The sequence below is a fragment of the Mesitornis unicolor genome, unplaced genomic scaffold, assembly GCF_000695765.1.
Source record: "Mesitornis unicolor isolate BGI_N332 unplaced genomic scaffold, ASM69576v1 scaffold1872, whole genome shotgun sequence".
NCBI lineage: Eukaryota > Metazoa > Chordata > Aves > Mesitornithiformes > Mesitornithidae > Mesitornis > Mesitornis unicolor.
The window spans coordinates 47,594-117,325 of record NW_010169651.1 but is presented as its reverse complement, the minus strand read 5'-3'; the positions used below and the strand labels follow the sequence as shown (position 1 = coordinate 117,325).

The following is a 69,732-nucleotide window of genomic DNA, read 5'->3' as shown; positions in this document are numbered from 1 at the left end:
ATGGCTCACAAGACACAGGGACAGTCCAGTAGAAGTTGTATTGAAAGTCTTCTCTGATCAGCAAGATGATCCTTCTTTAGAACAACAGTTCCATCTCCAGTGCTAATGCTTTCCTGAGTACACTGGCACATCTTTGGCTAATGCGCTTAATGAAGCTTCTTGTCTTCACTCTTTTAAACTATACTTTTTTTCACAGCACTCATGAGTACTTTATCTCTGCTTTATACATAGTGTAACCTACTTTAGACTTAAAAGTTTTGAGAAGTTGCTGTCTGGATTTCAAGTATGTGCTGTTGGAACTTAAAAAGAAGCTGAATTTCTAGATTCTCAGGAATTCTCATTCAAATTCTTCTGAGTTACTTAAATTAATTTAAATTTCTGTCAAAAAAAGCTGAATGACATCTCTGATGAAATTTTGGGTACCTACTACACAAGTATAGGAAGTACATTATTTTCGGGATTATGGCAGCACTCACAAACAAAGCATGCTGCACAAGGATGGGAGATATTTCCTGCTAAAGGGTTCACTTTTGAGTCTAGTCAAAATCTGGATTGAGACCTTAAACTTAGTAATAAAGAAAGAAATACCTAAAAATTCTTTTGTATCAGTGCCTAAGTCACTGTACGGACATAAAAATACTTTGGTATATTGCAGCTTTTTAGGGTGTTTCCCAGGATTTACTAAGCACTGGAAGGATATACTGTACAAATGCTACCAGCGCTATGTCCTTTTGAAATATTACTATCTACAAGCTTTGAAGCTCTTACCACTGACTAGATTCCAAGTCCTAAGTACTTCTAATATCAATACTTTAGCAGAAAATCTGGAAGACCTAAGTATCAGTTTGCAGCTCAGTATACATTATTTCAAAAATGAGGGAAATCTCATGTAAGAGAGGGTTTTAGTAACATTTTCTCCAAAAGGAAACCTTTCCTAAATAATTGCTATATAATTATATGCAAAAAAGGATCTTTATTTTCTCCCTGCTCTGTATTGTCAGTGGTTCCTTCCATACTTGGACCTTGTCCCATTGTGCAATGAATTTTTATCCCATCTACAAGAGTGTTTCCAGGCTATTTTTTAAATATGGCAATAATAGAATATCAGGATCTTTAATCATTGTCCATTTTTTATATGCAGCAAAAAACATGCCTACAGAGTAGATATGTGTCACTTAAGCAGTACATAAAAGTATAGTTATTCTTGCTAATTTTCTGGTCAGATGAAAATAGAGAAATCCCAGTGTGAAAATGTTTCTCCTGTAATGATTTTACATGAGAGAACACAGGAATGCTTGAGCATATATATGTTTTGATACTCTGATATGTGCTGCTCTGTCATATTTTCATATCCTATTTCAGTTGCTTTATTTTGAATATATGCATATACTTGGTCTTGATCCAAAGCTCGTTAAGATCTAGCTAAAGACTGTCATTTGCTGCAGTATATTTTGGATCATGGCCTTTATGCAAATGAACAGGACTTACAGTAGATTAATTGTAACGCTTTATATGAAACTTTCTAATCACACTGTTTTTTAAAAGATTTGAAGTAAGAAATCAAGAGAAAAAAAATTGTTCTTAAATGAGGAAAAAAAAAGTGCCACTTTAGGCTATCAACACCTTGTGAAGTAATTTAATTATCTACATGATTTTGTCATATAGGGAAGGTGAAGGATGAAATTTAGCATGTGCTTGTCTGAATGAGCAGTTCTTCTTTCTGTTCTGAGTCTTTTTTTGTAGGTCCACCCATACCATCTTAGCAAGACTGGGTTCTTTAGGCCACCTGTATCCACCAGAGCTGTGAACGAACCCTCTTTTTTCATGTTCGTGTGAGTATTTCAAGTCTAGGACAGCCATTACTTATACTAAGCTGTTTACATGATGCTGATTCAGTAGGCTCTAGTATTAAGTTTCTCTCAGTATCTTCATGTCTTCTAGAAATCTTCAGATCACCCTTCAGTCTTCTAGTCTTAGTATCTTTTGAACTCCAGTCTCCTCAAGGAAGTCCAAAAAATAACCTATCGAGAAAGATTAAAAAATTTTAGTTTGCAGAAAAGACATCTACATGAAGTAGCAGTCTTCAGATATATAGAATGTTGTTGAAGTGTCTTAAGAGCCTATGTATACGAGGTAATACCACGAAAATGGATTTAAATTGCTTTTGGAGTGGACAGTAAAGCAATATATTATTAAAAATTCTCTGTCATTAGGGATGTTGAAGCACAAGAGCACATTGTCTAGAGATGTTGCGTAATCAGCCTCACTTGATACTATTTTGAACAACTAAATAGAAATCTACCTAGAACTGACCAAATTGTATTGCTTCTGCCTGAGAGTAGTTGGTAGGACAAGATAACCTCTTTAGGGCTTCTACATCCCTATCTTCTGTGGTATTTTGGTATGTTATTGGATGCCTTATAGTCTTTCTGCAATAGGTGTAGTCTTATTTTCTAATTTTTTAGTAGCCAGTTGCCTTCTTTTTTGAAAGACTTTTTTTTATTAGAAATGAGACAAAATAAAAAACCTATCGTAAAGCACTTACTTTCCCCACCAGAGAAAATAAAGACATGTTTCAACATAGCTTTGCCTCCTTTAGGCCTGTCGTTATCACCAAACACAGCAGCTACCTCATCACCAACTGTTGCCATCAACGATTTTAAGAGCGTCTTTTAATAAACTGCAAACAGACACCTCGTAAAATGAGGTTTGGCCGTATCTGAAAAACCCTCCTAATTGTGTGATGGCCACATTCCCCATAAATGAGTATTCTCCAGACCTAAGAAAATTTCCAGTAAAATGTTGGCTGTTTTAAAACCAACCACAAAACACACTAACATACCAGGCATTTCCTTTAGGCTGCAGCTACTTTAGCGAGTGTGCTAACTGGGTTTCTTTAGTGATTTCAGCTATCCTGAAATAATCATACTCAGCTGAGAATTCATCTGAAGGTAAAGGTTCAAACACTTTAAGCCTGCTTAGGGAGAATATATCATATGTCTTAGCAGCACACAAACTGTGATTTTCAGTCCATAAAATTCCAATATGACCTCCACACTTGGAAGAAGCAGCACTGTTGTCACAGGCCCTCTTTGAGGACAAACAGTAGTCCAGAGCAGTACCGGAGAGGGATAGCTGGTGCTGAGCAGAACCTTGCAGACTGCAGCAAATGCATTTGAGTCTGCCTCCTGACTCGTGCTACTGTGGGGATTACAAGAGAGGGCATCCTGGCTCCAGATTTTATGCATTTATTTAAAAAGTTTAAGCTGGTATATTCCTTAAGGGAATGTGTCAGAACAACTTAGTGGACAGACTAAGAATAGCTTGCTGTCCAAAGGGGACTAATGCCACAGCTGTGCTGTGTCTATTAATCTTACCCCATCAGTATATTGGTATATTTGATGTATGGTGTTGAGGTAAACAAGGATGTCTCTGCAGAACAAGAAAAGCTTCTATTCACTTCACTTCTTTCTCTGTATATAAAATATAGTAGGGGCATCTTCATTGCAACTCCTGTCTGAAGAGATCCAGCAAATACATAGTTTCAAATTGAGAATGGTAATGCTTTCCTGCATTGCTCCGTTACTCCCAATTCAAACCATTTGTTTCTGGGAATCATGAGGCCATATTTTCTGTTGTATGTCTTTCATAGTTTCAGTTCTCTTTCATCCCTTCCTCTAACTCTGTGTACCTAAGCCCTAGCTTTACATGCACGATCAAGATGCAACAAGACTTTACTTAGCACGTTTGTCTATTACCAGTTGGATTTCTGAAGTCATCTGGCTTCCCTCTTGTCTAAACATGTCTCTGGGTCTATTTGAGGCCTTAAGTGGCCAGCCAGAGTGTATTTGTGTTGCCAGAAACAGCATTTCCACAGTTTCTTGTATGGACAGCCAAAAAATCAAGACTACAAATCCCAGCTGCCAGCACTTGACTGTTATCTATCCCTGCTACAAAGGCAGCTGGCTTATCCACCTAATATTAGCCAGGTGTCATTGGTTCAAGAAAACTGGTTTGGCACAGCAGATCAGGCCAAGTACACTTTGTCTACCCTGAACCTATAGCAAGGCTCCCTGCTGAGCCTTGGCCAAAGGGGTATGCATTTTCTCTGGTTTTGTGTCAGGAGAATGCAGATGTAAAGGAAGGTTGGAAGACAAAGAATGTAACTGAATAATACGGATGACCAGTCTATTCTTTTGAGGAATTCTTTATGAAGTCTTGCGTAGGTTTTTTTTTCAGCTGACAGTTAGATGGATGAGCATCACTAGTAAGAGAGGTTTCGTGACAGGACAAGAAGGGTTTTGTCAGAAAGGTATGCTGTGAAAGTTGAAAGTGTTTTTCTCACTTGAAACCTAAACCAATGTGTGTCTTTTGTAATCATGAGTTCCAAAAATTCTGGATGACATGCTGTTACTGAAACTTGTTGGACTAGTGCTGAACTTTCACAGAGTCCATCCGCTGCCTGTGTCTGCATATGCTGAGAAGTGATAGTCATGTTCTGTTTTCTCACATTCCATAGCGCTGAGTCTCTTGCAGAGAGAGAAGGGCAAGACTTGTGCCATGTTTTACAAACTTAATCAATTAGTGTGCTTAAAAAGTTGAAAGCATCTTAATAAGATGTTACTTTGACGCCTTGACCTGGACTTATTTCCAAATCCATACCCAACTATAGCTGGTTATGTGGGCTGGGAAGTCAGTAACTTTGGTGGTCACATCACTTATTGCACAGAAGAACTGGAAAGCTTTACTAGCACCAGCTTGATAAGCCCACCTAGACTCATGAGTAGCTTTGGTTTTTTATTATCATCGCTTTATAACAGCTTCATAGATCAGCACTGAGTAATGAACAGCTATCTAATCCTGGATTGTACATAGGCTTTTCCATCAGCAGCAGCTGTACAGAATAGTTGCTATTGTAGATTGTTACTTAAAAATCTGTCCCTTTATGATCTAGCTGGAATGCTACTGCCATGAAAATTATCCAGTCATTTTTACTACTTATTTTTTTGCACAATTCCCAGAAACAAGTCAGGGTTTCTCATTCCAGGAATCATTCTTTTGGGCAACTTTCTTAAGCTTATCTTTCTTTTGCAGAAAATATACACTGTAGCAGCTGAATAAGCAATTATTACATCACAGAAGTCTAAGGTTATACAGATTTTAACCACATTTCTTGCTTTGAACTCCCACACAGGCAATCCTGTTAAGATTACCAAACTACCCTTTTTTAAAGCAACCATATGCTTGTACACGTTTTGTCTATGTAAGCATAGTTCATAGCTAGCACATGAGTGCGTCATGTGCACAAAATGTTTTAATTTGTGTGACCTTTAATCACTTCTTATCTGACAGGTCTTCTCATGACAGCTTTTGTAAAATTAGAGATCTGAGTTCCAGCTGTGTTTCTACTGTCCTCTTCCCAAGACTCCTGAAATGTCTCTCAGAATACTACATATACCACCTTAACATCATGACAGGCATCCTCACTGTTATCATACTAACATGACTCAAGTCCTTTTGGATGCCCTGCTGCACATACTTTTTTACAGGGACACAGTAGTGATGAAGCTGTGTTTTATTTTTATCCAAAATAGAGTTGGATTTTTCTCAATTAAATTGCCATGCAAAATTACTTTATCTGATTGAAAAGGAAGTAAACATGCTACCATCCTAACAGATCTGAGGTTTATCTTCATATTTTTCCATCTTATGATGCCAAAAAGCTGACCATTTGCTTCACAAATGTACAAAATGGACCAGATGGTGTGCTCCTGAATGTTACAACTTTCTTCCTCCAAATAAAGGGGCACATTTCAGCGGAACACCGACAACATTGTCATCCTTTCCAGCAAGTGTTTTGTCTGTCAAATGCCTGAGATTTCCCTGCCTGATTTGCATGAAGCATTATGCACTTGGCAAAAGAGTTGAAGGAGCACCAGGCTCAGAAGAGCAGTACTGTAATTCCTATTCAGTCATCTTTAGCACTGTGGCACTGAGGGGTTCCAAAAGCCCATCAACTGTAGTAAAAACACATGGTCGCATTCAGAGAAAAAAGTGAGATTCTGCACAGTAAGTGAGATTCTTCAAGATGTCGTAATCGAAGTAGTTTCTACCATCTGTTTTCCACTGTCTCTGTCAGATACCCTGCATTATGAACTTCTAGTTAGGAGAAACTATGGACAGGCCATTGCCACCCCATGGTGTTGGCCCACTGAAGAGGGTGTAAGGAGATGCAAATGGCCTCAGTGTGAACTGCCTGCCCAAAGATTTCCAGCCGGGGGCCACATGAACATGCGTGTGTACAGTTGAATCCATAACATTGGAAAAATACAGTTATGATTCGCTAAGTCTGTCCTGTTTCTAAAATACTTGTTAGCACCTCTTGGTGCCAAAATAGTCAGAATCTATTCCGGTGCAATTAGGAGTTGACACCCAAAGTGTGAGGCGCATACTTTCTGAGATTTTTAAAAGATTAGAGATTTGTCCACAAATGACCATTTTTAAAAGCAAACTGCCAAGCCAAGATAGAGAAAATGTTATTCATTGGTTTACTGTTATGTTTCAGAAGAATGGCCTTGAGGGTGGAGTCCTTTTTTGACTGCTTGTTTTTCACTTCCCTCTATTCTCAAGGGATTTTTGGCAGGATCTTTGGATGATATGGATTGTGATGTCACCAAAAAAATGAGTCTGGACCACAGTTCTCCCTCAGCAAACTGTCCGAAACCCTTCTTTGTCTGGATGCACTCCTACAGACGAACTTGCTTAGCTTGGCCTACTTTGAATTGTTGAGTTATTTGGTTGGAGTAGAGATGTCTTGCCAGAGCTGGGAGGGAAGAACTGGTGTCCGGAGCCAGGGATTGTCCTTCTGAGGAGGAACTTGGCTAAAGACCCATTTGTACAAAGCCCTGCAAAAACCTGCAGCCAGCTCTGCACTTCAGTTAAATGTGTATCATTTTTCAACACAGTTAAGATTAATTGCAGACAACAGCACTAAGAATATGGCTATTTGTAACACATTTTATGAAATTGATGCATATAGTGTTTCTTAGCAGTATACTGGCAGAAAGCACCAGACAGGGTCCCTATTCCCAGAGAAGAGGTCAGACACAAATTCATGTCTACCACAGGCAGATATTTATTTACAAGACTGATTTTCTCTGTAGCATTATAAACTACAATTAGCTTCCAGACACTGGCATAAATACTGGACTCACTGAGGAATTCAAGAGAAATATTGCCTTGACTTCATAATGACAGAATTTTGACCACTATTTTGGCTATGTAAGTAAGACTAGAAGGATGACCCAGGTCATAGAGTACAGAGCTGTGTTATAAACTAACATTTAATGTAATTCTGTTTATAATTATAATGATTTTCTTACTTAAAAAAAGTCTGGTTTACTTGATCTCATAATTTGGATTATTGTTTACTGCTGTAATATTTGTTGACAAAACTACATCCTTTCACAAACTTTACTTATCTAGGCTTAAAATGGTCTGTTTTTTCCAGTGTCTCCTCATAAAATGGGGCTTTGATTCCCCTGACTGTCCTCCTGGCCTTTATTCACACATGTTCCATTTTGATGCAATCTTTCCTAAAGAGGGATAGCCAGAGTTATGCTCAGTAGTCCGAGCTTTGCACTGTGGAATTGATAACTACCTTAGGAGTACCTACCCTTAAATCTCATTTAACTCTTTTCTGTTTGTTTTGAATTGTTGGATTACAATCACTAGTTGAGTTGTTCCCTGCAAACAACTGAGTTACTGGAGGGGAGTATTTTCTCTACTTGCTTTCAGGTACTTTTTACTTTCCCACATATGAAGATCTGCCAGTTGAGGTACTCCTGTAAACTATCTGATGTGAGTCAAAGTAAATGGTCATGAACAGGTTAAATAATATTTCTGCTTATTTTGATGACTTAGGTTAGGAAGTGGGTGCATGGGCAGATGGAAGCAGGCTGTGACTCCCATAAATCTGGAGCACCTGGAGTATGATGGCTTTGAAACTGGAATAGGGAGAGACAGAGGAGACAGATGCTTGTCCTTACTAGACTCTTCAGGAAGTCATTTGGGAAGATGGATAGTCTTCAATATAATGCTACTGCTTATTGAATCTTGCTCCCTTTAGATGAGCTTGGAGCAAAACTAAGACTGAGATAATCATGTGAGGCATTTTATAATCTAGTGGAGAGAAATCGTCTGAGAATGACCTGGTGTGCACTCCCTGTTCAGTCACCAGCTTGCTGTGTAATTTGGGCAAGTCATTTCATTCTTCTGTACTTCAGCTTCTCCATCAAAAAGAAATAAATTATATTTGCCTTCCTGTGTGCAGCACAGCAGCCTGCGGATGAAAGGCTTATTTATTTTTCATTAAGTAATCAGTCACAGAATTGTTTAGATTGGAATGGACCTCTTGAAATCATCCAGTGTTTGAACAGTCTCACAGTAAAAAAGTGTTCTCTTCTGTTCAGATGGAAGTTTATGTGGTATAATTTGTGCCAATTGCATCTTGTCCTGTCAGTGGCCACTACTGAGAGGAGTCTGGCTCCTTCTTCATCCTGTCCCATCAGGTATTTATGAATATCAATCAGATCTCCCTCTGAGCCTTCTTTTCTCCAGACTAAACAGTTTCATCTCTCTTAGTCTCTCCTCATATAAAACATACTGCAATACACGCATTGTCTTGGTGGCCCTGCACTGGACTCACTCCAATAAGTCCGTATCTTTCTTGAACTGGGGATCCCAGGACTGGACACAGCACTCCAGGTGTGGCTTCATCGGTCCTGAGCAGAGGGGAAGGATCACCTCCCTCAGCCTGCTGCCAGTGCTCTGTCTAATGCAGCCTGAGATGGTGTTGGTCTTCCTTGCTGCAAAGGTGCATTGCTGGCTCATAATCAACTTGGTGCCTACCAGTCCTTCTCTGCAGAGCTGTTTTCCAGCTGGTAACCCTGCAGTGTGTACTGGTGCTTAGGACTTATTCCTCTCCAGATGCAGACGTTGCCTTTCCCTTTGCTGAACTTCATGAGGTTCCTCACTGCCCGTTTCTCCAGCCTGTTGAGATCCTTCTGCTGCATCAGTCACTCCTCCCAGTTTTGCATATCTGTGAACTTGTTGAGGATGCATTCTTTCCCAGTGTTGAGGTCATGAAGAATGATACTGAACAGTGCTGGAACCATATAGGTACACCACTGTGTCTGAAGTGCACCACGTGCCTCCAGCTGGACTCTGTGCCACTGATCACAGCCCTCTGGGCCTGACGGTTCAGCCAGTTTTCAGTCCCCCTCACTGTCCACTTACCTGTGCACTATCAGCTCGTCTATGAGGGTGTTATGGGAGACAGTGTCAAAAGCCTTACTGATGTCAAGGTAAACAACTTCCACTGCTATTCCCTCCTCCACCAACCTAGCCACTGCACTGTAGAAGGCTCTAAGGTTGGTTAAGCATGATGTCCCCTTCATAAATCCAATGTGATTTCTCCTGATCACCTTTTTGTCCTTCATGTGTTTGGACATGGTTTCCAGGAGGATTTTTGCCATCACCTTTCCAGACAATGAGAAGAGGTTGACCAGTGTGTAGTTTCCCAGATCTCCTCTCTTATCCTTCTTGAAGACAGGGGGACATTGGTTCTCTTCTGTTGTTCAGGAACTGCTCTCATTTGCCATGACCTCTGTATGATAATTGTCAGTAGCATGGCAATGGCATCAGCCAACTCCCTAAGGACTCCTGAGTGCAGCCTGTCAGGGCCACTGATCAAAACACTTAGGAAACAAAGAGAAAACATTAGAAAGCCATCCATCTTGATAATCAGATTTATATTTCTTTTACACAGATTGCGTATTTGTTATACAAGGAGCTGTTCTGTGTCTGGACTACAAGATAATTAATAGGAAAATGTGACTCATGTTTTATTCCAAGTTCTGATACACCTGCTGTGCAATGAACTTTTGCACTTGGAATATGAAGCAAACCTTTAGTGTTTGTCAGTCCATTAACAGTATTTAGTTTTATTAAATTAGAGACTTTTGCAAAAGTCATACTCTGCACAAATAATTATCTGCAGTATGCTTATCATCTTAGTTTCAGGGTTGGTATCAGTTGGTATCTATATCAATTTTTATTTCATATGTGATGTGATCAAAATACCATATAGCTTTCTGTCTCTCTGTGCAATACTTCTGCATTTACAGAGATACTTCTGAGTAAAACAGATTAATTGAATAATAACCTCAGGAAGAAATAGTTCTGCAAATTAACTTGTGATGACATTCATCTGTCTTTCATATCAGGCAGTGATTTGTCCTGCATTCAGGATTTTAAAAGGTTGCTTGTTGCTACTGCTGCTTTTGATAATAAAGGAAAGCAATCCAACAGATCCTTTTATTGTGCAGAACTCTATCTGAACTATTTTCTGCTGGATTATCAGTCCCTGGACTGTGTCTTTATGTGGAAGGCTAAGGGAAGCTGCAGCTTTGTTCACTGAGGAAGGAATACCTCCAGTACAGTGGCTTATTACATACAGCGTGCTAATGGATACTTCATTTGGCCATGAGTGCCTTTTGGATGAGTGCACTACTCTGTGTGTAGATAAGAGAGGGAGGAAAGAACTGACAGTCTTTTGTGTTTTGGGGGTTTTTTGTTTGGTTGGTTTGTGGGTTTTTGTTGGTTTATTTTGAAGGTTTTTTGTGGTTTGTTGTTTTTTTTTTTTCAACTGGCAGAGGCAATACCATTTACTAAGGCTGTATTAATATATTGTTGTGTTTTTCTTTCTTTTCTAATTTCTGCAGATCTTTCAATGGAAGAATGCTGTGACAAGGGTATTGAATGGGCAAATAAAAACAGAATATGTACTTCTCTACCATTAATATCTGAGTCCAGAGAATGCAGGTATATAGTTATTTATTATATATTAAACTATAGTTTATCTTTCAATGTAAAACCATGGGAATGGCAGGTATGAAAGCTGATGTTAAGATGAAGCATTGAGCTCTTAAATTGGAGTTTTCCAATCCATCTCTAGCCTTGGGAAAACCCGAGTACTCACTTTTCTTCCATTAAGACCTTCTAATTTTTGCTGTTGATCTAGTGCAGAGTCACTCAGCTCTAACCTGTTTGGCATGTGCTGTCTCTTAGAAGTTTTTTTCACTGTACTCTACTCACAGGGCTTGGACTCTGCCTATAGTCAATATATCTCAGCATGGCTCCACTAATGTCAGTAAAGCTTCTTCAGTTTGTACTGATTGTGAATCTAGCCCAGTGATGGTCCAAATTCTTGATCAAAAGTGTTTGAAGAAACACAGCAGATCCTGTACATGAATAATCTATAGACTATATAGACATATATGTCAGTATGTAAGACAGCCTTTTAAAACAGTTTCTCCTGTGTGGTGCCACACAAATAATTGCCCTCTAGTTCTCAGTTGAATTGCTGGATGGGGGGAACTTAAAGCTTAAGTCAAGGCGATTCCTAATCATATAGAGTGTCCGACTTCTGTCAAATGTGTTTGGTCATAGAAAATAGTAACCTTTAGTTAATTAATAGATTTCTTAATTCTATTCACATTTAATAGGATACTGATTTCTATCATGTAATCTAGCAAATGAAATAATGAAGTTAAATGTTACAATTATTTGCAGAGTGACATTTTGGTTACACTGAATCTCTTACATGGTTTGAGCATTCATACTTTTTATGTTAATGATAGTTTGCATTATTTTTTTGCTGTTAAATGCACTTGTTACATTTGATTTACTGAGCTAACAATTTGTGCTTGGTAGTTTGAGAGGCAGTTTCACAGAGGACTTTGTATTTAAAACACGTTACATTGCTCCCCTCTATCTTTTCAAATGGCTTGCAAAGTGATTTAATCTTGGGAATTGTAGAAGTGTTGGATTAATATTTATTATGGAAAGAATGTGTCTTGCAGGCAAGTCTGTCCATGTTTTTTGACTTTTGCATTTATATTGGCATAGAAAGCGGTCTCTTACGCAGAAGAATTGACAGATAGGACTTAAATCCCAATTTAGGAAATACTTGAAGAGTCAGGAGAGTTAGAGACAGAACAGAGGCAGGGAAAACAGGAAACCAAGTTTATTGAACAATCTGGGAGCAAGAATCTTGATGATTTAATGATAAATTGATTAATGTGAGTTGCAGTTCTACTGTAAATGTAATATATTCTTTTAAGGATTTCCATTTTAGAGAGTATTTAGGACTTCACAGGAACTGAAAAAGGTTTACTAATACTTCATCTAGTTTTTTTGCATAACTGATATGTAATTATGAAAATAGTGATGCAATGGTAAATCAGAAATGGGTAAATGGACATATTCTGTGAGAGGCATGAGCACTTATTGACAAAAAAAAAGAAGTGGATAAATTCAGTTCAGTTGCATTTATTCATAACTGTATGATAAATAAACATAGCCCCCCCTGAAGCTTGGCTTCACTATAAAAATGAGTAAGTAAAATTGGCACCTTTGACTACTGTCTTTAAAGGCAATATTATTTTACCCCAGTTATGATTGCAAACTGGCATATCTGTAAGATGCACAGAAAAATCACTTCATAATGCCATTTCAGACACAAAAGTAAGGGCCAAATTCTAGTTGCTGGTGTAACTGGAGCCAGGATTAACAGTGAGAGAGCATGATTCCCTTTGCAAGCACCTGAGGGAAATGTCACGGATTTTGTGCATTTACTTCTACTGCACAGAGATGCAAGCAAAACCAGGTTCCTTGCAATTGCTGAGGTCTAGGCAGGTGAGAATATGACACAGGATGCCTTATTTATTTGTTACAGATTTTCAAAAGAACCTTCTTCCTATTTAGACACCTACATGCTGTGGGAGCTGCTGGAGGACAGATATCTATCATTTATGTGGTTACTTAAACCCCAGCTGGAATATTTTGACTATCTGGTGCAGCAGCATTGGACAGTGTTGATTGTCTGACTCTGAGTGCTCTTAAAAAGCCACAGCCTCTTGGATTTACAAACCCGTATTACTTCATGCCAGATGGAGCTGTTTGCCCTGCATATTTCAGCTTGGGTTTGCAAGGTTAGCAGCTGAATGCAAGGGAGAAATACACTGTGAAGTGAGCAGATTTGAGGAAGTAAAAATGATTTTGTGCAATTACTTTGCAAAGACTGTGCAACACAGAACAGATTGGATGTGAGTACTTTCTCCAACACACTTTACAAGAATTTACATGCTGCTTTTGAATCCTCTGCTTAGAATAGTAATAACAGCATCTCAGGTTCAGTCCTTTCCTGAAAGTAAGCCCACTGCTAGAGTTTCTTTTGTTTTTGTTTGTGTGAGGAACAAGCTGCCTTATTGAATTAGAATTGCAACCCTTTGACCTTTTGAAACAATTTAAAGCACATTTATAGTGATCAAGAGGGGTTTCCACACAAGCACTGACATTTCTTACATCTGCCGTGCATCTTAGAAATAAGCTGACAGTTCTGGGGTTCAACATCTTTTTAGGATCCTTCCCCCAAAGTCTCTTGTAGTTCTCGAGTGACTTGCCATCTGTGTGAGCGTCGCTTGCTGAATCTGGTGCAGTTCAAACTGCAGATGTGCTCACTTTCTTGTCCTACACCACAAGTGAGCCAGCCCCCTGTCTGAAGTGCAAATGAATTCGTAAGAACTATCTGGCCACTGTTGCTCAGTTGCATTTATGTTGAAACAAGGCTCCAGGCTCAATGTCCAGTCATGTCTGCAATCTCTTATTGTGGTTGCTTGTCCCACAGATGAGTACACCTCATTGTATTATCACTCTGGACAATGACAGTCATTTTCTCTGTGTCTTCATGACTCAGTAAATATGAGTGTAGAGTTTTAATGAATAATATCTATGTCGTATATCTGCTGTCATAGCAGCAGCTTTTTGCCCATTCATCCATTTTCTTGTGTTGCGTTTAAACTTGCACCAGCTGGAAACAGCTGCCATTTATTTTTGGAACTCAACCTGCCAATAAATCTTCTTCCTTTCCAAATGAAGAGCTCTTAGCAAGTGAGCTTAATTCTTGGACCAGAAACAGTGTATCTCCATGTGAGAATTGCATGCCTTTAGCACTGTGTAAAGTGTTTTGGAGTTACATTGGGAATAACCTTATTTATTATCAGTGTTGCGAGAATGTATAAAAGAAGAAGCTACAGAACACTCTGCTAGGTACTGTGCAAAAACAGAACAAAAAGGTGATCTGTATTCCCAGACAGAGTCAGATGGGAACACAAGGAAGTAGTAAGACAAGAGTGTTTGGAGTGATAGGCACCAGATGCTTCACTGCTGATAGATGTTTATTGATTTATGCCATTGCAAGTCTGGAAGAGCCTGAAATTTTGGACATCAAAGTTGTGACAGTTTTATGGCTGAAAAAGCTGTTTAAAGTTATTTTTGGAGAAGTTGCCTATATTAATTATTATCTCTTCTCTCTAGCCTGCTAAGAGTGCCTCACAGTCACTAAAATTTTTGGCTTCACAGTCAGAGGGGCAGAAGAACAGTCTGACAGTCTGCTATGTTGTCAGGGTTTTATTGACACTCACTTAGGGTAACTTACTTACTACACTTTGTGAATGATGTCACACTCAGTCCTTTCTCTGCCACAACATTATCAGTTTTGTTTCTCTACATGGTGTAGATTTAATTTTACCCTTTACCTTCAAGAAAACATTTATTAAGTAAACTCCAAAGTTGTTTATAGATCGTATAAAACTGGTTAATTTTGAGGTTTCTTGAATAAAATATTTTTACTTTAGTCCCTTGCTAATTTATAACACATGTTCAAATATATGTATTTTCATCATAGAGGCACTCTTTATTATTTTCATTTGTCATATTGTTTCACTCATAATACCAGATCTTGCTCTAAGTTCATTTCTGTTTGCGTGTTAAACTGCAAACTGAAAGGAGTAAGTGTGGAAGACCCAGCTTGTTTTTGCAAAATAATTCTTAAGTGGAATAATTCCCTTTTTAATGTTAATATTTTTTGTCAAAGTTCTTCCACTGTGCACATGAACGGTGCTGACATAGTTTGAAGACAGGGTAGTAAGTAGAAGGAGAGAGTCAGAGAGGGCGATGATATTCAGCTGACAAAAAAGACATTGTTAAATTTTATGGAAAATTATGGCCATTATGGAAAGAAATGAAAGGAAAAATACTACTTTGAAATCTGTGCTGGTTTAGGAGTGCAGCCTCTGGGAAGAAGAATAATAAATGTGAAAGGATTATGGAGGTAGAGGGACATTTAGCTTTCCAGCTGAAAAATTATTCCATGAAAATCTGTAACACTGGTTAAATTTTAACAGAAAGTAAAAGAATATAAAAATTATTTCTTAACTTGATTTATAATCAAATTACCTAGTAATGAAATGACTTTAATTTTAGATCAGCATCTGCAACAAAGAATAAGGTCTTTTTAAATGTCTTAGTGATTTCTGTCACTAGTGAGCCATGAATAAAACTCATCTTTCAAAAAAAAAAAAAACCCACCAGAAAATACATTATTTTACCTGAAATATCCTGAGCCGATGTCAGTTATGAGGCCTGATGCTCCTAAAGATTCTTTATTTAGTACTTTAAGATTTCAGCTATATTGTAAGTACCTATTTATTTCAATAAAGTTCTGTTGCACTGTCTTAAGTGAAATTCAGATTATGGCAGATAAGGAAGAAGTAGCCTTTGACTTTTTTAATTATGAAGAGTAATTAAAAAAAACCGCAACCAACAGGAAAGTACTCCTCTACTTCCTCTTGTTTTAGAGACCAATATTGTAAGCTATCCATAGACATGAAGTTAATAGGAATGCTACACAGGAAGAGTTGAAAGGTTTTACGCAAAAAGGCAAATCTAGATGTCCTATTAGCCGTTAGTGATGGGTCCTTTACTCTGCTGTGAAGTAGAAAGTTGGTATATATTGTATTAGGATCTAAGCCAGGGAGACACACATAACTTTAGCAAAGACAAGGAGAGATGATACTCTTCATCTCAAAAGTCTTGGAGTCTGAAGAGCTTGTGGTGCTATGCTCTAGCGACCATCGGCACGTGGGCTGGTGTGCAAAGGTAAAAGGGTGGTCAGCAGGGCAGGTTAAATTGCAGCTGTAAGACCAGTACTGTGCAGGTTTTTCTGGCATTTTTCTCTGCCATATTTCAAGGATTTCTACCTGTTACAGCCACACAAGTGTTCACAGTCTCAAACAATATTTGCTTCCAGTGCAACTTCACTGTAGGATTTGGGCAATGAAGTGTGATTTTATTGTTGTTGTTCTGGGACTGAACAAATGGTATTTTAATCTAGTACTCAACTGATCTTTAATTCCTCATTACAGTTGGGGTGGGCCACGTGACTTTTGAATACAGCTGTGGGAAACATCTTAAGAAACTTTTTTGTTTTGGTTGAAATTGCCAATTTGTCAGGGATTTCAAAGAGGTGACTTGTATTTGGAAAAAAAAAAACAAAAACAAACTGGAAATCATACACATTACTGAAAGACTGCTGTTGTTTGTTTGTTTGTTTGTCTGTCTGTGGCCAACATATGGAGCTCCTCAACAGGGCTTGGAGGGCTAAAGGAGCTGGAAAGTCTCAACTCCCACACTCTTGGGCTAGAAGTTCAGGTTTTACAGGCTTCCAAAGTTCTGACAGTCAGACCACCCCAGAGCTGGGCAGGGAATGGAAATTCTGCGTCAGAGGGAATTTCACCAACAAAAAAGCTACATATTATTCCAAACTGGAACTAAACCAAATATCAAAACCTTCAAATATTCTGCCAGATAAAGTTACTGTCCTGGGCTTAACTTCTAGCTGTGACTTTAGAGTCTATTTTTGAATAATTTGTTCATTAACTTATCCTGGGTTTTGTCCCTATGCATTAAAATCTCCTAGTTGTTTTCGTCCAAGGCAGAACTGCACAGTCAGACCATTACAAAATCCAGTAAATAAAAATTGGGACTCTTCAGAAATGTAGCTTGACATCCTCACCTCACCAGTATGCACAGAGATGCAAAATTTGAGCCCGGTACCCGCATGTCCTATGCTTTTAGTAGGCTGGACTGGCTGGCTTGGTCTTAGAGCTGAGAGAGTCCCTCACGCTGCCTGGGAGCTGAAAGTTCATTCTGTGGTCACTGAGAGCAGGAAGGCTCCTCCAGAAGTGATGCATAGGAATCCACCTCTTAGATGACAGCAGGAGAAGCCTGTATTTCAGTGGTGGAATTAACCTATCTGTCTTCCTTATACTCCAAAATTTATAGTAATGTAAATGAAATATTTTTAAGAGTAAAGGGTATTGGTTTTCTGAATATGTACATAATTTGATGCATTTCTAGGTAAACCTTGAAAAGATTTTACTCATTGGTTCAAATAACTGGAGTTGAGGGGGGAAAAAAGAAAAGGTGAATTTTCCTAACAGCAAAGATAGTGTGTTCAATGTTGTTGGTCTGTAAGATGTATAAGATTTCCCCTGCTGATGGGTATAAAAGTGCATATATAGGGTTTTTCTGTGTGTTTCTTACAGAATTCTAACATATCAGGGCATGCCTTTTAGGTGCCTCTGTTTTACCCTAAATGGGATTTATCAGCTTGGATTGCCTTTGGGATAGTTTTCCCCTAGCAACTCAGGTAACATTATTCTTAATGAAATTGAGTTTGTCACAGAACACATGGATATGTTTATATCCTAATATGTGTAATCTGCTTTGTTACTCTTCTTTAAGTTTTTTCTTTGTTTTCCATTGTCTATTATAGAAGGTAGTGGTGGAAGAGCTTTAAACTGCAAGCTCCACCCACAGCGCTACCCAGCAAAGCAGAGTTGCAGGTGAAAACAGAGTGGAAAGAGGGGAGATATCTCCTTGAATGGGCTTTGCATGCAAGTGACAGTAGCAACAGGATTGGAGGAGTTTAAAGCCTCCTCATAGATTGTTTTATTCACTGAAACCGAGATAAAATAGAATGATTTTATGAGCAGTGGAAGTAAAAAAGCAGAGTTTCCTGTAGATTTATATCCTATCTCCTCTTTGCATCTTCCTGCCCTGTAATACTCTTATTTTCTCCCTTGTATTCCTTGACCTTTTGCTTGCAATACACTCTGTTTCTCACTATAACTTTCCTCGGTATCTTCATTTCTCCCCATATCTCCTGTTGTCCCACAGAGCAATGCTGAGCTTCCTTCAACATGCCAGATGTGCTTGAGCAAGGGGCAGCAGGTGCTGGGGTAGGCTGGCCATGGGACTGCAGACTTTCACAATGTCCAGGGCCTGCCTTTTCCCTTCCATCAGCTGAAGCACTGGTTTGGTTCTCACCACCCTCTGTTCAGCCACCAGCTGTCACAGAACATGCAAGAATGCAACATCCCAGAGACCTTGAGCCCTGTGGCAAATGTGGTTGAAGTTATCCATTTGCTTAAAAAAAGGTTTTTTGAAAGGCTGCAAGGTAGACAGGCAGTTAAACTGTATTAAACATATGACCTTAACTGTATTTAACATGTCACCTAGACATTCTGCCTATTTTGAGCAAGTAGCTTTACTTTGTAACTACAATGCATGCCCACAGGAACCTCTTGCCATGAGACAAGTGCTAATTATCAAAACTTGCATTATCTGTTCTTGGCCTATATATGACATTCTTCTTCCATTGCTTCCATCCTTTTGTCAGCATGACTCAGGTACAGTGCTGCCACAGCCAGATGGAGAAGCAGTATTGTTCAGATGGGATTGAATTTGCCAACGTGCGTGAGGAGTGTGACTCACATACTGGTGAAAATTCCACCTGTGAAGCTGAATACTTCAAGGTGAGACATCAGAGCTACTCCTGTTTATCTTTAAGAAATTATATTGACTGTCTGGATTGGTATTAAGGGTTGACCCTGAAGGTCACTGTACTCAGTTTGATGCACATAACCAGTTCTTCCCCATCTACACCTCGTGTCTCTACTAAACACTTTGTGCTTCTTTGAGAGAAATAGTTCCTTGCTGGGTGAAGCAGACTGTTTTGTATTTTTGCAGATGCTGAGGGTAGAATGCAGAGAGGTGGAAATTCTTGAATGAGTTAATGGCTAGAAAACTACTTTTATATGAAAAAAGACAGCACTGTAGGAAGGGATGGGTGAGAAACTCAGTCTCATTTCAGACTTTAGCTTTCATTAGAGCTTCATGGCCTAAGGTCAGACTTAGTGGTTTTCAGTATTGGTGGCCCAAAGGGGTAGAACTGAAGTTAATCCTCTCAGTGTACTTATAATTCCAGCTTGTGTATATGTCATTAGTTAACATGACTTTGATTTACAATTGAATGGAGACATCTGTAAGCTTGTGATAAAACATTTGATATTAGAATAAAAATGTCTTAAGATACCTTTGGCATCTTTAGTTAATCTATGCCCTTCCCTCCACCTTTATAACTGTCTTTGTCTGTCCATTCTTGAAAGGGAGCATGTTCATACCAGTATGCAGAGTGTTTTTGAAAGAAGGTTCCACGGGTAGGATCATGACCTTGACCATGACTCAATCATGAACAGCTCTATTCCTGTTATGGATTTCTTTCAATGGTGATGAAAAGAGATGAGAGTGATTTTTAATTCTTCCCACTGCTCACAGACACTGAATGTTTTCATTCATTCAGTTAAAAAAAATGTACTATGTAGAAGATGGCAGAGCATGACTGACTCACAAGCTTGATATCTCTTCAAAATGCCAGCTTGATTGTGTTCCTGGCAGTAGGATGCTGCTGATGCTAGGGCTGTGAAGTAATCTACATTCTCTCTGACTAGAAGAAAGGTAACACATGCTGATGAGGCTGGTGTTGTTGGCTTGTCACAGACTCGTTTGCACGTGCAGTATGATTTTTGTCCCATGGTGGAGTGTGTCTCACATTTCTCACCTGTTGGCCGCATCCAAGGTGTGCCCTGCTCCTGGCATGGAGATTGCACTGTGCAGCCTTTACTGTTAGGAGGCCTGTCCACCCCAATCTGAATGTGGCATGAAAAAATACTTAGCTGTCTGTTTCAGTACTTTGAAGGGCTATAAACAGATAAATGGACAAGGACTGTGAGGGTGAGTACTCTGCAGACTCAAATGTTTGCTACCAGAGACAGGCTTATAACAGCAGCACTATTTTAAACGCATGCCATGGGACAACTCTGGAACAGAATGCAACTGTTCACGAGACTGCACTTTCCCATCAATTGACTGATGTTTCCCTATGTGGGCTTGTCAGTGTAAGGTAGAAGAGTTAACACTGTTGTTTTTTAAAGTGGCCAGGCTTCTTTAAAGATGGCAGATTTTCATGGTGGGAGCTGTATTATTAAACAATGCACTGGGCCTCAATCTCTGGCCCTGAAAATAAGTGGCTCATGTCACGTAACTGTCATGTTTCCCCTGCAAAACATAGTGCATGAGGGCTGTTGGGAACACTTGCTGGCCTGTGCTAACCCCAAAATGTGCTTCAGCATTGTCTGAGAGGATGTTAGTTGCCCTTAAAGCTTGCTGATATTTAAATTTTACAGACAAATGCAGTACAATGCCTGATCCCACATCCTGTCATAATTTAACAGGATAATTTAACATAATTTAACAGGATGTTCATAAACATCCTGTTTAATTTACTAGAATAAACATAGTTGGTGTTATTTAATCTTTGTGAGCCACGTTCTGCTCCCCCCACTCCCTAATAGGAATATCTTACACTTGATAACTGTACTGAGATAGCTGTAGGAGTATCTTCATAGATAATATCTTGATCTGTAATGGACACAGATGATTTATGATCTAATGTCAATGAACAGTTGATAATTTCTTTTGTTGAGTACATTCTTGAGATATAAAATTCATCTGGCGGTTGTGCCCTGCTGTGGTAAACTTTTACATTCACACCAAGGCTGTCTCACATGTTCTCAAATCTTATTTTGCCTAATTTGGTCCATCTTAGTTTAGCTCAGATTGCATGGGATATCTTTTGGATCCTCTTTGTCTCCTTCAAGGAAGCAGAAAAAGTGATTTAGTAATTCAGTTAGTATGATTAATTGCAGCACTTTGCAGCAAATGAGGCAGCTAATCTTTTGAATCCAAAACTTGTGATTGGAAAAAAGATAAAAAGACTGTATTTTGAAAACAGTTGCCTCAGCTTTTACAGTTATGGGTGGTAGGCATAAGTAATGATGAGCATAATTCTACTCCTCTGGTGTTTTTTTGAAGCATAGCTTTTCTTGCCTTGAAAAGTAAGGATGCAAAATAATTCATTAATCTTTGAAATCTTCCTCAAAAGATGGTAATCAATTTCCAGATTAGTTGGCAATATAGGAGATATAGAAATGGTGCTATGAAAGCTTATACCACAGCACCCCTGAAAAATGGAATGAAGCTTGTAGAAATTTGACCTTCTTTAAGGTGCTCAGATATTTTCCCCCAAATTTATCATAGGTATTTGCTTTTTCTAAAGATTGAGATATGGCCCAGTTTCATCAAGAATACTTTAATTGTGTGTATTAGGTGAGCACAAAAGTTGTACTGCTTTAGACTGTTGAACATATTTTTAATTTTTGTTCAGATCTTCAAAAGTTGTAAAAAATTCGACCGAGTTACTTGTATTTTTTTCAGTCCGTTCTTCATAGCATCTACTAGTTAGTCTGGATTTCAGCAAGTGAGAGACCTCTTGTGGACAGACACACAAAAGCAGTGTTATTACATAGTTCACCCTTCAAGATCTGGTATAGTCACATAAATTATAAAGAACTATTATAAAATTTAACCAGTTAAGAGACCTTATTGATGAAAGCAATTTCAGGTGCTTCCTCTCACACCAAAAAGAAATCTTCAAACTTCTCACATGTATCTGTTTATTCCTTTATTCCTTCCATCTTTATTCCTTTCTGTGAGAAGTTAAGCTATAAGAGCAATCAACGAAGCATAGGACTTTGAGTAGGACACAGCTTTCTATCCAAACATGGAGATCAAGACCATGGCTTTGAGGTTGCATGGGCTTTTGCTAGTAACAGGGGAGAGGCAAAGAAAAAGAAAATTGAGATTTTTATTGGGATCGCTTAAGAAGCAAAGACTTAAAGGCAGTGAAATTGTGTGATAACAACTCTCTGGTGAGGTAGTACCATCCATCATGGAAGGTGGGTGGCCATCACAACATGTGTTTGGGCAACTGGCGACCTTTGGAAAATGGCTTCAAACACAACAAGAACTGAACTACTATGGAATCTAAACTGCACTCTGGACTAAAGGATCAAAGTCTTTCAGAATAGGCTAGCAACCCTGAAAAAGTGAGCGTGGAAAAGGAAATAATGAGATTAATCCTACCAGGATAAGGATAGTTTTAATGACATAGTGCTTTGTGTCTCAGAATTCCTGAGTGCTCCATGAACATAAGTTAAACTAGCCTTACCACTGCTGTGTTATTACCATTTCACAGAGAGAACTGAAAGAAGAGGAGAATAAGTGACTTTCCGAGTTCACAGGTGAGATATGTGCAGAGGTATGCAGTCTACAGAGTCCTGGATGTGCTCTGAGCACAAAGTCATTCCTCAGCTTCTCCATCTCTTTTCTTTAGTTGAACAGGAAATGTTAGCCTTTAGGACTGTCAGTGCAGAATTTTCTAGGGTCAATGTTTAAAGCCAGTTACCATAAACATCAGTTAAGAAAACATTTGGCACTTTCCATCTCTGGATCATTTTGGCTTTGGTATAGCAAAAAACACTATTATTATCAAGATGTTATATCAAGATGCATTGTGCACAGTTACAATAAATACAGGTTGGAACAAATGGTTCAATGCATGCAATTATGTTAAATGAAGATAGAGTTTCTGACAGACATTGCAAGACTTAGCAAGCTCTATTCCTGAAGATTTACACTAGCTGGAAACAGAGTTCTTTCAAGTGGTGGCTCAACCTGGAATAAATAAAGAACATAAGGTTATTTAGCACTTCAAGAATGGCAAGATTAATGGTCACTTTTTACAAAGAAATCCAGAGAAACTCTGTAACTCCCAATTTGAGCTTTGTGTGACAAGACAAAGAAATAGATCAAGTCAATTCGTATGACTAACAGTAGAACCTAGCGAGAACATCTGGAAGTATATAATGTCAAAATTTTACAAGGCACTTGCTGTATTCAGTAACTTAAATAAGATTTGGTTATCAAAAAGATGCAAGCTTAAGTGAAACAATGAATCTTCAGTTCAGTTTTAATTTTTGTCTTCTAATTCATAGTTGTGAAAATTGGAAAGCTAATAAAATTATAGACAGATTTTTAAAACTTTGAGAAGGATCCCTCAAGAAAATGTTGAACATGTTAGAATAAATATTCAGAAATGTTGCAATTCTTGGAGGAGATAATCAAGAATTTATTTCCAAAGTCATCCAGAAAAGCCAGAAAAGGTGGAAATATCCCAGACATATTAGTGGTGAAACCAGAGCATTTGCCACTGGGTTGAAGTAGTTGGAGAACCAAGTAAAAGAAGTGGGTAGTAGTGAGGAAGCATCCTGCCAAACAGTAGTTAGTAAGGGAAAACATGTGTCTTAACATTATGGGGGCATGAAAACAACACCCCAGCACTGGCCAGGAGGGAAGAGTTCCTGCCATACAGCATTCTGTAGCAGAGAAAGGATTCAGTTGTGTATGTAAAAGACAAAGTACAAAATAGCTTGCTTATGTACAGCGTGAACTTCAAAATGCTGCGAAGTGAAAAAAGATTGAAGAACAAGGAGAAAAGTATTTTATTATTTTACTTCCACACTGCTCTAGATTTTAAAAGAACCTTTCACTGCAGTACAAAGAAAGAAGCATAATACCTTATAGGGAAAACTTAGAATACTAAAGAAAACTTATATATGAGGGCTATACCTCTCAAAGTAGTGAAAGGACTATCATAGTTTCCTTCTTTTCAGTAGGTGCAGTGCTTAAAGGACCAAATTAGAGAAATTTAGTTCAATGTTTATTCCATTTGCTTTGTTTACTGGTGCATTCTGTTTTCTTTAAGCAAAGAAAGAGTCTGGAAGAATAATAAAATTAACAATAAAAGCTTAAAGCTGCTTTTACATGATAGTAATAATTGGCAGACACCAGTTTCAGAGAACCAAACATTTTTGCTGCTTTCTAACAGCAAGGTAGGAAACTGAATAAATCAGCAGTGTCCCTTCAATTTAAAATAAAAGGAAATCTCCATGGGATTAACTTGCTCTATGTTCACTTCTGTGGTGTATTTCAGCCCATAGTTCAGCAGGTCTTTGAAGAGGCGGATCATGTTTCATTGCTGGAAGCTATATCAGGACTGTGATGCTATTAGATGATGTTTGACTATGCAGTCTGTCTTTCAGAGCAGAATAGCTTCTCTTTATGAGCTGTTAACGCTAACCTTGGATGAATCATGTTTGTTTGCTTGTTTGTCCCTTCAGAGAGGGGTATATTTTGCAGGGAAAGTTGAGTAAGTGGTTTAGTTATAAACTGAGTCATGCACTTCATAGATCACATCTGAACTTGATGAACTGGACACAGAAGGGAAGGAGAGATATTAATGAGTTCCCACTGTTCGCTGGTGTTTGAAATTTGGTGATGCAGGCAGGGAGCAATGAAATTCCATATACATACGTGGACCATTCTGGTCCTCCGCATCACCCTGCACACACATTTGCACATACACAGTACTTGTGAGAACTGAATGCATGTTCTGTGGTTGGCTCTGTGTGGGCCAGATGCAAACCTCACTGAACTCAACTAGAGATTTAAATGTCTGAGCCTAAGTATACCAGGAATTCTTGAAGAGTCTGCAGAAAATCCTCCATCAGTTTGCCAAGGTGGTACACCACCATTGACACTACTGGCAAAATTTGCATTCCAAATTCCTACCTTTCAGGGGTAGGATTTGACTCTTTTTTTCTTCTTTTATTTTTTTTATAGACATGTTGTTACTGTTGCTTGCTGGGAAAGGCTGCCCAAGTTCAAGGACAGAGTTGTGAACCCAACCCGAAGACGGGATACCAGTGTGGAATTGTCTTCAAAGCTTGCTGTGTGAAGGGTCAAGAAGGCATTGATGTGTCCGTCAGCGATGATGCTCCTAAAAAGGAGCAAGGTATTTTATGTTGCTGATTATGAAAGAGTGAGACACAAAATGATATGGGGTACAAGAAGTGCTTGTACTTTAAATTATTTCTGCTGGAATTCCTCTAACTGGAGATCTCCTCTAAGTAATTTAATTTTGCATGTTTTGAATCTCATTGTTTTGACTAGTGATAGCTGAAATGTTTTATACCACAGGAGGCTAAAAGAACTGTAGGTGGTCACTCAGTTTCTGGTGTCAGAAAGTAATTGTAAGACAGATTACTTTGGCCACTAATGATCATTATCTTGGAAATTGTCTCAGCAGGGAATTCTCCTTGTCCATTTGCTCTGGCTGAAGTGACTGGACTGGTAGATACCTTGTACTTAGACAGCTCTACTAATAACAAAATATAGCAGACTCACTGTACCTGCATGACATCAGAAATACATCAACACCTAAAAATCCAGAATTGTGATCACAGTGTACTGCATTTCCCCACTTACCCTTGTAGGCAAGTGGCATGCATAATAAATGTTATGTGTATGGTTAGTATGGTTATTATGGCACACATAATAACCATTATGCATTGCAAAGATGGGTCAATGTCAACAAGCAGGGCAGGACTGTGCTCATCATCAAACTAAAAAACAAGGAGGTGGGTGAACGTATGTCAAATATCTCTATTGCTAATAAAAATTCCCAATAAAAAGGCAGTGCAAGCAACATGAATAGACACCTTTGTTAGTTATGAAGGGGAGATCAGTCTCCATTTTGTAAGGCAGCTTCTTGACATGAGAAGCCTCTTGCCTGATGAGATACATCCCAGAGTCCTGAGGGAACTGGCTGATGTAGTCACTTAGCCACTCTCCATGATATTTGAAAAGTCATGGCAGTCAGGTGAAGACCCCGGTGACTGAAAGATGGGAAACATTGTGTCCATTTAAAAATTCTTTAAAGAATTCTTTCTTTAAAGAAAAGAGGACCTTGGGAACTACCATCCTGTCATCCTCACCTCTGTGCCTGGGAAGATCATGGAACAGATCCTCCTAGAAGCTATGCTAAAACACATGGAGGACAGGGAGGTGATTCAAGACAGCCAGCATGGCTTTATCAAGGGCAAGTCCTGCCTGACCCATGTGGTGGCTTTCTCAGATGGAGTGACTACATTAGTGGACAAGGGAAGAGCAATGGATGTCATGTGTATGGACCTCTGCAAGGCCTTTGACATGGTCCCCCACAACATCCTTCTCTCTAAATTGGGGAGATACAGATTTGATAGGTGGACTGTTCGGTGGATAAGGAATTGGGTGAATGGTCACATCCAGAGGGGAGTGGTCAATGGCTCAATGTTCGTATGGAAGGCTGTGACAAGTGGTGTCCCTCAGGGGTCCGTACTGGGACCAGTGCTGTTTAATATCTTCATCAGTGATTTAGACCGTGGGATTGAGTGCACTCTCAGCAAGTTTGCACATGACACCAAGATGAGTGGTGCAGTTGACATGCCAGAGGGATGGCATGTCATTCAGAGGAACCTGGGCAAGCTGGAGAAGTGGGCCCATGTGAACCTCAAGAGGTTCAATGAGGCCAGGTGCAAGGTCCTACACCTGGGTTAGGGCAACCCTTGGTATCAGTAGAGGTTGAAGGATGATGTGATTGAGAGTAACCCTGCAAAAAAGGACTTAGGGATACTGGTGAATGAAAAGCTGGACATGCACGCTCACTGCCCAGAAGGCCAACCACATCCTGGGCTACATTAAAAGAAGTCTGACCAGCAGATGGAGAGGGGTGATTCTGCCCCTCTTCTCTGCTGTGGTGATACCTCATCTGGAGTACTGTGTCCAGCTCTGGAGCCCTCAGTACAATAAGGCATGGAACTATTGGAGTGGATCCAGAGGAGGGCCACAAAAATGATCAGATGGCTGGAGTACCTCTCCTGTGAGGACAAGCTGAGAGAGCTGGGGTTGTTCAGCCTGGAGAAGACTGTGGGGAGACCTTATTATGGTCTTTTGTGGTACTTAAAGGGGGCCTAGAAGAAAGATGGGGACAATCTTTTGAGCACGGCATGTTGTGACAGGACATGGAGTAATGGTTTTAAACTAAGGGAAGGTAGATTTAGACCTGATATAAGGAATAATTTTTTTTACAATGATGGTGATGAAACACTGGAACAGGTTGCCCAGAGAGGTGGTAGAGACCCCTTCCCTTGAAACATTCAAGGTCAGGCTTGATGGAGCTCTGAGCAACCTGATCTAGTTGACAATGTCCTTGCTCATTGCAGAGGGGTTGTACTAAATGACCTCTAAAGGTCCCTTCCAACCCAAAGCATTCTGTGATTCTTGGATTAGCACCTTGTGTTTGTGTTATGCAATAGCAAGGCATGCAAGGCATTCTGCTGCAAAGGGTCAGGCAAGTGGACTCCCAGTATGATGTTTTCTTCATCACTTAAAAAGCAATCTCTGGTACTGTGTCCTCAGGGACCTTTACAAAATTAGATCGGACTTGAGCAAACTGGTTTCATTAGCTTCTATATGATCAAAAAGTGCCCCTATATCTTGAGGACTCAGTGTACCAACTCACCCTTGTGCCACCACACAAAAACTTGCTTTCACATCCGTCATGTATTATTTACTTGTAAGTGATCAGTGGTTGGATAAGCTTATGGACAATCACTGAAAGAGACTAAGCTTCCTATTCGATAACCAGAGTATTTTGAGATTGGTAGCAAGATGTGTAAAAATGCAATCTACCATTTCCCCTGCCTTCAAACTGACGGGATGGAAGGAAGTCCATTAGCTAGTCCTTTAGGGACACGATAGGTTCAGGTAGTGGATGTATTCAGCCCTTTTATGTCCTCTGTGTGGAGAGAGAGAACTGTCAGGACACATGCATGTAGCAGACACATGGCTGATCAAAATTCTCTGAGTTAAGGTATATGAAGTACATTTGAAAGAATGCCATGAGTAGGTGCCCAACAGTTGGGTGTGGAGTCCTTTTTGGAATGAAGTCTAAATAAATAACTGAGGTTAATCTGATTTTCATTAAAACTGTGAGTACCCCAAGCTACTATAAAGTCAGTGGAAGCCAAGCATGCCTCAACAACATGTCTTATGAAAATGAGGTTGAGTTCTGGTTAAAAGCTTAATGTTAAGAATTGCATTTGAAAATCTCTCAGCCCATGTGCAATCTATGATCATAGTGTGACTTTCATATTGAATCAATCAGATGGAAAATGCCCTATAGCCATGTGCATTTGAATGTCAAATTTAAGAATGAAATAACTGTAAAATATGTAAATAATGCACTTTAATTTTGTCCTGGTTTATTCAAAACCCTGATCTGAGTCCCATCCCAAGTAGGCAGCTTTTTACTGTGAGAAGACATGTGCTTTATTCTCTAATGCCTCTTTCTCCTCTTTTTAGTTATTTCAAAGGAGGAGCTAGACCAAGAAGATCCTTATCTGCATGATGGCTGTAGAGGTAAGTCAGGTGACTAGTCCTGTTAGCCAGCTCTTTTGTGATTCCTTCCAATAAAAGTGAAGCAAACTTAGATCTAGAGATTAGCCAAAACATTTTGCCTAGGCTAGTTATGGGTAAAAATAACAGAATGAAGATAGTTTCTAAGAAATGTAGGCCATTATGTGATGCCTCACTTGTTCTTAACTACAAGGGAGGCATTGTCTCCCATAATGGAGTTCATCTTACCCAACTGAAGCTTAGACTGTACATTTAACTTTTATTTAACTTCTAGTGAATACCTCAGAGGTGTTACCCGTTGAACCCATGGAGTATTCTGGATTCTTCAGAACACGGAGATCCAATATGAAATATGTGTGTTCTTTTATTCTTCTCTTGGGATGTTCAGGGTGATTGAATATGAAATCAAAATTGTTTCCTTTTGAGATGCATCACCTGAAAAAAAAAGGGAATAAAAGCAGCTATTGTTCTCATTAGTCAGGCTGTTCTGCCTCCTGGGAAGAATGTGTTGCTGGGATATTGTTCTGCTAAGTATTCTGATTTATTGCTTGTCACATGTGATTTACATGTCTATAAACTTAGAACAGCAGTGATTTATTATTTTCTACAAGTATTTCAGAACTAAGTAATGCATTTTGGATAAAATCAATTTAATAGACTTATATTTCGGTTGAGAGATGATTTACTGTGCTGCATGTTGTATAGCTATTACACTCTAGAGAGGATGGAAATGTCTACTAGGTCATTAGCTAGTTGAAGCCAACACTGGCTCTCCTCCTTTTCTCCAGCTGCTAATTACAAGAGATGACATAGAAAAATATGGTTTATATTTTCCTAGCATTATTTCTTTATGTAATCAGTTGTTGGATTTGTCAGTTAATGAGCTGCCTGCAAGAGATGGATGGTATTACTAATTACATATTAGATTTCTGTCTACAGTGTATTTTCTGAAAAACTGGGAATGCTAAAATTACTTGTGATTTTACAATCTTCACCAGGGGAAGCTTCAATTTTCTAGGCAGTGGAACTTCCAGCAGTTTTTTTTGGAGCACCTTCATGATACATGAGGACAATAATTCTGTTCTTCCAGCACCTCCACTGTAGGTTTTACTGTGGCTGACAGGGGCTCACAGTATTAGCAAAGGCTCATAAAGTGATAGCTTCTCAGCCACAAGACTATGGTTCCTTCTAATGTCATTGCCTTTGCCAGTACCACGTACAGATTGAATTTTCTGTAGTGTACTAATGGTCCTATCCTCATTAGAAATTGTTGCACTTAAAAAATTATTTTAATTCACTCAGAAGTTGAAAGTATTGTAGCTTATGGTATTATAATTTGCTCACTTTGATTGTGCTTATCTCAAACCTTTTGTTTAACAACTATCCAGCCATTCTGAAAACAGAAGAAGACAGGTTCTATTTGTGCTAAAATCAATACTCTTACAACAAATAGTTGGAAGTATATAACCTTTTCTCTATTGTAAGAATATTAAATATTTTTAATATTAACAGTAAAAGTAAGTTTTCTTAATGATGAGCCAAATTTTCTGTAAATTTCCTATAGTATCCTCTTTTTCTGTCTGACAGGATAACCCCAGCTCTCTTCTATATCCTTTGTTACTCCTGCACACACCTCACTAGGTCCTTAGTACTCCGGTAGTAAGTCTTGGTTCATTGAGGTCCTCTGAAGCCTTTGTCACTCACAGTACCCTCTTCTTCCTTTCATGTTTCCTGACTGCAGAGTAGGAAAAGACCACATGCTACAGCAAATTCAGGAGTATGGTCCTAATAATGTTGGGCTAGAAATAAAGCCTAATGCAGCTAATAGTGAAAATGTGTTGTTAACTTATGGTGATGCATCTCACCTTCCTTATTGTACAGTATTCACTATACAAAGTTCTGACTTCCCAGCCAAAACTTAAGGAGGTGTCTGAGCTCATCAGAATTTTCCCTTCAACTTGTAACAATGATGGGCTACGAGAGATTTCTTAATTTAATTCCTTCTTGTATTAATTTTTAGAGCTAAAAGAATCCAGTGATTGCAAACACTTCTTTCATTATTTAGCCCTTTCCTGCTTTTGTATATGTGTGTTTAGTTATCTGCTTTTCTAAATAAATCAGCAGGTATCCTATAAATCAGTGGTTTGTTTTAGTTCCTGTGAAGAGCCTCTTAATTATAACATTTCTTAAAATGTCCGATTAGGTGGTGGCCCCTGCTCTCAGCAGTGCAGAGACACAGGATCCAGTTATGTCTGCTCCTGCTTTGTTGGATATCAGCTTCAACCAGATGGTGTCAACTGTGAAGGTAAAAGAAAAAAACCCATTTGTTCAACTATCAGCAACCTTGTTTTAAAAGAGCAAGGATGGATTAAAAAAAGATCCAGACAGAAGAGATCAGAATATTCTTATGCTAGGTGGGGAAAGAGGTAAGATCATAAAAAGTTGGTATAAATTGAGTGTTGGAATGAGAGTTATGGGAGAATGGAGTTAAGAGACAATCAGTAAACAGATAAAGGATTTCAAGTGAAGAAGAAGCAGAAGAACTTGAATTTATTGTTGTGAATGAAATGAAAATAAAATACCTGTTCTCTTTATAGTAGTAGATAGTAATTGATAAGGCAGATGAAATAGAGTAGAATTCTTCAGCTTGTTGAGAACACAACTGACAGGATGAAAGTCTTGGATATCATGAGTGGCATGGGAATAGTAATGGGGGCAGAACTGTTAGGTTTCTCCCACAAGAAGAACTAAAGGGACATCAAATGAAACGGGCTGGGATAGAGTTTATCACACTTGGCTTCAGATATGTCAATGTGGACATTTGCTTCTGAGTTAGTCAGTCTAGGCTCCTCTTGTTGCTAACTGAGATAAGTAAGCACTACCAGGGCTCAGTTTATCATGCCTTTTTTATGTAGCTATTGTAGGATGAAGAGTGTTACTCATTAGGAGTACCTTTTTCTCTCATTGACTGAAAAGAGAGTCTAAGTAGGTAGCTCGGATACAAACTTCAGAATGTAAAATAGGTATTGATGATAGGTCAGATTAACACCAACCTATTGTGAAATATAAAAAGGAATCAATAGCTATAAAGTATAAAGTTGCTGCTTGTGGCTCAGGTTGTCCCAAAGCCATATGTTGATGGGAAGCAGAGCAAGGGAAGGATTTCTAAAAGCATGCCTCATTCATATAGTCCCTGTAATCATCTGCTACTGGACTCAGATTATGTTGGCCCTTTGTTCTCACTCAGTACAACTTCGTCCTCTTCAGTACAGTGAATCAGCAGTCATAAGTCCTGTTACCAGTAGGGTCAAAATCTCTTTACTGATGCACACTCTGAGAGCAGAGATGAGTAGCCACGTTGTGGATGTGGGAGTTTGGGGCAAATCCAAACCATTCTTTGTATCACGATGCTCAAAGTAATGACTGGTTGGAGGTGTCCCTACAGCTAGCCTTTGATCTCATCTTTTCCCAGTGATTTCATGTTTCTTATTTACTCTTTAAAAAAAAAATAAATTTTTACATTCTAGATATTAATGAGTGTATTACTGGGACACACAGCTGTGGGATTGGACAAACTTGTGTCAATACATTAGGATCCTTTCGCTGTCAGCGGGACACGAGCTGTGGAACTGGTTATGAACTAACAGATGACAGTCGTTGCAAAGGTACGTCCTGCGCAGAGAAATTGAAATCTTCCAGACTTAGGTTAAAAAATAAGAACATCATCATGTCATGCTCTTTTACTTTTGGTAAATACATGTGTACGCTGCAGTTGCTCAGGAAAGCCACAGACAGTGCTAGTTCTTCTGGGACAGTAGTTTTCCACCTGTCAGTTTGCAGATACCAGATCTGCTTGTCTGTGGACTAGTACAAAGACTTCCAGGAGAGATAACCTTACCTTATTCTACCTGGTTTTACTGAGATTGTTTGAAGTGGTAAGTCAGATTGATCCTAGGTCATTGCATTGAACTGCATGAAGGTACACTGAGAATTGATCTGTCTGACATTTTAAACTACATTTTATGTTTTAAATGTAATGAAAAAGCTTCTGTTGAATTCCTGCTAACATTTTTTGTTGTTTTTTTTTTTAATGTACCAGATATTGACGAATGTGAGACTGGTACTCATAACTGCCCTCCTGATTTTATCTGTCAGAATACTCCGGGATCTTTCCGTTGCAGACCCAAGCTACAGTGCATGAATGGGTTTATACAAGATGCGCTAGGCAACTGTATTGGTAAGACATATTCTTATCTCAGTGAGTATTTAAGTGTTGCCTATGAGATAAATTGTAGTTTCACTGAGTGAGCTCTGAGCTTCTCAGGTCATTCTTCATGCAAGTACTAGTTGCTCTGCTATGTTTTGGTTTTTTTTGCTCCTTTAAAGGCGGGCTTGGTCCCACAGGTAAGCTTTACGGAAGAAAACCATTTGAAGAAAAGACTTAAATACTAGATCTCTATTTTTAATGAGATTTGGTTACCTAAGGCACTTAGCTGCATTTGAACACTTTCCTTAGGTTTTTGGGGATTTTATCTGAAAGAAAGTTTGTACGAAGTTTGTGATACATCTTATCTTCCTCTATTCAAACAGTTTTAGCTAAAGCTTAGTATAAAAAGCTGTAATTTATGACATTCTCTGTTACACACTTTGTTAATACTGTTTTACAGGTATGTAGGTCTTTCCAGACCTGTCCCCTGTTAGTTATACCCTATCAAGAATCTTACTATGTATAAGAATGATGGGCCAGTTATAATACACTGTGGAAAGGAGTTTGATTTTAAAGACTGATTACGATCTGTTAGGCTAATGCCTTGTTTCCAAGACTCCTACAAAACAGAAATATCCTTTATATAAATATGTTAGAATTACTAGTTTCCAGCAGACTCTAAATGGAGTTGTCTAATGTGACCTACAAATCTGTCACTTATTCCCTTCAGTAGTATTTTCACGTCTCAACTTAACTTTGAATTCCCCCAGCGGCATAGCATGTCTTGGACTTGTGGAACTGGCTGAGCGGCAGCAGCTGCCAAGCCTAGCTCATTGTCAACCCCTCATTCTCCTGACCATAGCATACTCTGTAGTGCCGAAATCTGACACTAAAAACACTGAGACTGAAAACAAAATTGCAGCCTTTATAATGAAGGGGGCCAGTGCTTGTGCACAACAACCTCTTTGAAGACGTATATCTGCCATAGCTAGCACCAGGTCTACAGCAGTTAGTGCCTTAACTGACATTGGTAAAGCCACACCAATGTGCAGCGGCAATAGTTATGTCCCCTAAAGTGCATTTGTTCAAAATATTTAGCAAAAAAATTTCACAGGCTGGTTTTACACAGTGTGAATCAAATGCTGCTCTATGTGGTGTTGAGGAGAAAAATTACGAAAACATTCCTATCTTTTCAGTGTCTTTGTAAGTTGAAAATTTTACACTCTAGTGAGCTGGGATAGGCCTAGCTGAAGTGTTTCACATTAAAGTACATTTCCTTCCCCATATTCAGGCTGCCAACATTTTGCATGCTGAATGCTGTGCTTAATATCATACCAACAGGAAAGCAGTAGCTCTTAAACAGTTAACAATATCATTGTGTAAAATGATAATAGCCCAGTGAAACAGTTGAGGAAATTATAGGCAGAGAAGTACTCATATGAAGCTGGACTTTGCTGAAGGTTATGGGATGCAAGCCCCTACACTCACAAGCAGTGCTGCTTCTACAGACCTTCAGGTCTTAATTATATTAACATTTCCAGGTAGCAGGGATGCTTCAGTACCTCCTGTAGCCACTGATTCCAAACTCTGAAACTCTTTTTTTCCACCAGAGTAATAGCGCATGCTAACCTTGAGTGACACTGAGTTTCTTACCTTCTTGGCTAGATATAGTGCACCAAATCATACTCTAATATAGCTTACTCTTTCATCTGATTACATTTTCTGAGATTTTAATTTATCCAGGCAAAGGATATCTTTGTCACAAAGCGATGTCCAGTTTGTAAAAAAACAGACATATGGATGGTAGAGAGCTGCATAGTCTTGTGAATACGTAATTCACATTCTTATGTTTTTACATGGACAACTTACCATAAAACAAGGTAAGGTATTAATGCTGAATACTTGTGATCAGTAGTTTATTTATCTGTAAAAATGGAATCGAGTACTACTTCTGTGAGCACATACTACAAAGTAGCTTTCACTGAGAGCCACAACCCACAGACTACAGCATAACTGGTTGAGCTGGTGAACTGAATTGTTGATCATATATTAATATGTGATAGGGAATATTAATATGAAGGGGAGACTTTCAAGGGCTTTTGTATAAATGCAAATTCTATACCAAATTTCCTCTGCTTTTCAGTGGTATCTGGGCCTCTCATACCTCTCCTGATCTTCACCTGGAAACATTATGTTGATGAAACAATTGGGTTGGTGAAAAAGTAATTGTGTTTTTTCTGGGTAAATGAAAGGCGAATTTTTAATGTGAAACAAAAACTGTATTAAACCATATAGCGTCCATTTTGTTCAATTACCTTTTGCCATCTTTCAGCCAACTTCATGATTCCATACTCAAAACAATTCTTACATTCTTTGGCAAAAAAAACAGTTCCAAGAATGATTTTATATCCTCATCAGCAGTGAAGGTTTTACCATTCAAGGCATTTTGTAAAGAACAAAACAAATGGTGGTCTGATGGCGCCAGGTCTTGCGAATGTGGTGGCTGCAGTAACACATCTCATCCAAGCTGCAACAATTTTTGGCAAGTGACCAAACTTGTCTGTGGTCTAGTGTTACCATGGAGAAACACAGCATCTTTGTGATTCACCAGTTCTGGACACGTCTGCTTGATGGCATCATTTAATTTATCCAGCTGATGATGGTACACATTGGAATTAATGGTTTGGTTCCTTGGAAGCAATTTGAAGTATGCAATACCTTTGAAATCCTACCAGACTGACAGCATAACCTTCCTTTGGTGAATTTCTGCTTTTGAAGTGCTTTGAGCTGGTTCATCACGCTTGCTCCATGATCTTTTTTGTTTGTTGTTGTTGAAGACGAGCAATTTTTCATTGCATGTTATCATGTTTCAAAAATGGATTGTTTTCTTCACATTTCAAGAGAGAATCGCAGATGTCAACACACTTAGTGAGATGAATTTCTTTGAGCTCCTGTGGTACCCAATTATTGAGCTTCCTAATGTATCCAAGTTGTTTTTAAATGGTTTTCAATGCTCAATTTCGATATGTTAAGATTATCAGCAATCTCTTGTGTTGTTAAATACCAATTGGATTCAACCAATGCCTTTATTTTGTTGTTATCAACTTTGACTGGCTTTCCTGAGCATGGTGCATCTTTAACATCAAAACCTCTGGGCCAAAATTTAGCAAACCAATTCTGACACTGCCATAGTTTTAAGGCATCTTCACCATACACATCATAAAACTTTTTATGAGTTTGTGTAGCTTTTTTTTCATTTTCTGAAGTAATGCAGCAAAATATGATTAAAATGTTCCTTTTGATTTTTCTGGTTTGAAATCAATGCCAAATAACTAATTGTTAATGAAGTCATGCACTTTATTTTTCTAAAACAAGCTTAAACTGTCAGCTGTCAAGTTATATAATGAATTTGCAGTTTAAAATTAAGTTAGTTACATTTCAAGACATGTGCGTCCATCTATTAAAAAAAAATGCAATAAAATTTTGGCCAACCCAATAAATGGCACGAATAGTTGTATTCTCCCATGGGCAGAACTTTTAAAACTCTGAAGGATTACATAAGGAATGCATCTTACCTTAAACTTCTTCAGGTAGCAGATAGTTACACTGACTTCTTATGCTCTCGTAGATATCAACGAATGCCTGAGCACCAACATGCCATGCCCAGCTGGACAGGTGTGTATTAACACTGATGGCTCATATACCTGCCAGCGAATCTCGCCCAGCTGTGGCCGAGGCTATCATCTCAATGAGGATGGAACAAGATGTGTAGGCAAGTAACAGTTCGGAAGAAAACAAATTTCATCTATCATTTATGTTTGCCAGGTTCTTGCACTTTGCCCAAGTTTTTCTCATTCCCACAGTCAATTCTTGATTCTATGCTTTCCCTCATGGCAGTCCCAACAAGTGAAGAATGACAGGGAGTTGCTCTCTGTCCTTCATATAACTCTTGAAACCCTGTATTCTGAGCAAAGGAGAAATTATAATCACCTACCAAAAATGGCATTGTCTGTGACTATATTATTGTATTGGAACAATGCTGTGTGGTTTTAAATCTCCACAATACAGAGGATGACACAAGGCCAACTTAATGTCCCACAGAAGCCATACAAGTAATGTTGAAAGGCTTATATACCTTTGGCTGGCTTTTAACTAAGTTGGTGTTTTACATTTTTGTAAATGGCTTATCAAAGCACTACTGACTGTGGGTCTCTGGCATCTCACACTAGCTGAAGATCTGATCCATGAATATTTAGTGTGCATATTAAAACAATTTTGCACCTGATTTCCTCCAAAGATTGTCTGATTTCCTGATTTCTTTTCCCTCCCAAGTCCATCAGCATTAACAAGACACCTGAGAGTTAACATGTTTCAGTTAGAACTGTTTGGATTTGTGACTCTGATCTTCTTGTGGAAGCTGGAAGCTAGATCTAAATCTTTGTTTCAAAACACTTTATAACTACTAGAGGACACAGAAATATGTTAACATGTTGCTCTTCTCTCAACATGCATGCTCAGAAGTGCCCCCCTTTCAATCCTTTCTCTCTTTTTTTTAGATGTGGATGAGTGCTCATCCTCTAATCAGCCTTGTGGAGAAGGACATGTTTGTATAAATGCCCCAGGCAATTACCGTTGTGAGTGCAAATCTGGCTATTCTTTTGATGTCATCAGTAGAACTTGTATTGGTAAGTTATATCTATCGACTTAAATCCATGCAGCCATGCCATTTTAAAAAAATGATCCTGTGTAAAGAATGTTATTGCTCTCTGTGTAACCTCTTTCATCTGAATGTAAAATGTACTATATTCTTTGTATAAATCTAATACCATATTAAAGAGATGCTGATACTTCAAAGGAAGCTGTATTAGTACTGTCAACATATTATCTGTTACCCTGTTAAAAGGTAAGATTATGAAAGTGCGTGTAATTTTTTTCTGTGATACTTTTATATGCACCTACAGCAAAACATTCCTTTGGAAGATCAAAGCAACTTTCTTCTTTATAGATCTAATTCAATTATGCACTGGGGTGCTTCTAAATGAGCATTCTGAGTAAGTCCTTCCCTCTCTGGTATGAAATTTAGATATGCAAACAAAAATAAAACTTTTATGGTCACATTCTTGTCCAGACTACTACTGCAGCGAAGCCAGCCAATACATAGACCTCTGTATAAATTTATCATTGCAGATATCAATGAATGCAGACGCTATCCAGGTCGTCTTTGTGCTCACAAGTGTGAGAATACTCCTGGTTCCTATTATTGCACTTGTACCATGGGATTCAAACTTTCAACTGATGGCAGGTCATGTGAAGGTATGGCTGTCATATTCTTTGGCATATAGTACGAAATACAGCTTGTTGCTGTTTAGCTATTTCCATTTGATTTTAGCTTGTAAGACTACACTGGAATGACATGAGAAATCAACACAGTTACGATTAATCAAGCCCACAGTTCCAATATATTGCCCTTTGGCTGGATCATGCAGACGTGTATGGGTGTCGTGGTTTAGTGCTGGGCCGGCCACTAAATCCTAGACAGATGCTCTCTATTAACCCCTCTCCTCTCCCCAGAAGGGAAGAGAAAAGAGAATAAGGGAGAGAGACTTTATGGGTTGGAAAATAAACTAACAGATTTAATGAAACACTAATACTACAGATAATATTGTAAATAGGAAAATAATGAAATAGATATATAAATATGTATAAATATATACAAAACCAGCATAAAATCCTCCTCCCCACCCTCCCCCCAATGACGAATATGTCACCAGAGGCTCTGCAGAGCCGGGCACTGGAAAAGTCCCAGACCAAACTCAGCAGCAGGTGGGAGCAGGATGCAGGACACACAAATCAGGATCAGCAGCAGACGAACGAGCAGGATTCTGCTCAGGCCTTGGCCTCTGCAGGATCCAGACGGATGAAAGGGTCGAGATGGAAGGAACGGTGAAAAAGGAAAAAGGGGCGAGACCCTCGTCATCCCTCGGCTTTATACCCAGTATGACATATGTGGGATGGAATACCTAGCTGGTCAGTTTGGGGTATGCTTTCCGCCCATAGGCGCAGACACAGCACCCATGATGAGACAACTGACCTTGAGCATATCTTCTAGCAGCGCTGTTTGGGAAAAACATGCTGCCAGTTTTCAACAAGTTCAGTCACTTAAAAGAGACTGAGCTGAAAAGTAAAATCACTAAATAGAAAATTAGTTCTATTTAGCTCAAACCAGGACAATAAGTCTGCATTTACTGTATTTTGAAGGGTGATTCAGCTACATCAGATTCAAGACCTTCAAAACCAGCCTTGCTGATATCCAGATATAAAAATGCAAGTGTAGTCCTGAAGTCCCTGTCCAAGTCACACACAGTGCAGATTAACCTATACTGCCAGACCCTGTTGAGAGTAGTACACCCAAAGCCCCTTATTTCCAGCTTACTTGGTGACATGCATATCATCCTTTTTTCATTTAAAAAATTGTTTTCCAAAGTTTCGCTTTAGCCCTGTAATAGGAGTGATGAATATAGCAAGGAATTCGGGGTTCAGGTATATAATTTTGCATTTCAGATTTAAATGAGTGTGAGAGCAGCCCTTGTAGTCAAGAGTGTGCCAATGTGTATGGCTCCTATCAGTGTTACTGCCGCCGTGGCTTTCAACTTAGTGACATAGATGGGATTTCATGTGAAGGTAAGCAATATTGTTTTGCAGGTAAAGGATGAGTGAGTATTTCTTATTCTCACTGTAATTTCTGTGAACAGTTCCATGTACTTGTAATTGTTTCATTTTAACATTTGAGTCTCTTTGGTATTTTCCTGTGAAATTATGAAACTTATGAAACTTTATTTAATGAAGGTCTTCCACCCATGTCCTAGTCTAGAAATATCTCTGCTTGTGTAATGTCAGTTTGCACTGAGTTGTATCTTGGTATACTTTTGTAACTTGACAGAAGTTTGTTTTGTTTTGTTTTTCCTGTGATACTAACAGAATTTAAGTCTTCAGCAAGTGAAGATACAAATACATTTATATGTTACATATATAATATGTAATCTTACTAGGTAGTATTTCATATATCCTCTTTTTGTGGCTGGTTCTGAACTAATGTGTAAGTAGGTTTTCCTCAAATAAAAGAAAGATGTGGGTGTGACCTTTCGGACAAGATCCTGAATTTGGACTTACGTCTCCAGGACTTACTAGACAGTAGGACCTTGAGCAGAACACCTCAGCTCTATTTTGTTTTTGTAAGAACAGGGATAAAACTATTCCTCTCCCTCCCTTTTGTAAAGTACTGTAAAGTGCTTGTCTTATCCATGCCTCCATTTATTCCTGCCAGCCTTTATTGACTAGAGCCACCCCTGTTTAATATTTTTCCTTGCCCAACAATGAGAGTCATGAAATTGTGTTTGAAACTTGCAGCAGAAACACCATACATATGCACTTGGTTGAATGTCATGAACACATAGCAAATCAGTGGTGTTTTCTTCTTGCAGATATTGATGAATGTGCTTTACCTACTGGAGGACATATCTGTTCCTTTCGATGTATTAATATTCCTGGAAGCTTTCAATGTACTTGTCCCTCCACTGGTTACAGGTTGGCACCCAATGCACGCAACTGCCAAGGTAAGTTGAGGGGTTGGACTAGATGATCTTTCAAGGTCCCTTCCAACTCCTAATGTTCTGTGATTCTGTGCAAGTTAAATAACTCTAGGGAGACTCAAGTGGATTGTGAACTTCTGAAAAGTTCTAGCAAGTTTTTGTGTTTAAAAAAATGCCTTTCCTACAACATTATAGCTAAAGCAGTAAACATCAGCTTGAAATCTGAAGAAACCAGTATTTTATAATAAATACACAAGAATTTAACTTATAAATTATAGAATGCAGTAGAGAATACTTTTTATAGCATTATTAAATAATTATAACAAATTCTGAAGATGAACATTCCCACTGTGAAATAATATAGGTTAGTTTAGCCATTAAAAGGAAGTATTATGCTGTAAGCATTTCAGCAAATATTTAGGTCTTGTCCACTTAGTGGCACTGCTGCTCTTCCTTTTTCTGTTCTTGCCTGTTTCTGTTATTTTTCTTCTTTATTGTTCTCCTGCCCTCTCCTTCCAATCCTGTAATAACGTTTAATTGCACCCCATGTTCTGTAGTACCTCATATGATACTTTCATCATCTGGCACCTGCAAGTAGAGGAAAGGCATGTGTTTAATCCACTCACCTTTTTCCATTTGGCAGATATTGATGAGTGCGTTGCAGAAAGCCACAACTGCTCTTTCAATGAAACCTGCTTTAACATCCAGGGGGGCTTTCGCTGTCTGTCTTTGGAATGTCCAGAAAATTATCGCAAGTCGGGAGATACGTAAGTACTTTCTTTTTCAAAGTTGAACAGTTTTTTGGTGTCATGACCTCCTTTATGTCATGCCACTGCTGACTGAATACATAAGAGATTCTGGCAAATACATACTTTTTTGGTAGGCATAGCCTAGGTTTTCCACACACAGGTCTGGTCCCTTTCTCATGCTCCTGTTTCAGTCTAAGAAAAAGTATTCCCTTAGAAAATGCCATAAGTCAGTAGTTTACATCATAATGAGCCATAAGATGATGTTCTCTTTCTGGGTACCCTGCAGGCAACCTGTTAGGATGGTTACATTCAGCTTCAAAATGCTGACTTTCATTTCCTTTCACACGTAGTCCTTCCTTACTATTACACTGCAATGAAAGAGCTATTTTTAGCTCACTCTGAATTCTTACCAGTGCTGTTGCAAAGCATTACAAGAATGTCATATTTTTAGTACCATTTCAGTTCTGTTAAAAAAGCTGGGAATCCTAGCAAGGGTGGTATGTTAGCTGCTGCTCATATTTGTGTGTCTTAACCTAGCTCAGAGAAAGTGAATGCGTTCTGGTGTTGAAAATACGAGACAGCTTTGGGAGGAGAGACAGCTGACAGCTCATTTATACCCATCAAATGGTGCTAGCAGAGTGGAGAAGCTATTGCAAAATTTCAGTTGCATAGCTAGAGTTTATGGCTGATGGAGATGACTGCTTTTCCTCCCGCCCTGTGGCTTTATGGCCATCCTATACTTCATCAGTTCTTCCAAAGGCTGCTCTATGGTCCCCTCTATGTACCCCATACCAGTGTAAGTGGGTAGCTAGGGAAGAAAGCTGATAAATCGCTCTTGCCATCAGTCTGCTATTGCTTTTCACAGTTTGTGTTCATATGCCCACCATCTTTTAGATAAAATTGAGAACTCTGTGCCTCCTCTGTAGAATGAAGCTAATGCTGATCTTCATTAGACGGACTCTGTGGGAGTTAGTTAGTTTCCATTTAAAATTCAATCTGTGAAATGCCATATAAGTGACACAGCAGGTGTATTTATTGTATTATCAGGATGCTGTAGAGGGAGTTCATGGCATAAAGCTAGATATTTATAAAACATACTTGTATTCTGAGAAGTGTCAACAGTAATTAAACTTAAAATTAAATTTTTCAGATCAATAAACAAGCAGTGCCTCATGATGCAGATTTTATCGTTAGTTGTATTATTGTGGGTTAATTTGTATCCTAATTCAAAAAGTGTAATTTGAAATGGGCCACTAAGCAGAATTAGCAGATTTCTACTCTTATGGACATCTCTGAGTTGCAAAGTTCAGTTTATAAAATAGGCATCATACACACACATTCCATTTAATCATTTAATCATCTTCCTTACATATATTTTATGAATGTGTTGAAGTTAATGGCTATTTGAGAGGTAAGGGATCTTTTGGGGAAGTAGTACAGTGTCTGAATTGTTTTTATCTGTCTGGTTTTTTGGGGTCCTATAATGGCCTACTCTGCCCAACTCAAACAGACTCACAGGGAAAGATTCTTCTGATGTGCTAGGGCTATAATTAGGCTATGAGTCAGACACAAATTCTGAAGCTGCTCAGTGAAGTTCTAATTATTTTAATTCCTTGAGTTATTATCTTGTTGGATTTATTAGGTTTTCTCCTCTCAACAGCTACAGACACAGTTACTAAATTTATTGTCGAAAATGTGTTTGTATAAACCAAAGAGAAAATGAGACCATTATGTTTATTGCAAGAAGTCCAAGTTAGTTCAATGAGGAGATAGGTACTCTTGTACTTAGCCAGTGTATGAGTATTCTGCCAACATGCCAGAATCAGGGTTACCTTGTGCCCATTGGGGAACAGTTCCATAAAACAGCTCTTTAGCACTCTTTTTACATCCAAACTGATTTACATATTCTTGAATCATTTATTTTTGGCATATATAGCCCAACATAGCTGATAGCCAGCATATCTTCATTAGCTTTTGCGTGATAATGACACTAAATTACTTTTTCACCCAACCTTGTGCCAGGACTCTAAAATCAAAATTGTTGTCTTCTCGTAACGTCTTATCTGTTGCAGATACCATTTTCCTCTCCTTTTTGTCCAAAACACATTCCAGTTTCACCAACTTGGCACATCATAAGAAATAGAAAACATTTTTCCATTCCCTTCAAGTTGGCACCTCATGAGATTTTTTTACCCTATTCTCCAGTATTTTCTTTGGAACAGCTATAATTTGATAGGCCTCTGTCATACAAATCAAAGTTGGTTCATTCTTATTTATCCTTAAAATCCTTATGTACATGCAACAGGCCTCAGTGATCCAGAAGCTTCCTTATCCAGTACCTTTAAAACAGAGATTTTTGCATGGTGGCTTTTGCAGTGGTGATTGTCATCAGGTGAAGTAATTGCAGGATCATCTCGTGCTACAGGCTGAAAGCTCAGGGTTCTTTATAGATACTCTGAGCTTTAGGAGCAAACAGCCTGTATAATCTTCCCCAAAGACCAGCAAAGTGCCTGGCATGGCCGAATCCCTAATGGTAACAATTTCATTGAAGATCTTATCTCTTTTGCTTAAATTATCCTTTTTTTTTTTTCCTTGATCAGCCTATAGGCTTGGTATTTTTTCAAGGATAATTAAGATCTACTGCTACTCACAGTAGGACTTAACTCTCTGTACTGCTTTGCCAAACACTTTTTGTTTCCAAATTGCATAACAATTAAATTCCCTTTATGTGACACTGAAGTCAAACATTTGTAATATTTAAGCCAAGAAAAACAGTAGAAAATATAAAGAAGCAGTTATTGCAGTATATCAGAAATGTGTGCTGCATTGAGCCAGATTGGGAAATATTTTTATATTCTAGACATGTCTACATATTACTAAGGTTGCCTGTTGCTTCTCATTATTAGGACTTGGTTTTAACTGCTTAGAATTTTGCCAAAATGTAACCAATGGCTGAAATTTTACATACCAGGTGTCTGACTCAGGCTCAAGTTTTGGCAAATTTTAGCCAAAGTAGTTCACTCATTTCTAAGAACAAGGGTAGAGAGGAACACGGTTTTATGTGTTTAAGACATTTTGATGATTCTTTTTTTCTTTTAACAGTTTGCTGTCATGCTTTGAAGTAGAAATCTGAAGTTTGTTAGATGACATTTGTGCTTTTTGTCATCCTTACCAAAAACCTCTGAAACTTGTGAAATTACAAACTTTGCAAAATCGCATTTAGCCTTCTTTCACAAACCTTAGGAAATTAGGATTTTGAGTGATCTTAATCTACCCCTGTATGCCAAAGCAGAATCATGTCTACCTAGAGAGTTTCTGAGTGTTGTTTAACTTTTGATTCTAGTCCTTGAATGGTAAGGATTTAATAGGACAGTGGCAATCTGTCTGTGTTTCACTATCTTCCTTGGTGCAATTTAATTCTTCCTATCAGTAGAGAGGTCTGTCTTTTTTTAGCAGCAAACAATTATCTTCTGATTTAGCAGACCTGAGCTTCTTGCAGCTCTTTAAAGCAGTCTAAACTGTGCAGGTACTGACTCCACAGACTGTTTGAGCTTGCTCCCACAAATGGCCACAGGAAAGAAGCCTGATCTTCCCTATAATGTCAGCTCCTATCTGTCCTGGCCCATGTGCTGCTGGTCCCAACAACCCCAGAGCCTGTTTCTTCTGTGCTTTTAAAGACCACACAGTCATTGTGGATAAGAAAGCATGGGTGAGATGGCTTGGTAAGAAGGAAAGGCGTACTTTAGGGATAAGGAGACTGAATGTAGGGAAGGAAGGATCTGAAGGTATGACCCGGTAGGAGAATGAGTCTTAGAGTCGCTTGAGGAGTAGAATGTAAAACTGGGACAAGGGGGAAAACAACTACAGGAGTCAGGAGCTTGTGGTTAAAGGTTTCATTCCCTTTAAGTTCCGGTCTGTTTAAGACAAAAATCACCTTCCCCAAACAGTGTTCACAGTAGTTTAGAGATCCACAATGGGGCAAAACAGCCCAGCTGATGGCTCATCTGGGCCTCAAGGTTTTCTGCAACCTGCTGAAAATAAATGCCCACTGATGACAGCATGAGCGAGTGCCTTGTAGTGGAGTATATTCTAGGAGGTCCAGAACATAGTTACAGCTCTGGAAGTCTACAGGGTCAAATTGCGGAGATGTCTAGTATATCATTTAGTAGTAATACTTGGTTAGTTGTTCAGCATGTTGAGATGGTTTCCCTGTATGAAATAAATGACAAAGCCATATGTCCTGCTAAAAAGTTCTTTTCCCTTCAGCATATGAGGATTTGTTGTATACCACTCAACTCCTTTGGGCACAATGCAATAAATTACCTCTGTGCCATGTGAAAACCAGGCTCAGAAATTAAGAGGAGGGAGGGCAGAAAATATTTTTTACTCATTTCTCCAGTAGGAAATATAGTATTCATTATCTAAAATGGTATATCTCTTAGTAGTTTTCTTTTCCTTATAAGTAATCAGTGTTTGGTACATGAAATTCAAACTATGAGTAATTCTTTGAAACCAGTATTTCAGCCAAATAAATGAACCTAAGAGAATGGAGTCATGAGCTAAAATAATCAGGAAAAAATTCAGGAATAAGCATTTAGCCAGCACTATATGCTTGTTTTTCTAGTCCATGTGCCTAATTGCAGAGGTTTGCCAAGATGTATGTAAAACTTCCTCACTGCAAAGCAGTGCGTGTTTTACCTGGGCTCTGGGTCGGGTTTCTCTGGTAGCATCATGCTGCCTCCTCAGCACTCCCCCTGCTCTCTCCCACAGCGACACGGCGTGGTGGCAGGGTGCGGTAGCTGTGCAGCCTGCTCATCTGTCCTGAGATGCCATGGAGCTAGAGCAGCACCCGGGGTCTCGGGCTGCTCACTCATTAGCAGTAGTTTGTTGGATTCCCTCGCCATATGATTTTCTTCTGCCCACTGAAGGGAAGCCTTTAAACAAGGTCTGGAAAGTACACTGGGATTTAAATGTTCATTGCTTATTGCCTTTGTGGTGTGTGACTCCAGAATGAACTCTGATTCTTGAAAGCAATAATATTTGCTATCTCTCCTTTGTGGTTATTTGATGGAACAATTAGTGCACATTAACTAAACCTATAGTGAAGTGTGCAGTGTGTAGCATGCACCACCAAGGAATAAGATAAAAGATAAAAAATTTTGAATAATTATAGCTCCTAGCCGCAGGCACATCTGTCTCCACAAATAACTTTCTGAATCAGCAGAATGCCCTTTTTCAAATCTTAGGAAGCTGGCAGCTTTGTTTTTTGTTCTCTTAAAATTCTGGCTGTTATTATAAAAAGCATTTTACTTTTCTAAAAGAGTAAATCACAGCATTTTTACGAGCATTTAAGTGCTTCTCGAAAAAGAAAACCTATCCAACTAAGAAATCAACTGCCTTGACTTGCTTAATGATTTTAGCAAAACCAGGTAGCCTCATGATTTCAATAAAACCAAGTAATTCTTTTTAGTGGAGTTATTGATGACATTTCAGAAAAGAATGCAGAACTCACTATACCTGAAAATAATCCAAGAGTATCCACACCTAATTAGGCGGCCATCCTGTGAAGACTTGTGTATGCTCTTTACACACATGAATAAAATTAAGAATGCATTTAAGTCTTCAAAGAATTGCTTTGTACTTTGGTTTGCAAGTGGTATTAAAAGAAAACATAGAACACATTAACTGAAGAACTGAGGGTGCTTTTAACTATTCTTTTTGAAAATCTTTATTTTGCATATAATGAGAAGTTCCTGGAATTCAGGTCACCATGCACTGGCAACAAAGTGGTGCTTGCTTATGAGCCACATTGACACCAGATACTCCTTATAGAAGCTCAATTTTAGATGTAAAAATAAAACAAATCAAATGGGTACTCAAATTTCCTTGAGGCAGTAAGATGCAAACCATGCTTTCATGCTGGAGCAGTTCTTAGTAAAGAAACAAATGAATAGCTTAGGTTCTAAAACCTCAGCCTGTGGACTGACTATTGCTGTTGAGTGGAGATACTCTTGTACATAACTTAATTGATTTATAGTTGTGCACGAAGCAGGTTTGGAGCTAAATGCACAACCTGATCATCCCCAAACTTTGCAAAGTCAACATCCAGCTGGGATCATCATGTCTACCTCTGCTTCCATGTACCTGTCTGATGGGATGTTCAGATACCAACTTGAATGTGGTGATTTGGGCATATCTTTAATCTGAAATTCATATAATCTTTCCTTGCATGCAGTTCTCTAAAGACTTCTCAGACCCACAAGGTAGCATGACGTGTCAGATCTTCATTAATATGCTGGAAAACTACACCATTCTTTAATAGCAGTTACTTTATTGCCCCTACCTGTCTGTGCTGTATTTTACAGGACAAACTTCTCTGATTAACAGAAAGAGAGGAGATTGCTCCCTCTGTGTAGCTCTTGTTTTCCAGTGCTGATGTTCATTGCTCACTTTCAGCCTGCATGTGTGATGTCTTTCAAGTTCTCTGGATTTGTTGCTGTAATACAGGACCTAGTGATAAGGAAAGATAACAGCAGTGGGCAAATTTCTTGCTCATCGGCATCATTCCCGTGAATCAAGGCTGCATAAGAGTGGACTCAATGTTTAGGGCACGTGCTGGAATTGTCAGACCATTTTCAGTGCTTGCCTAGGTGTGGGTTAGATTGACTCAGGTTAGCTTTTTAGGTAGCACAGAGAAATACTGTGCCATATCAGGAGGAAAAAGGCTCGTCTTCAAAGCAAATGAACCTTAACATACAGGCAGTGTTGGAAATAAGTTTTACATTCTTCTGTGTGCTGTCAGATGATGAACATACATAGTGCAGTATCTAGAGTGCCTCTTCTGTCTCAGAAAGACCAACTCTATACATTTGTGGTTTTCAGAATACTTTGTTCAGTCTTAAAATCCAGGCAGACATCCTAAGTGGGACAAGGTCAACTCACTAACCACTTAGGATCTTTTACTTTATTTTAAAAATGTCCAATCAACAAAAGAACAGAACTTGGGGGAGTGAGGGGGGGAAAGCCAGCATTCTCCCTAGGAAGGTCTTAGCTGATCTAAATGCAAATAAACTCTCACCCACACTGAGGTGCCAGACTCAATCCAACTGTGCGTGCAAAGAAAGGGCAACACTTCTGAAAGTCACAATGCGTCTCCAAAAGCACCAACTACAGACAAGTTCATCCTTATTTAGTAAATGTCCATTTGCAATGTGACTGGGGTGCCAGGCTGAAGAATGGATACAGTATGCAAGTCAACGTATCTTTTCCCATCCCCACTGCCCTTGCTTTCCTATCACGCTTGCTAAATGTACGCTAATCTTCCTCTTGTCTTGTGTTCTCACTTTTCTTGCAGTCGCTGTGAGCGCTTGCCTTGTAATGAAAATAAGGAGTGCCAGAGCCTGCCTCTGAGAATAACCTACTATCACCTCTCTTTTCCTACCAACATTCAAGTACCCACCGACATTTTCCGCATGGGCCCTTCCAATGCTGTCCCTGGGGATAAAATTCTGCTGTCCATCATCAGCGGGAACGAGGAGGGTTTTTTCACCACAAAAAAAGTGAACAACCACAGTGGCATTGTGGTCATGCAGCGGCAAATCGCAGAGCCCAGAGACCTTCTTCTGACAATGCAAATGCAACTTTCCCGCCATGGAACTGTCAACACATTTATTGCCAAACTTTTTATCTTTGTCTCTGCACAGCTTTGATCCCTAACTTACAGACATCATTGGCTACTTTATCTCTTCTAAAGTAGTTTTTTTTTTCCCCAATTTTAATAAAGTTTTAGCTCATCTGTTGCATGCTGCACTTGCATTTTATTTGCCATCATCATTCCAGTTCTTCATTTTCCCCTATCACTGAATGTCTCAATTTGGGGAGATTCTTATATGTATTTTGTGGTGTTATAAAAAGCAGAAATTGGTGTCCGAGAGCTTATTTTCTGAATATACCAAGGACTGTGAACTATTGATTTACTTCACATAGTAAAGTTGGAGTTGGTCTCATTGGATGATGCACAGCTGCATATTTTTAGGTGTAAATTTTCAAAACACAATAGGTACATAATTTGAGCTGTCTCAACTGAGAAATCTTTAGAGAGTTTCATCATTTAGGAGGCAAACACTGTGCATTTTCTGAAAATCTATTAAAAGGGCATAACTTAGGCCCTTAGGATCTCAGAGGTGCCCCAGCATGCAAGTTGCTTTGAAAGTGTGGAGCTAGGTTCTCAAACTACACTAGTTATCATTACTCTGTTGTAGCCAGTGTGCTTTTGCTGATTTCCACCAGCTTTAGATCCCAGTTCTAACTTTTAAATGTTACAAAACAGAATGTCCCCTAAATTACATTTATTTTAGAGATTTTTCGTCTTCCTTTCTGTGGAATTTCCACTGAATTGAAAAACTAATGATGGGAAAATGACAGTGAACTTGCTAACAGCATTCAGCTCCTTTCTGTTTCACAGGCTATATCCTGAGATGTGTCTACAGGAGTATTTGAAAAAGATACTTAATTGGTCTCATAACATTTTTGTCTCTCCAACTTCCATATCAAAATTGATAAAATTTTAACTGTAAAGACTTTACCGACCACCATCACCAAAAGAACTTCAATTAAACCCTAGCAGCCCTGAAAGGTCAGCTAGAGTTCCACTATCCAAATCTTTCTTCCTTTACTTCTATGACTTTCTTCCTTTACTTCTATGCAATCAAGAACAATGTAGACAATACAGCTGGAATTTCTTTGGAATTCTTTTGTTTTGTGAGCTAGAAAAGGATCTATTTTACTCTTCAGTCCTTGTATTGATAAATATTAAAAGCTCAGTCCCAGAGGTATGATCTGAAAGCTAACGTTCTGTGACACCATCTCGGGCTCAGATATCTCTGCTGTCCAGTACATAGGCAGAATAGTCAGTCCATAGGTGAATGAGGAATAATCCATGTGAATGCACAGTGCTTCAGTGTGTCAATATAGACAACACAGGCAAGGTATGAGGTTAGAAACTGGGAACATTGTAAACCAAGATCACAAGCCTTAATCACCTGAACACAAGGAATTACTCTATTAGCTGTAAGCTGCAGGCTCTCAGGCTCATCATCAGCCAAGGACTAGATTGGGGCATGATCGCAGCACTCTGCCAGAGTATTACATGTTCCCTAAGGCAAAGTTTATCCCAGCTGTCTGACAGGAGTTCAAGTCTCATAAGGAATGCCAATGTTTAATAAGTCTGTTGACACATACTTATAAAGCTGCCAGAAGTTGCCAGTGGGGATAGAGTCCCAGCTTTAAATACTGAAAGCACAAGCCCACGCTACTTGAGCTAATGGGGTTTCTTATTGCCACAGAAGATGCTTGCATATAAATGCCCTCTGGCTACCAGTTCATTATGAGGCCATAATTAAGTAGGATAAAGATTCAAAAATAAACTTCATTTTTGCAAGCATTAATATATATTTGTTTGGCAGGAAAAGAAGGGATTGTGAGAGTTTGGCCCTCAATACTGTAAAATGCTACCTTAATTATTGCATTCAGCAAGTAGTTCAAGAACATGGACCTCAGATTCTTCTGTATTAGATGCTTTAATGCTGCAGCATAGCTGGAACTTCCAAGAACATGTGTGTAATTATGTAGCGCCATTTATGTGCGTGGTTCTTTCCAAATGAAAAGGAAATAATGGCTTCTGGTCCAAAGAGCTTACTAACTGAATCTCACAGAGTATACGAAAAGGAATGACATCAGGACCCAAGGAGAAAGCAAAGGTTATCTTCAGGAAAGGATTACTTGCAGAATAAACGAAGCAACTGAGCTGTGTCTTAACTTTTTTCTCTTTTAAATTTAAAAGTCCTGGAAGAAATACCAGCTCCAAAGCTGCAATTTTTGTTAGGCAGGGAAAACCTTGAAGGAAAAATTTGGTTCTCAGCACTCAGGAAGAAACTTTTGTCAGTCATAGTCCCCACTACAGGGAGACATGAGCAAAAAGGAAAACGTCAAGCTAATCAGAAGATCAAATGCAAAGATGATGTGTAAGAATAAAATAAAAATTATTTTGAGATCAGAGCACATCATAAGTAGCAAATATCAGGATTTTAAATAGATGATTGTTGTCAAAGCAATTGCTCCAGAAGATGTCTAAAGATGTGCCATTGAAGCAATGAGAGAATAAAGTGTTGCACTTTGGATATGCTGAAGCAATTAGAAGGGATATCAAAAGAAAGGAGATCAGAGAATGAATGTTTAGGCAGTGGAAAATGAAAGCACAAACTGAAGTTTTCAGTGTGGACAGAGTATGCAAAAAATAAAAGGGTGTGGGATTTGTAAGAGAAGAGAGAAACTGTGCAAAGAAATAGAGCTGACATGTTTATCTGTCACATGTATGAGTACAAGCTGGATGGATCGAGAAACAAGTGTTAGTTAGGAACTAACACAAATCACTTGTAATCATTTTGGTCCTCCATTTCTGTATAGAGAGCACCTAATTCATGTCAGAATGCTTTACTCCAGTGAATCAGAAGTGAGAATTACGAATGTAGGTCTTACTTTGGATTTAATCTTAAATGAATTCTTGGCTTTGTTGGATGAAAATTTCAGAAATGTTTATATTTGCCACATGTTGTTCCAGCTGAAGTCAAGAGGAAAGCTCCCTTCTCTTCCCAGGAAGGAGCAAAGGCAGACCAGTACTGAACAATTCAGACACTCCCACCACAATATTTTTGCATACTTATGTTATTATCTAAATACAGCTATGAAAGTTTAGGATACTGTATGTATTGTACCAGCACTTCATTAGTAATAATGTTCCAAAATTAGTTATGCAAGCTACAGCTTATTGGTGTCCCTAAAACCGTCAGATGATGCTATAGTTACTACTTATGTGTTATACAACACAAAGAGAAAATCTGTTAAGAACTTTTTCAGAATTTTTAAACACGTTATTGGAAGTAAAACCAGTCTGACTTGGCTGTCATGAACCCAGCTCAGTAGGATCCTGAGGAAAGATGCAGTGGTTGCTTGTATGGCTGTATAGATGTAAATGTCTCCTAAACTCCCCTATGCACAGTAAGGAAAAAAACAAGAGGGAGAGAGAGAAGCAGACATGAATGATGTACATATTGCGGCAATTCTATGTGTTCTGTATTTCGAAATAGACTATTTTACGCTGGAACCAGACTATGTAATTTAGCTGATCCTTCTTTCACAGATGTGAGGGTCAGCTACCTGGAAGTCCTTTCTTAATTTGGCAGCTGAGGTTTACAATAAGGGGATGGAATCTGTTAGTATAGATCAGACTATTATGGCTGTGTATCCAGAATTAATTTGTTGTAAAATGATAAGCATGAGATGTTTCAGCAGAAATCCCTACTGTGTTCCCTGTGAGGTGTCTAGGAAACATTTTGGACCCAGATAACAGTGGGAAGTAAAAATTCTCTCCTGGCCTGTATCTCCTGGCCAGTCTGAAAACATCAACTGCAGAATGAGAATAATGAGCCAGACTCAGCTGGTGTAAATTAACGCAGCTTCATTGCCTTCCTGTGGACTATGCCGGTTCACATCTGTTGAAGCATGATTTCCTTCATGTTGATTCATGTTTTCATTTTTATCTTTATTTCAGTTTCATATAAGATCAGCATGTTTGGCTTTGTTTTCTTTGATGAGCAAATGTGGGTAGTGTATAATAAAAAGTTACTGATGTATTTATTATTAATAGACCCATAAAGTCCCTTTGAACATCTGAAAAAAGATGGCTTGTAGGTGTAGACTTGAGTAAAACATTTTGACAAGAGCAAGAACCATTTTTTTCTAGAGGTATCTGACACATTAAAGTTTCCATTTTTCTGTCCCTTTTATTCAGTGAATTTTTCTTCCTTTTAATCTTTTAATTCTGTGCCCCCCCAGCCCCTCCGCCCCGACACTGCAGTCTTTTCTTTTTTTTCCACTTAGAAATATGAAGAAATGGGCAGGTCAAAGTTGAGATCATTTGTGGGGCTTAGTCACATTGTAAGTCCCAGCAGAGCCCTTTCATCTCTCATGAACACAGAGCGAGTATTGTGTGAAGTTCTTGAACTGTAAGTGACTTCAAATTCACTCTAGTAGACAAGGGTGAGAAGAAGTCATTTAACTTTTAACTGACTTTCAAGGACGAATGAGCAGCTGGTTGAGATGGAATATAAAATGACCCTTACCATTTCCCCAAACTCAGAATTCAATCTTTGAGGTTTTAAATAATGTGGTTAACTTTCTTCCTCCCCCAGTTTCCATCCCTCTCTGTTTTCTCAGTTTAGATGGAAAGGGGCGTGTATGAAAAAAAAGACTTGAGAGGCTTTTCTGGCTCTTGCTGCACTGAAAATCATGAAAGAAAGGTGGCCCTTCAGATACTTCCTGCCAGATTTCCAGAATGGAAGCAATTGTTTCTGCTTTATATGACTGATGCCACATGAAGTACAAAAAGGGTTGTGCAAATAAGTGTAGCTCCACTGAAATTGGTGAGACCACACCAGTGCGCTGCAGCTGAGGATCTGGGCCTAGTCTTTTGGTCCTGTTTATCCTTGGAAAACAATTTTACATGGCATCTTATGCCCTACAGTCGTCTTTTTGTTTACATGCCTGGCTTGAAGAACTGGGTTTGAAGGGGTTTTGACTGCAACTTTTAGCCAAGCCAGATTTTTCAGTGGTCCAGCAGCTCTGATGATCTGTATTTTGTTTAAGTTTTTGAGATGAAGAATGAACACTTACATCAATTACAGTCTCTAGCTCCCCAGATTGCAAAACACAAAGTAATTAATTTTCAGATTATATTTACATCTCTCTCTTGTTTCTCTTAGAGTCAGACTTGAAAAGACAGATACTATCCGTTGCATTAAGTCTTGTCGACCAAATGATGTCAACTGTGTGTTGGATCCAGTCCACACAATTTCCCACACTGTCATTTCACTGCCCACGTTCAGAGAATTTACAAGACCTGAAGGTAAGTGGTTTGCTCCTTGTTCCATTTAATAGACTACAACATATAAAACCTCCACCGGAAATCCTTGCCTAAAGCCAGACTAGCTACCAGTGCAGTAAAACATTTGCACAGTTCCAAATTATAGTGTACTATTCATTTAATTAAAAACTTCAATATCCAGGAGTTTTAATTTTATGGGGCAAAGAAAGTAATTCTGAGCTCTAACTCATACAGCTTCCCAGTTTAAGCAAATACTGAGTCTGAATTCCTATTTACCACATTTATTCACATAATAGCTGGGTGAATAAAAGCCCCATGACTTTTTTCTTCCTTTTTTTGCAGATTATGCCCTGCGAAGTAGGTGATTATTATATTTCTCATCTGTTTATAGCTTGTAGTTCATTACTGACAGGTGGCTTGTTCCAAGAATATGGCGTTTATCAACATTCAAACATCACAAAATACATTAGATTAAATATACTATCTAGCACTGTGGTTTGCCTTTTTTTGACCTATGAAAAAAAATAAGTGTTGTTTTTTAAAATATAGAATAAAGGAAAGGAAATTCCAAGGACTGTCCAGAAAGCCTTTAAGCTAAGATTTTCAAAAAGCATCCAAGTGACTGACTGCCCAGTCATCCAAAGTGTGTTTTCCAGCTCCAGATGCTGCACTCTCATGGGCAGTCGTGTATTTCTTTATTTCCTTCAGACTCTGCAGTACCTGTGAGTTTTTAAGTCCTGCAGTTTCCGTAAGGATTGCAATCACTTTGCTTAGTACACATACAAACATACAGAACAAAAGGCAGTTATTGCTCCCTGGCATTTCTGGGCAGCTTCACTGAAGATTGCCTATACATCCAGAGATGGGATGACTGCCTTCAGCCCTGCTTCCCTGTAGGATGAGCTACTCAGCAACTTACTGCGTGGCACAGACACAGAGAGAGAAGGGGACAGAGGAAAGGAAGGTTATTTTGAAGGGATATTTAAAGATCTTAAATCTCTATTTCTGATGCACTCAGAGTCTCAGCCTTGCTATCTCAGAAAGTTGTCCTAAATGAAAGTCAAAGCTGATTCTTCACTTATGTACCAGGCAGAAAGAGCAGGGCAAGAGATGTCCCAATCCTTGTTCATACAGGAACAATTTAGCCACCAATAGCTTAGCTGCGTAGGGCTGCTGTAGATTGCATCAGGCCTGTTTCAGGCCTTGGCTGGCCCTACTTCACAGGGAACAGAGGAATGCCCCATAGCCACTTCTACTCCCATACACACCCCTTCAGCTTCACCAGGTGTACTGGCAGCAGAGCTAAGGATTTGGGCCAGGATGCTTCCCAGACAGTTCCCTCATTAGTCCATCCTCATGATTTAATAAAAAGAGATGAGACCTAGTGATCTGAGAACAGTACTGAAGCCTAGAAGATGTTCCTGAACTGTAATTCGGTGCACGGCCTTGAGTGAGTTTTTACAGCCACATGGTTTAGTTTCATCATCTGTAGAGTGAGGATAATAATGAGAATACTACTACTTACTTCCCTCACAAGGGGTTTGAAAAATAGTCTCACTTTTTAGTTTTTTTTAAATCTAAACCCTCCTCCAGTACTCAAAAGGACTCTGTTATCTGTAATGATACTACTTTGTGTAACTGCCTAAGGGAATCAGAGTTCAGGGTTTTATCTGTGTGGTCCCTCTCCACCGCCTACCCTATGGATCCTCAGTGTTGTCCTCTTTGGGTACATGCTGGAAGTCTGACTCATTTCTAAGAGTGGTCTTTCTGAACTCTAAAAGTAATCGTGTTTTGGCTTCAGGGCTTCTTGGATGGTGCAGCAGGAGAAAAATAAATCTATCCAAATCCTCCCTTCCCCTGGGTCTTCTTTCTTTCCATTTTAAAGGACAAGTTGGGAGTGGTGGGGGAGGAGTGTGTCCTCCACCAGCTTTGAGGACAAGTAATTTTGGGTCATATTCTGTTGGGTTCTTCAGTGATGTTTTCAAATACTTCTCAGTACATTATGTGATACTCTTTATTTGCAGAGATTATTTTTCTTCGTGCCATCACACCTACATATCCAGCCAACCAGGCAGATATCATATTTGACATAACAGAAGGAAATTTAAGAGATTCCTTTGATATCATCAAGCGTTACATGGATGGTATGACAGTGGGTGAGTAGAGTGGTTTTTGTTTACTTTCTTTTCTCAATAATATTGTAGAAAAAGGTTGAAAAAATTAAGTAATTAATTCCCACCTTGATTTTCAAGCCTGTACTGATTTAATATTCTCCAGTCCAATATGTGTAATTTGAACTAATATCACTATCATTTTTATTCAAAATACCAAAGGCCTAACCTTTAATTTGAGAAGTATTTTAACTTCTTTTCAGAACTGGCTCTTAATTACAAATGCAAATGGCTTAGCTTTAAAATTATGAGGTTTGCCCATTAAAATCAACCTAAATATAAAATATGTAGTATGTTAGCAAAGAGAGTGTAAGTTTAATTAACTGCTCTTTCTTGTTTAAGCAGCATTGCACCAATTTTTGGATAATAATCAAATTTTTAAAGCAGGACTGAATTTACTGAAACTGTTACTTGTTTTACTATTTAATGACAGGCTGGTTCAGTTTTAAATAAATACCTCCGTTGAGGGTAAAAGGGATCTGTCAAATGCTGTGGTTTAGAAGGAACTTCAGAATGGAACATATGCATTTGATTTACAGTCTCAACTTGACAGGGAGGAGACATGCAGGAGGTATATGGGACCTGTGTATATGGGTCATAGGCCATACCTGTGTCTCCTCATATAGCAGGGGAGGGGCTGCAACACAACCTGGGGTCATACTTTCTGGTAGGTTTCTTTCCAAGCAGGGCCCTTTTGGGGGTTATAATGCATATTCTATCCAGTATGTAATGTGTATTGTGTATCTAGTATATATAATACAGATATATATTGCCAGTGTATATTGTAGCTTGGCTCTCTGAGACCAGTCACAGGAGTAGCTGGCAAATTATGTGAAGGTTGCAGAGCAGGAGCAGGTCCCAGCTGATGTGCTGCTCTGCCCAATGTGAGTTGCTAGTGCAGTAGCAGGAGAATATGCTGTGATTCTCGTGCTTAGAGAATGAATATGCCAGGTATTAAAAAGTAGTCTTTGATTGCTCTTTATTTACGAAAATAAAGGACGACTGTTCTCAGTGAGCATTTGCATTTTGGTATGTGAAAGTGCAGGTTCTGCTCAGGTTTATACATGTGCTTCTGGGCTTTCTAGCAGGACTCATCTGGAAGAAAAGAAAAATTGCTGCTGTGCTTCTTCCATACTGAGGGTTTGTGAAAAAGTCATATTTAGCATGATCTGAAGGTGGCACTGTTGCATTTCAGAAGCATGATCGTATGTCAGCTGTGCAAAGGTTTTATGAACTGTAGATAAAAATCATAAGTCATTAGGTTTATATTTCTTTCTTTATCAAACAGAAGTATACATGTGAATGCTGAGAAAGAGGGAGAGTCTATTAAAGCAGGATGATAAGATTACAGATTTCAGGTATTGGGTTGATTCTGTAGAAGAATATAAATGTTATCAGATCCTACAGTAGTTACAGTACTTTGCTTTTCGTGCTGTGTGCTTCTTTCTGTCTGAAATAAGAAAGGATGTGTTTAGAAATTTGACTGGCCAAGGTATTTGCCTGAGGGAAGCGTTTCCATTTTGAATAATAGCACTGTGTGACAATGGTATTTTACTTGGTAAACTGGATATCTGCCTCACAACATTAGGAGAAGGAGCATAATCTTATGCACCAGGTTCAAAGGACATGGTATATGCCTAAGTACATTCACAGCTCTGCAAAAGCATTGGGCAACACTTTTTTTCACCTCAGTTCCCCCATGTGCAACATGGTGATGATAAAACATGCCTACTACTGTCTTAATTAATTCTTGTATGTAATAGTCTTAATTAATTTCTCTGTGTAAAAGTACTTTGAGATTAAGGGATGGAAGCTGCAAAGTAAATTGCCCGCAGCAGAACTGGAAAAGGAAAAACAGAGCAAAACCCCAGATATTACTACCTGGAGGGGCAGAGCTTCAGGACAGCATGTTGTATGTGTGAAATTAGGATTGCAAATAATTCTGCCAACAGCAATTTTGCTGCTCTCATAATAATATTTTTTTCTTATTATTAATAATCAGAATTTTAGATGTGGGATGTGCTGGGAAGTTTTAAAGACAAATAAAGAAGATGGGATCCTAGTCCACAGGAATTTACAAAGTGAGTCCCTCTTGTACAGAAAGGGGAAGGGTTTCTTAAGGGTGGAAAAAGACAAAGGGTATAGACAATATCAGAAAGGTTTATTGGTTCTCCCATTAAGTTACAGGAATGTAAGAGCTCTGAGGATATAACATAAGGACTCGAGCAAAGCAAAAGCCCAACTAGCCCAGTAACCAGTGTCCAACATATGGGCTAGTAACAGACAGGTGTACAGGAATCTTTCTCCAAATATAATGTTCCGACTTGCTGCAATCATTAGTTTATAAGCTTCTGGGAAAGCACATCTGGACCATAGTGCTGGATGACCACTGATGGACATATGCCTCTCGAATCTGTGTAGCCTTTTTTAAAATCTTTTTTTGCTGCCTATACTGTAGAGGAAAGAATACCTTTACTCTGATAATAAATAATAGATGCGTGGGTAAAAGGAATAATAAGCATGTTTTGTTCTGTTGTAGTATTTCAGGAGAAATGACCAGAATATCAAAGTTATTTTATCTACTAATGAAAATTACGTCACCAAATACCTTTTCTCTACAAGACAAATTTTCTCTATAAGAGAAAATACAGAAAACCTCTACAGGAGTTTGTGTTTTTTGTGGTTTGGGGTTTGTTTTTTGTTTGTTTGTTTTTAAGAAAGGGCATGGACTATCTCAGAGAGAGAAGAAATACATAACAGCATATGGAAAAAAGCAGAGAAATAGCTACTAGTGTTACTGAAAGAGCTGAGTGTAATAAACCTTGACTTGATGTCAGGATTAATGAAGGATTTCAAAGAAAGAAGGAAGCACTGGGAAAAGAGTGGGAGAAAGGACAGATCAATGAAGTTGCTTTTGTAGAGGTCCTGCATTGGTAAAACAGTTTCTTGCTAGGTTGTCACAAATAAGAAGAGAGACAATGCCCTTAAAAGGACCTGCATCTAAGCTGTGTTTCTGTGAATGGAAAGGAACAAGATGCTCTCAAAAGTGTAATACTAACAAAAATTAAAAGTTATGGGTTTCTTCTGGTAGGTTTAGAGAGTGGGAGGAGCTGTTAGAGATGGAGCTACAGAAGTGAGGACTGACAGAATTGTGGACTGAAGAGAGTCGGTCATCCCTGTACTCAGCACTGGTGAGGCTTCACCTCAGATACTATGTCCAGTTTTGGACCCCTCACTACAAGAAGGACATTGAGTTTCTGGAGTGTGTCCAGAGAAGGGCAACGAAGCTGGTGAAGGGTCTGGAGCACAAGTCTCATGAGGAGCAGCTGAAGGAACTGGGTTTGTTTAGTCTGGAGGAGACTGAAGGGAGACCTTATCGCTCTCTACAACTACCTGAAAGGAGGTTGTAGTGAGGTGAGGGTCAGTCTCTTCTCCCAAGTAACAAGTGACAGAGCGAGAGGAAATGGCCTCAAGTTGTGTCAGGGAAGGTTTATATTAGATACTAGGAAAAATTTCTTTACTGAATGAGTAGTCAAGCATTGGAACAGGCTGCCCAGGGAAGTGATGGAGTCACCATCACTGGAGGTGTTCAGAAAACATGCAGATGTGGCACTCTGGGACATGTTTTAGTGAGAATGGTGGTGTAAGGTTGCTGGTTGGACTTAATGATCTTAGAGGTCTTTTCCAACCTTAATAACTCTATGATTCTATCAGTTTTAGCCATTATCCCTTTAAGTTGACACTGAGACATCAAGGAGAAGATGTTAGTGAAGCTGAGAAATATGAAGTGAATGGAGAGTGGCTGATCAGGCTGGTTTGTGATTAGTTGATGGAGAGGTAGCAGCTGAGGTCATAGGAGGATGTAAGAGTGTGTAGGAGCAGGTTGTAAAGAAGGAAAATAAAGAAACTAGAAACAGGAAAGAGCTGCCCCAGAGAATGTTTGAAAAAGAAAGAACACGATCTCCTGAACGAGATGTAGAAGGAGCAGCCACAAAGGTAGGAGAAGAAAGAGGCAAGGACAGTACTGCAAAATCTAGGAAAGAAAATATATCAAATAAGAATCAGTGATTGGCAGTATCAGACATGTAGAAGCCAAAAGAAGAACAGACGCCAAAACTAGCTATGCTGACCTACAGAAAGTATCTTCTGGCAGAAGAGAAGGAATGAAAGCCAGCCTGCTGGAGTGACAGTGTACAGACTTCATGCAAGCTGAAGAAAAAGAATTGTGTAAAAAGTTGCTCCCAATATTTCTACCCTATTGTATTAAAAAGATGTGAAACCCCATTCTTTCCTGGTTCAAGATGTGCTGCGGACGCTCTGTTGCCTGGTGTGGTTACAGGCCAAGGTGGTATTGAATCCAAAAGCTACTGTTAACAGCTGCACATCACTTAGTAGCATGGGTAGGAGAAAAACAGTGCAGATCTATCCAGCTTTTTTTTTCCAAAGCTTTTATAGACTTTTCACTGCATTCCTCCTTTAACCAGCTGTCAGTGAAAAATGAAGAATGCATTTTCAACCTGTAGAAAAATGTCCTATCAATGCCTAAGGTATTATCAGATACTATAAAACATTTTCCCCCTCAGCTATGCGTTCATTTCCTTAGGTGACTGCAATACCACCTTGTAGTCTTGGTAAAGTTCAGGAAGATTTTAAAATTCTGCAATGCAGCTAAAAGTAGTTTTGATAGGCTGAAACCTTCCAAACCACATTTGATACTAACCTAAACATATATTCTTGCTTATTAAGCAGAATGGTACTATTCTTATCAAAAGCACCCAGAGCCAATACAATTATAAATTTTACTTGTACCTGTATAGCTTCTCAGAGGTGTTGTGCTGGTGCTTGATTAAACTGATGTCAAGGGTTGCTTGTAATTTTACAGGTATGTGCTACTGCTCTCTATTCGTATTTGTAAGGATTTCACTGCTATTTCTGTCCTGACTTTGCAGCGTCTTTTACACATGTGATAGTTCATCATGTTACCTTTGAACCATAAAAAAATGTCTCAACTACTGATAGCATAACACTGGATTTATTAGTAGTCTCATTTCTACTATGGTATTATAATTGTTTAGTATGTTCCAAAGGCTGGGAAGAAACTTTAAAACATTATCAGAAGCTAAACAAAAATGGGAAACCTGTCCTTAGCACAGGGGTAGTAGTTCTGTATCTCATAAGTAGTTTGGCCATTTCCAGTGTGGCAAAGTTTTCACAGTCTGCCACACGAATGTTTTTGTGATCTGACATTAAATTCAGAGTCACTGGATTACAAAAGATTTGGTTCTGAACTTCATCCCTGGACCTGTTCTGCAGTGCCGGGCAAGTACCTTCACATTCCTCTCTGCTTCTCCCTTGTCTTCTGTTGCTCCAAACTCTTTATCGTTGGGCCAGAGGCTGGCTGGCTCTTATCATGCATTTGTTACCTTGTTTAGCATAATGAGATCCCTGGACTGATCTGGGCTTCCTGGCATGGCTGTGATAGTGAAAGTAGCAGTTCACCTACAAGTGGTTTTCTGTGGGGAAATGAAGTCTAGGTGTAGGCAGAGCCAGGACATCCAGGAGAGCTCCGGGTTTCACAGGGGTGTGAACATACATTATCTCCCCTTGTGGATCCTCTTACTGGAAAGTAAGCAACAATAGCCACCTTTTGTCATGACTATAATGTCATTAGCATGGAACGACAATGGTGTCTGGCAATACAAAACCGATGCTGTCCAGTCATTCACAGTGACCCCACAGAGCAGGGACATAATTCAGCAGGTTTTTCAACAGGCTGTTGCAGCCTTACATTAAAAAAGACACAGTCCCTTTCAGTATCTTTGTTCTGTTTTCATCTAGGCTTGCTCCTTTCACAAGAGGAGTGCCTCAGCAAAGAATATTTTATGAGTTTTCCTCTATGCCATGTTGCCCTGTCGAAATTAGTAGCTGTGCATTTGAGATGAGGGTGCCCAGAAGCCATTTGGTAAACGGGATCCTAGATTTATTGCCTGAACCTGCCCTTTTGGGATGCTGATGACTGTGCTGTTCTGTAGTCAAATCTCTCAACACCCTCCCTCCCCTCCAGAAAAAATGTCAGGCTGGAGAGCTCTTCTGGAGGCAAACAAGCAACTCAAGCAGGAGGTGAATTTTCATTTTGTATCTGAGAAATGCTGAAGGTATTTTTCGGGTGAGAATGAGTCTCGTGCTTGAGTAAAACAACCTTTCTAACGCCAAACTGCATGCTAGCACATTGCAAGTGTCTAGTTAATCAAACTCTCCTCCTTGATCAATGTTCACCTCACCCCTCAGGTAGGAAGACGTAATGTATTACAAAAACATTTGTAGAGACCACCTTTGGTTACAGTTTCCATAAAGCCAGCAGACAAATCACACAGCAACTCAGACAAACTTTTGTGGACTGTGGCGTGAAGTGTAAAAGCCACCAACTTGGGAAAGAAATAGACTGAGTCAGGGAACAGCTAAGGGGACTTGCCTAAGGTCCCTGGTTCAGATTACATAGCATGTATTTTTTGGTATTTATTCTAAGCAGTGGGCTGAGATGTTACATAAATGAGCAAATAAAGCCAGATTTGGAATCCAGTACACCGAGAAACATACTATAGCAATTCCTCTGAAAGATGTCTGTGTGAATTCAGTCTCTTGAGGTGCTTTGCTCTGGTTTAGAGTGGTCAGAGACCTGCTTTTCTGAGGATCTCCCAAGTATGAAATACTTGTACAACTCATTCAGCTGCTTCTGCTGCTGCTCCTGAGTTTGTGTGTTAATAGCAGGCTTCTCATTCCTGCAGTAGCATCTAAACACTCTGTAAAACTGGAGACGGAAGATAAGAGACTCAAGGTGTATCGTACATCTTTCCCTGTGATGCACAGATGTATAGCTCGCCTAAAAAAAAAACCCACTCTTTTATTTTTAAAGGGGTCAAATATGGTGAAGTGACCCCTTATTTCAGCCTTATTTTGTGAATTTCATCAGGGATTAACACACATTAAGATTCAGAAAGCTTCCCTCGTCAGAAGTTCTACTAACAATACCAGCAGAGCTGTCGCCTCTAGGTGATGACTGAGCAGCTATATAAGGGCTTTCATGTCAAATCCTCAGGATTAGGTACTTTTTCTTCCACGGTAAATTGAATCACAGAGCCATATCGAGTTGTGTGCCATAATGTGGCTCTTTGCCAAGAAATGCTTAGGGTTACAATAATTAATTGCCCAGGTGTCATGGATACGTTACTGTATCAAAGCTTGGCTGAAAATTAATAATGTGGTCGTGAGACAGGTAGGGTAAACTAAGTCACTCTCACTAAATGGAGAGATTGCATGTACGTGATGACGTACTGTGATGGACACTAAACCCCCTGTAAATAAGATAGTGGGAATCAAGTATCAGGAGGCTGATACATGTGATTTTGCACATTTTTGACATTCATCCTTGAAGTTTTTCCACTTATTTTTTTGTAATATGTAAGGCTCTTATACTTCATAAAGTGTGTCACATTGTCAAAGGTGAAACAGGAAGGAATAAAAAATATATGGTGGAAACTATTTTCTAATGAGGCTACTTCAAGTACAGTTATTGCGTTTTAGGCATGAGTGGTTTCACAGCATTGTCAACATTAAAACCCAGTGCGAGGTTTGGCTGGAAGGCAAACCAGAGATCTAAAAGCACTTCACATTTGCCAAACCAAGATAAGAGCACATCCCTCTGAAGTTATTTGGTATCCTTAATAAAGATCATAGTATTTGTAAACTAGCCAAACCTCAGTAAAATCAAAGGTTGTTTTTAATTCTTTCATAATACCAAGGCTCCATATGATCCAACATGACAGATAATAGCTTTGAAAATATTTACCATTTCATTCTGGCCAAAAAATGTATTAATACTGTGAAGCCTCTTTATTGCATCTTTATTTGATGCATTTCAGCAATCAAAGCTTTCTAGAGAAGCCCAAGTGTTAATGAAATTAAACTTCGTTGAGTGGTTGAAGGATAGCATGTTTAATAAATTGAATCCCAAATTTCTGATCTGTTGAGTAAGACTGATCAGAAAGATCATTTTTCATACTGAAATGTAATTCCTGTACTGTAGTTTTCGTTTTCTTTTTTTTTCCTTCAGAGGTGAAACAAAAGGCAAAAAGAGAAGCAGATTCAAACATTTTTAAACTAAACTTAAAGTAAGACTTGCACCCTAGGTGAAAACTTCAAAGGGGATGAGTACTTGGGGAGTTTTAGACACAATTGTTTGGAGAGCCTTTATGTGGTTTATAAATGATTACAGTGGTCAATAAATACTGTGAGTATAGGAGAGATCTGAGCAATAGCTGTTGCTTATAGAGTCATAGAATCATTTAGGTTGGAAAACAACTTTAAGATCATAGAGTCCAACAGTAAACCTATCACTGCCAAGTCTACCACTAAACCATGTCCCTAAGTACCACATCTACACATCTTTTATATACCTCCAGGGGTGGCTACTCCACCACTTTCCTGGGCAGCCTGTTCCAATACTTGGTAACCCTTTCAGTATATAATTTTTTCCTAATATCCAACCTAAACTTCCTCTGGTCATTGGCCCTCCTTGTTACACTAGTGTTTTTCTGAGGGGTGTCTTGCCTTACCTCTCAGAGAAGTACACAGTACAGCTCTGAGCTGCAGTTTTGGGTAGCAGTTATTGAATTGCTTTGGGGACAGAGGCATTTTCACCTGTTCCTGAGATAACATGACACTGCGGTCAGCACTGCACCAACGGGCCCAAGTCATGAGGAGTCCTTTTTATGCCACTGGTACAATACTCACTCTTACAGTACCTAAGTCAACATTGCCTTTCTGTTCCCTCATAGGGAACACTGGGGTTTTATGAAATTATTTGGAGCTTTGTTGGTGCTTGAAAGAGAAATTTCCCTCTCCTGTCTACCTCTGAACTAACACTCTGTCCCTTTCCCTGTTGCCAGCATTAGTGCTTGTGCAGCAAGCCACATTTTGGGTTATTCTGGGGTTTGGTTTTTTTTTGTGTGTGGTTTTTTTTTGCTTGTTTGTTTTTTGCTTGTGTTTTTTTCTTTCAGATGTTAATCCAAGGGGAGCAGTAGAGGATATAGCAGGACTACTATTTTTTATCAGCTTAAACCAACAGTGAAATTGCCCTGAGTGTCATGTAGTTTATGAAAGTGCAATTTTGTGTGTCCAAACTGACTTCTAAAGAATCTTAGAAGCACTTGGTTGCTCAACAGTTGAAAATTAGGCCATTTTCTCATAAAGATCTGGGAGGTCCATGTTTGAAAAGTACATAGGTTTTAATATCTTGTCCTCAGATACTTCAGCAAAGATATCTATAGCCAGGCACATCCTGTGAAACAGTTCTCCATCAGAATGGAAATCTTGTTAACATCCAACTTTAACTTGATTCTCCAATCTATTATTTTGTGACGTGTTCACCATCAAACTTGAATGAAGGTCTAATTCACAACGTTATGAGCGCAATACACTTCAAAGCAAGAGGAAATCTATTTCAGTACTTGTATCTTGATTAATGAGTTTTCTGAATCCTTTAACCAGATTTATGTTTGTCAGGTGTGGCAGCTCAAGGATTAATGATACCTTCAGAGCTATTTTTATGTATATGATTTGATGCCTGCAGTGATGATTACCAAGAAATATTTCATTTTCCAAAGAGCAGCCACTTATTAATAAAACAGATTATATCAGAAACTATAGAGCACCACATAGCATGAGCCTACTTTGAGAAATACAAATAGTTTTCACAAAAAAAAAGAAAATGAAAAGGACTGTTTAGCTTTTGAGAGATGGAAAAATCTAAGGTGTACATTAACTTTCTGAAGTCAGCAGACATCTGGTGGTCTGGGAAGTGCCTGCATTTGACAGCTAGATTGTGCCTTTAGGCACAGTCATGAACTAGAGAGTACTGGAGGAACGTAATGCCTATGAGACTGCCTGTGGAGGTACAGCCCCTGCTGTGAAGGGCAAAAAGAAGGGCTTCTGCAAGTACATCAACAGCAAAAGGAAGACTAGGAAAAACGTGGGCCTGTTTGCAAATGTGGCAGGAGACCTGGTGACAAAAGACATAGAGAAAGCTGAAGTATTCAGTGCCTTCTTTGTCTCATTCTTTACTGATAAGACTGGCTTTCAGGAGTCTCAGGGCTCTCAGAGCAATAGGAAGGTCTGGAGCAAGAAATATTTGCCCTCAGTGGAGGAAGATCAGGTTAGGGAACATTTAAGCAAACTGAACATACCCAAGTCCAAGTACCAAGAAGCTGATGGGAGGCCCCAACAAGTGCTGAGGGAACTGGCCAATGTCATTGTGAGGCCACTCTCTATTATCTTTGAAAGATTGTGGTGATCAGACATTCATTCCTGTGGTCTGGAAGAAGGCAAATGTCACTCCAACCTCAAGAAGGCCAAGAAGGAGGATCTAGGGAATTACAGGCTGGTCAGACTCACCTCAGTCACTGGGAAGGTGATAGAGCAAGTATCTACCCACAAAACATTTCCAAACAATATTAAGGACAAGAAGGTGACTGGAAGTAGTCAGCAAGGATTTATGAAGGGGGAATCATGCCTGACCAACCTGGCAGCCTCCTACAAAGAGATGACTGGATTAGTGAATGAGAGAAGAAGAGTTGATGTTCCTTATCTTGACTTTAGTAAGACTTTCAACACTATCTCCTTTAATATCCCCATAGGCAACCAAATGTAGACCAGGTAAGTGAACAGTGAGGTAAACTGAAAAATGGCTGAACTGCCAGGCCCGAAGGGTTGTGATGAGCAGCACAGCTAGCAGCCAGTCAACAGTGGTCTATCTGAGGGATCAATACTGGGGCAAATTTTTTCATTAATTGCCTGGACAATGGGAGAAAGAGCACCTTAACGAGTCTGAAGAGGAAACAAAACCATGATGAGCAGTTGATACACCAGAGGGTTGTGCTGCCATTCAGAGAGACCTCAACAGTCTGGAGTAATGGGCTGACAGGAACCTCATGAAGCTCAACAAAGGGAAATGCAAAGTCCTGCCCAGGAGAGCAATAACCCTTATGTACCAGTATGCACAGCAGCTCTGCAGAGAAAGATCTAGGGGTCTGTCTTGGAGCTGGCTGGCATTTACCCAATTGGATATATGGGAAGGCTTCTAGCAGCTTCTCACAGAAGTCACTCCTATGCCCCCTACCAAGCCAAAACCTGGCCGCACAAACCAGGCTGAACACAGCCCAGAGCAGCATGCTCTAGGTGACTCTGCTTTGAGCAAGGGGTTGTACAGGGGTCTTCAGAAGTGCTTCTCACTTCAACCATTCTGTTATTCTGATTCTGGATTGTGGCAATGTTGAAAACATGACAGGACTGGATTGCTACAAAAGGAAAAACTTTCATTCTACTGAAGGAAAAGCTTTCACTATACCAAATGCAGTAAGTCATTCCCTACTGTGCAATATTTGAAGCATTCTGTTTTCAAAGCTAGGATACATTAAGCAATTACTCAACAGTTGATTCACTTCACTTCTCCCCTGGCATGGTGTAGGTCAGTGAGTACTCTAGTAACTATGTTGGCAGAGCAATTTAATCACTGAAAATCATTACTTTGGCATAAACTTTTGGAATGAAGAGCAGCCTTTAGGAAAGAAATTTAATTAAACTTTAACATATGCAGAGCTCCAAAGCTTTTTACAGAAAAAAAAGAGATAAAATAGCCTGAAATATATGTTTTCTACTTGTGACCAGGATGTGAATTATATTTTAACCTTATTGATTAACTTTGAATATTTGTAATGAATACTGAATACGAAATAACTTTTTTCTTACAAATTTTAACACAACTCCTTTGACTTGAGGTCTACAGAGCCAAAAAACCAATTTGGCTGTATAGTTTTGGCTTCACACTATAGATATGTATTTACATGTTGTAGACTGAGATGGTCTGGTATTCAAATCTTGGTTTGATCCAAGAAAGAATTTACTTACAGCTGGTTTGTTTTTTTTCTTTCTCTCTCTCATTTCTGGAATGATCCTGTTAACTTTGCCTTTTAAAATAGCCACTGCAATGACAGTTTTCCTAGTCCTAAACTTCCTAGTTACCTGAACATCTCTTTTGAAACTATGACTAGGTTCTTAAGTAACACTGATGCATCTGAGGTGTTTACTCTTAATTTTTAAAATCTTGGCCAGCAGTATAAAGCAAGAGGCCTTGAGGCCTCTTGAAATTATAGTCCAGGATCTTGCATTAACATGAGGAGATCAGTCTTCTTGTATTGCTTAAGGGAAACTCAGAAACATGCTTTTCCCTGACAAAAAGTTGTTCACCACACATTACCATTAGCGTGCCAGTGTTGTGGGCTACTTTCCTTTAATAGCCATGCAATGGCTTTAGGTTCCAGGAGGCTGAGATAATCTCTCAGCTTTGTTACTGCAACATCCACATGGGATTAAAGAAGTTTGCTAACGTTAGGAGAGAGCCTATGTTTGTCCTTTGTACATTATCATCCGTACCCATGGCCTGACACAGACTGGCAGATTATTTAAAGACTATTTTTGTGATTCCCAAAGATCCATTGCTTGAAAAAGGGTAGTTACCATTGCATTGTGGCGGCTAGAACCAGAGTGTTTTTGTGGGGAAATAGAGACCCAGGAACAGCCAAATTCTGGCCTTGAACACTTCCAGGGAAGGGTCATCCACAACTTCTCTGGGCAACCTGTTCCAGTGTCTCACTACTCTCAGAGTTAAGGACTTCATTATTTCTAATCTACCCACTTTTAGTTTAAAGCCATTGCCCCTTGCCCTATCACTACATGCTCTTGTAAAAAGTCTCTCTCCAGCTTTCTTTCTACCCCTCCAAGTACTGAAAGGCTGCTATAAGGTCCCTTCCAACTCAAACCATTCTATGGTTCTATGATTCTGTTATGTATGACTTCAGAACATAAGCTGAGAATATCTGGAAGTTAATATAAATTCCAATAAATTAATTGAGTTTCAATTGAATTTAGGCTCCAGCTCCACAGCTCTCACCATATCTCTGGTAATTGTTTTTTTCCAAACTAATAATTTCATGTTCAAAGTATCCATTTAAAGCACAAAGAAAATAGAAGAAAAATTATAGGGTGGTTTTTGTGTTATTGAAATATCTCTTTTGTACGTGTCACTAGCAGCTAAGCCCAAAAGTTCCATCTGAAAACAGCACTAGCTCTCACCATGTAATAGCTCTTTCTCTTTACAAACCCTCCTGTGATTTTTTTCAAAAGGGGCACATTTTGTGATGGACTTCAGCTTTCACTTACAATCAGATCTGTAGACTCATAGACCGCAGATAAGGAAATACAGGGGAAAAACTGATTTTCTTGAGCTCTTATGCATCTCACATGGGATTTTATTTATCTCATGAGGAATAGAAATGAGTATATTGCTACCAAAATGTCACACATTCTGCATGAACAACCTATGCATTTTTCAGCCCTAGTATGTATTCCTTCCTCTCACTTGTTAAGTCTCATACCCTGCTCAGCTTTTCGACCCTGCTCTCCTGCCTGCCTTACTGGGGTGTACTTGATCAGAAATTGCCTGGGGATCTCAGACCCAGGA

At 39.0% G+C, this 69,732-nt stretch overlaps 1 protein-coding gene across 1 annotated transcript; it reads left to right on the top strand.

Moving 5' to 3' along the window:
• Positions 1–10,788: 10,788 nt before the first annotated feature.
• On the top strand, positions 10,789–48,847 carry FBLN1 (fibulin 1). The gene is made up of 14 exons (XM_010179400.1): positions 10,789–10,884; positions 18,647–18,782; positions 24,889–25,060; positions 28,450–28,506; positions 30,707–30,808; positions 32,031–32,168; positions 32,603–32,740; positions 36,339–36,482; positions 37,267–37,395; positions 37,898–38,023; positions 39,272–39,391; positions 40,192–40,323; positions 40,943–41,066; positions 48,403–48,847. Exons 1-14 carry the CDS (start codon positions 10,793–10,795, stop codon positions 48,755–48,757), a joined length of 1,965 nt encoding a protein of 654 aa, XP_010177702.1. The 5' UTR covers positions 10,789–10,792; the 3' UTR covers positions 48,758–48,847.
• Positions 48,848–69,732: the final 20,885 nt, after the last annotated feature.

Bases quoted from the DNA above. Each gene is read 5' to 3' on its own strand.
- FBLN1 (XM_010179400.1), top strand. From the start codon at position 10,793: ATGGAAGAATGCTGTGACAAGGGTATTGAATGGGCAAATAAAAACAGA. The intron at 25,061-28,449 runs GTATTTTATGTT...TCCTCTTTTTAG, and splicing joins TGCTCCTAAAAAGGAGCAAG to TTATTTCAAAGGAGGAGCTA. The intron at 38,024-39,271 runs GTATGGCTGTCA...TTTGCATTTCAG, and splicing joins TGATGGCAGGTCATGTGAAG to ATTTAAATGAGTGTGAGAGC.